This window comes from Kogia breviceps, chromosome 18 (assembly GCF_026419965.1).
Source record: "Kogia breviceps isolate mKogBre1 chromosome 18, mKogBre1 haplotype 1, whole genome shotgun sequence".
In the NCBI taxonomy this organism is placed as follows: domain Eukaryota; kingdom Metazoa; phylum Chordata; class Mammalia; order Artiodactyla; family Physeteridae; genus Kogia; species Kogia breviceps.
In genome coordinates this window covers 19,322,674-19,393,822 of record NC_081327.1, presented here as the reverse complement: position 1 = coordinate 19,393,822, position 71,149 = coordinate 19,322,674, and the positions used below count along the sequence as shown (strand labels likewise).

General features: G+C 46.9%; 2 protein-coding genes across 3 annotated transcripts; one reads left to right on the top strand and one right to left on the bottom strand.

Moving 5' to 3' along the window:
- The first annotated feature begins 19,245 nt into the window (after nt 1–19,245).
- On the top strand, nt 19,246–30,777 carry CCNE1 (cyclin E1). 2 transcript variants are annotated; one of them, XM_059045189.2, is made up of 12 exons: nt 19,246–19,433; nt 19,899–19,950; nt 20,058–20,145; nt 20,373–20,441; nt 24,167–24,312; nt 24,425–24,560; nt 27,470–27,616; nt 28,155–28,250; nt 28,467–28,601; nt 28,712–28,823; nt 28,916–29,073; nt 29,370–30,777. In XM_059045189.2, exons 2-12 carry the CDS (start codon nt 19,928–19,930, stop codon nt 29,490–29,492), a joined length of 1,233 nt encoding a protein of 410 aa, XP_058901172.1. In that variant the 5' UTR covers nt 19,246–19,433; nt 19,899–19,927; the 3' UTR covers nt 29,493–30,777. The 2 variants fall into 2 exon arrangements, with proteins under 2 accessions (XP_058901172.1, XP_066876309.1); XM_067020208.1 differs by lacking the exon at nt 28,155–28,250 and having other exon boundaries at nt 19,249–19,433.
- A 21,984-nt stretch (nt 30,778–52,761) lies between these two features.
- On the bottom strand, nt 52,762–55,335 carry LOC131745391 (RNA cytosine C(5)-methyltransferase NSUN2-like). Its single transcript, XM_059045726.2, is given in 4 exon segments — nt 52,762–53,609; nt 53,612–53,719; nt 53,940–55,125; nt 55,228–55,335. Coding segments are annotated over 4 exon segments (2,250 nt in total).
- Nucleotides 55,336–71,149: the final 15,814 nt, after the last annotated feature.

The window sequence follows — 71,149 nt, the reverse complement described above, 5'->3', positions numbered from 1 at the left end:
TCAGGCTACAATAGCAGTGGGAGAGAAACACGTGATGTGCGCTCCTGTAGAGGAAGCTTCCAGAAATGCTATTTCTGAAAAAGAAAGTACATTTAACATAAAGTAAGGTGCAAACAGCACACACAATGTGATTCCACTTATTTTTTTAATCTTACAAAACGGTGCCATACACTGTGATCAGGTGCAAGCATGCACACGCACACACACACACACACACACAAATATGTCAAATGTGCAGAGAGCTGTGGAAAGGAACACTCCACACCATCCACCATATCTACCTCTGGGGTGAGCGGGTTTCTGGAGCTGCTGAGAAAGGGATGCTTTAGCCTTATCTGTAGTGTTTGCCTTATACTTCTTACTATGAGAATGTATTCATGCCTGTTTCTGTAATTAAAAATTAATAATTATTTTAAAAGAATTGTCTGAGATGGGACAGTCCACCCAACCTGAACCATTATGAAGCCCTGCTTGTTTTTCTCATTCATCCGTTCATTCATTCATACATTCATGCACTCATTCACTCATTCAATAGGTACCCTTCTCCTGTCATTTGCTCATTTAACAAGTGTTAACTGAGCACCTACTCGTGGTTCTAGGCTGCAACAGTGAACAAACTGACAAGGTCCCTATGCCAGGACTTCACAGTTGTGTGTGTGTGTGTGTGTGTGTGTGTGTGTGTGTGTGTGTGTGTGTGTGCACATGCATGTGTGGCTCTTCCACAACCTCACTGGGTGCCTGGAGAGAGGTGGGGAGGAACAACAGACAGTTGTTTTCCTTCGTCCTGAGTTGAGGGGATGGGGAGGAGGAGGACAATAAAATGGCTGCCCCTGACTGTATGAAAATCACACATTGGCCAGGAAATGTGATGACAGGATGCCACCGCCTCTCCTGGAGAAATCTCTATCCTGGGCCTGTGGACTCTACTCAGCCTTCGGGCCCAGTTCAAATGCCCCTTCTTATTGAAAGCCTTGCCTAGTGTCCCCACTCCTGCCCCAAACACATGGGCTCTCCACCCTCTTCCCCCCCCACCCCCGCCCAGTGGAGCTTCTTGCCAGGAGCTCCAGGACCGAGTCACAGACTGGCAGCCAGCTGGTAATAAACAGGCTGAGGGGTATTTTGTGATATCAGCCTGGTGGGTTGAGAGGCTACATACCTGTGCAGGCACCAGGCCTGGCTGTCCTACATCTAGTCTACTTCACTTCCTGCTGGCACCTGCGTTTGGAGTCCCCACTTCACAGCACACCTGGGTGTGCATTTGTCTTGTTCCTCCACCCTGCCTGATGTGTCCCATTAACCTAAGGCCCGGCCGTTCCGTGCCCAGGGGATGGATAGATGGAGAGACGGATGGGTGGATGACTGGATAAACAGATGAACCAAATGAAATAGAAGGGGCAGACTGATGCCTAGCTACTTGGCATCAGGAACCCTGCGGATGAAGAAAGCCAAAGAGGAAGTGTTGCCAATGGAATCAGCCAGCAGATAGCTGCTGCACTGCTGCGTGCCACCTGCTGCATGGAGGGGGTGGGGGGCGAGGCACAGGAGAAAGGGCAGGAGGCAAAGAAAGGGCAGAGCAGGGAGAGGGGAGGAGAAAGAGGACGCGGGACCCAAGGCTGTAGAGACAGGATGAGGTTGGGGGAAACTGTGTGCAGCCTAGATGGTCAGCTAGAGGGAGGGCAGTGCCCAGGGAAGCTCAGGCCTTCCTACTGGCACCTGCAGGTGCTTCTGCATTGGCATTTTTGGTGGTCTTGTTGAAAATTAGGTCTTAAGATGCCCGACCTGGAATGAGCTATTTCTTGTCTCTCTAGAATAGCACCTGCCACCCAAGGGCTTGCGCTCTGGAGTAGACAGTGGTCCCCAGGTTGGGGGGTGGGGATCACCGACCTTATTGGAACTTCTCCCAGTTTGGTACCAGCTCCCTGTACCTGGGAATCATGACAATTTCCCCCAAAGATGTGTCAAATGCCCCAGCTGGCATTCATTCATTTAATGAGTATTTATTTGGGTCCCTTTGGTGTGGGGTGCTGTGCAGGTACTGGATAAGGCAGGTACTGAAATCTGCTCTCATGGAGCTGACAGAGTCATGGGTGTGGGGGGTTGGGAGAGAGACAATAAAAAAACAAGGGAAACAACAGCTGGGCTGAGTGCTAGGGAGAAAATAAAACCAGTACTACGATAAGGTGACTGAAGGGCAACAGGTCCGAGGGTGGGCAGGGAAGGCCATGTGGAGGAGGTGGCGTCTAAGCTGAGGGCTGACAGGGCCTAGGAAGGAAGCTTGAAACTCTGTTTCCCCACAGCAGGCAGGGCCCACCCAGGTTCCTCACTCCCTCAGGTTCTCAGATCTGTCAAGCAGACACTGCCCAGGTGTCATTGCTGGGCCTGGCACCAGGCTGGGCACTGGGGAGGTGGACGGGAAGAAAAACCTTCAGGGAGTGCTGGGGCCAGAGAGTGTGACCCCCACAGTCAGCCTAGTTCAGAGGGGTGAACAGCTCTGGGCACCCAGCAGAGGGTGCTGCTCAGGAAAGTCCTGGAGGCCTTCCTGGAGGAGGTGATGGTTGAGCTAGGTATTGAAGAGGAAGAGTTTGCCAGTCAGAAAAGCTGGGAAAGGGCATCCCAGGCAGAGGCATGGGGCAATCTGAGGTGGTTTGAAGGCACTGTTGCATAAGTCCCAGAGGGAGGAAGGAGCAGAGAGAGATGAGGCTGGAGGGGCACAGGGCCAGATTACCAGGAGCTAGACATGCTTTGTTAAGAAGAATGGACTTCATCCCAGGACAATGAGGAGCCATCAAGGCTTTGAAGCAGGATGCAATATGCTTATGTTTCAGGAAAACCACTCGGCTGCTGTAGGGAGAAGGGACAATGGTGGACCAGGGCAAGGGATGGGACGGGGGCAAGTTCTTGGTGAGAACAAGGAACAAATGCGAGAAACAGCCAGGAGGGAGGTAAACAAGTGCAGACCCCTGAATGGGGCACTGAGAGGGAGGAAGGAGTCATGGAGGATCACCTCCAGGGTGCTCCTGTTGTTTTGCCTGCCAATGGCTGAGATTTCCCTTGGGAAGCACCCCTCTTCCCACTCTTGGTCCACGGCAACACCCCCGATCCTAAGGTGAGCACATAATTTGAGCCAGATCAATGGACACCAAGTCTGGGGCTTCTGCTGGGATAGCTAAGCTGGCCATCTCTGCCACCACCCAAGGAGAGCCTGCCAGACACCAGGACCAAGAAAATGGACACAGTACTGATGAATGGGGCCCTGGATCCAGCTATACTTGAAGCCCCCAGCCTTTCAGTAACATGAATCAGTAAATCCTTTTCCTTAGGCCAATTTGCGCTAAGATTCTGTTACTGGCAACCAAAATAATTCTGACCAAATCAATAAAGAAGGCAGAGGTGAGTGGGACCAGGGTCCTATCCTCAAGGAGAACCTTGGTATCTGTTAGGACCAGAAGTTACAGGCTACCTAGAGCACAGAGCACTAGGCGTCAAAACGAGGTGCAGATGTACTGCCACATAGGACATTCAGAGGAGAGCAAAGAGAGGCTGGCTCCCTGGAGAAGGGTGGCATTTGAACGGGCCTTGAATCTGTTGACAGTTGAAGACAGAACAGATGCACAGATCAGGAAAGAAAGCAGCGGGAGAAAAGAAGAGGAGGTTAGACTCTCAGAGGCATCTGGCTCGCAAGTAGCAGAATTGGTGCAGTGGTGGGCTGGGAGACCTGGGCCCTAGGAGGGCCTGACCCTGCCAGGGTCAACATCTGCCTGCTCTAGCCTCACCTGGTCAGGGGGGAGCAAACACCCAAACACTGCAGCCCAAGGGGAAGAGCCATCTCAGGAAGGCAGCCTAGTCTGATGTAGCACCATCCTGAGGGGAGGGGCCGGACTGCAGTTCGGACAAGCCAGCAGAGGTCCTGCAATCCACATGCTGGACCCAGCTTCCTCAAGCCAGCTGAGCCCTCGGCCTTCAGGGCCAGGCTCATGGGCTGTTTCATCCCGGCCTGGTCACTTTCAGAGATGCCAGGCTCCCCACAGCATAAGCACCTTCTTGGTAAGCAGCAGTGCGGAGCATTGGTGGGCATTCTGTGGGAAAGGGCTCTAGGATGCAGTTTGGAAGATGGGCTCACTTCTATGGGTCACTTGCTCTCAGGAAACTCCTCCTTTTTGCCACCTTCCCCAGTGCCACCCATTACAGCTTGCAGGGCTGCAGCCTCAGCATCCAGCGGGCAGGCCCAGAACCATCACTGGCTCATTTGCACAACCTTTACCTCTCTGAGGCCTCAGTTTCCCCAACTTAAGAACTTCTGCCCTGGCTGCTTCCTGGGGATCTTTTGGGGCATGGAGTGAAATTGTGGTAGGAAAGCACAGGATCTGGCAAACTACAAAAATAAGAAAGCAGTGCCATCCAGTCCAGTGCGCCGTTTGCATTCTCCATGGTCTGGGGCTGAGGAGGGCTAGACCGGTGAGGTGAGGCTGCAGGAGGGGACAGTCAGGTGGGCCTAGAGAAAAGCCTCCATCACAGAACACTGAAAATGATGTAGAGACATCAGAACCCTCATACACTGCTGATAGGAGTATAAAATAATGCAATTGCTTTGGGAAAAGTCTGGTAGGTCCTCAAATGATTAAGCACAGAGTTACCATATGGCCCAGCAATTCTACTCCTAGGTAGAAATGAGAGAAATGAAAACGTATGTTCCTACAAAAACTTGTACCCAAATGTTTATGGTAGGATATTCATACTAGTCAAGAGGTGGAAACAACGCAAAACAAAATCTGATATATCCATACAATGGAATATTATTCAGTCATAAAAAGGAATGCTACAGGGTTTCCCTGGTGGCGCAGTGGTTGAGAGTCCGCCTGCCGGTGCAGGGGATGTGGGTTCGTGCCCCAGTCCGGGAAGATCCCACATGCCGCGGAGCGACTGGGCCCGTGGGCCATGGCCGCTGGGCCTGCGCGTCCGGAGCCTGTGCTCCGCAACGCGAGAGGCCACAGCAGTGAGAGGCCCGCGTACCGCAAAAAAAAAAAAAAGGAATGCTACAACATGGATGAACGATGAAAACATGCTAAATGAAAGAAGGCAGACACAAACACCACATACTATATGATTCCAGGCTATAAAAAACCAGGTTAGGAAAACCTCGAGACAGAAAGTAAATTAGTGGTTGCTTAGGGCTGATGAGAGGGGCTTCGGAGGGTAAGAGCTAATGGGTTTCTTTTTGAGGTGATGAAAATTTTATAAAATTGACTGTGGTGGCTGCACATACCTGTGAATATACTAAAAGCCATTGAATTGTGCACTTTAAATGGGTGAACTATACGCTATGTGAACTGTATCTCAATAAAGCTCTTTTATAAAGAAAAGGCAAAATATTTGCAACCATCAGACAAATCCAGAGTGCACAATGTCCTACAAGACAGCTGGCCTGGACTTGTCAAAGAGCCAAAGTCACGGGAAGAAAAGGGGTGAGCATGGGGTAGGGGCTGCTCTGTGTTGAAAGAGACCAAAGAGCAGACCCGACAACTAAACACAGACGGTGCGGGGACTTTGACTGGATCTTGGTTAAAAACAAAATCTGGGGACAACTGGGGCTTTTTGACATGGATTAGGTATCAAATGGTATCATGAGATTATTGTTAATGTTCTTAGATGCGAAAATGCCATTGGGTTTATTGAGGAGAATGTCCTTAATCTTAGGGGTTACAAATATCTAGGGGTGAAGAGTCATGTTGTCTGCAATTGTACAGCAAAAAAAAAGCGTGTGTGTGTGTGTGTATGTGTGTATGTGTGTGTGCAGAAAGAATGAGGAAAAGCAAATGTAGCGAAATACTAACAACCGGTGATTCTAAGTGGGAGTTAGGTGTTCATGACACTATTCCTTCATTGTTTTAATATACTTGATATATAAAAGTCAGGGGAAAATGTCACTTTTGCCTTTGTGTTACTTCCCAAGATATTGAATGTCCTGGGTTCTCCACCCCAGTGAAGGGTATCATTAGAGGCCAGCTCTGCGGGCCAGAAACACTAGATCTCTGGACCCTTGCTCCCCGCTGCAAATCCACCCAAGCCAAGTTGATCTTACTCCAAACAGCACTGAATCCAACTTCTTCCTGCCCACCCTGCTACACCCAGAGCCCAGTGGCCACCATCTCCCTGATGACCACAGTAGTCTCCAGCACCTAGCTCCCTCAGAAACTCATTCTCCACATGGCAGCTCAAGGAGCCTTTCTAGGACACACCTCTGATTGCCTCCCATGGCTCTCAGTTTGAAGAAGGAAGAACTCACCGTGGCCGGCATCTCAGCCTGAGTACACCAGGGCCCCTGCCGCCTCCCACTCCTGAAACGATCCTTGGTCTTGCCAGCCCCAGGGCCTTTTCCATGTCCTTCCCTCCACTTGGAGCTCCTCCTTTCTCCTCAATTCCTTCTCACCCCTTACCTCTCAGCTCAAGCACCAGCTCCTCAGAGGAGCCATTCTTGACCTCTTCCCTTCTCCTGCCTCCCCAGCCCAGGTCAGGTTCCAAATAACTCCGTTCCTGCTTTCAGAGCAGGTATCTATGCTCTACTGCATCCTAGCTGGTGACCCTGAGGGCTGCTGTGACCTGATCTGAAGAGAGGCTAACGCTAACACCAGCATCAGGCTGTGGATGGTGTTTGCATTATACCTCGTACTTGCTGAGATGGTGCAACTAATGCACCAAAACAGGAATTTTTGCCGTTACCAGTATTCATGATGTGGTCCTCAGCATGGTCATTTGATTGATGTCTCCCAGCCCCACGAGCCTGTCTACTCCACGAGGGCAGCACAGCCCCGAGCACACTGGGGAGACGCACCGTGCATGCTTCTGAAGAACTGAATTAGATTGACCGGGCATGTCTAATAGGGCCTGGCTCGATGGAGGAGGAGGGGCATTTGCCTTTGCTCTTTTAGCTGCTGGCATGTAAACGGGGCTCCCACTGAGTCTGCCTCTCATGGCCTTGGACCTTTGGCTCCGTCCTGCTAAAGGAAAAGGAAGATGACACTTCAGCACACCCCCAACTGCTGGTTTACAAATCAGTCACATCTGAGTTAGTGAAGTGTGATGAACACAGCTGCACCGCTCAAGACCCCTCTGAAGAAGGTCCTGTTGCCCAGGCTGTTGGCAGCGCTGCGGGCCTTCAGCCCCCGGCCCTAGTGTGCTGGGGTCTGCCGCAGCCCCACCTGCCAGGCAGTCACCGATGCAGGCGGGGATAGCAAGGTCCAGCTGCTTTGCTTCTACTCCCTCCTGTTCCCCGGTGCTGGTCCCCAGGGCACTCCCTAACATGCCTCCCTAACAAACGCACCTCTGCGCACTAAACTCTGCTTCCGTAGAACCCAAACTGCAGCATGCAGTTTACCTCTCTCCTAGAAAAGGGAAAAGGGGCACTCACACAACTAAGATGGAAAAGCCTGCAGCTCCGGGTTATGCATGAATGTGGGGTTTTGCTGGTATGGACAGGACCAGCCTTCCTCCACCAACTGGAGCGCAGTACAGCCAGGCGGGCCCTGAGAAGGGCAATCTGACACCCCAGGGCTAGCTGCAGTCTCTGGAGAAGGATCTTCCAGACGTGCCCCCGTCACTGTGTGGTCTTAGGCAGCCACTTCCCCTCCCTAGATCTCCACCTGCCAGAAGAATGACAGTGGCCTGTCATTCTTATGGCCTGTCAATCATATGGCCTGTGGTCATATGATTATGACCACAGAGGTGAGGAGACAGGAAAGAAAACTAGGCCTTCCACAAAGAATGACACAGATGGGGCACCCTGCCTGCAGAGAGCTGTGTTTTCACAGCACACTCTGCCCAGCTACCGCTGTCTGGCCCTTGTCAGCCTCCAGGGTCCCAAGGCCATAGGTCTGCATTCTCAGCAGGCGATGGGCAGCCTGCCCTCACTCTATGTGCAAACATATCTGATCCCTGTGTCCACGCCACATTGCGCCAACTCTGGTCAAGCTGCCATCTTGCACTCTCCTGAGCAGCAGAGTGATCTTTAAACATGTAAATCAGATGAACCTCTCTCCTACTTAAAACCCTTCAAGGGCTTCTACCAGCATTAGAGTAAAATCCAAATTCCCTCCTACATGCAGCTGGCAAGACCCCACAGCAGCCACCTTGCCTTCTCTCCCTCCACCTTGTCTCTCCCCGCGCCCCCTCACTCACTATACTCCAGCCTTCTTGCTGTTCCACTAAAGCACTGAATCTGTTCCCACTTCTAGGCCTTTGCACACACTGTTCCCTCTGCCGGGAACACTGTCCCCACAGCTCTACTTGCTGCGTTTTTCTTATGCTGCATGTCTTAGCTCAAACATCTCTTGAGAAAGACCTTCCTGAAGCCACATAGCTGAGGTGATATGCCTCCGCTCTGCTCACTCTGTCACATCACCCAGTCACTTCGTCAGGAGCTCTTATAACTCGTGGGAAACATCGTATCTTTTTCACATGTTGGTTTACTTACATTTGTCCTGATCCTCTCTCCCCACTGAGGACAGATATCTGCTGTCATGCTTCCTCTATTGCTAGTGAAGGAACAGTGCTTGGCATATGACAGGAGTTCAGTGAAGCTTTGATGCATGGATGGATGGATGGATGGATGAATGGGTGGATGGATGGATGGATGAAGGCTGGCCAGCCTCAGAGAGGACAGCAGGGCGCTTGCTGAGGGAGTCTTCAGACGAAGGCTGGGTGATGCGCTTCTGTTGTCTTCCATTTCATGTTTTCACCATATGGCTCGCTGCATACTCGGCTGAATTGCAGATGGTCTAACTTGGAGCTTTCTTGCTTTTTTGTGTTAGTAACATAAAGATGAAACCCAGCTTACCACACATTTTTTATTTTTTATAGTCTCTCTCATGTTACCACACATTTTGTGTTTGCTATCTATATGTACATAAAACAGACTTTGGTGTTACTAGCCAACCCACTTGTGAAGTGGCAGGAAAACAGAGCCATTAGAGAGGAGCAAGGCGAGCACTAGCTAGCATGGGGCACAACCAGATCTCTGTTCTGGGTGTGCTTCCCTTGGAGCGGGCTCCATCTGGAGGCCAGGGCGCAGGTGTGTGTTGGTGGGGGCGGCCATAGAGACTCTATGGCGCCACGTCCCTCGGATAGAGCCCAGGTGCTCATGAAGCATGGCACAGAGGGAACTCCTCTGGCTCCTGTTCATGGGCCCCCCTCAGCCTCAGCACTCCCGCTTTCCCACCTCACCCTTGACCCCAGACACACCTGACAGCTGTCGTTCCCAGGATGTGCCCTGATGTCTCTAGCCTCTGGGTCTTCTCCCCAAACGCTTTCCTCTGCCACCCCACCTCTAACACTGTCTGCTCACCCTTCCCGGCCTTCATTCGTGAAACTTTCACTCAAATGTGTCAATATTGAGTGCCTCCTCTGAGCCTTTGTGCAGCTTACTCCTCAGGGATGAAGGGCCCCAAGCAAGTAAACAAACACACAATTATGAAATGTCTCAAGTGCTATGAAGAACGAAAATATGGGGCTTAATTAACAGGAGAGAATTCAGGGCTTCCCTGGTGGCGCAGTGGTTAAGAATCCATCTGCCAGTGCAGGGGACACGGGTTCGAGCCCCGGTCCGGGAAGATCCCACATGCCGCAGAGCAGTTAAGCTCGTGTGCCACAACTACTGAGCCTGTGCTCTAGAGCCCGCAAGCCACAACTACTGAGCCCATGTGCCGCAACTACCGACGCCTGTGAGCCTAGAGCCCGTGCTCCGCAATGAGAGAAGCCACCCTAATGAGAAGCCTGTGCAACGCAATGAAAATAGCCCCCACTCGCCGCAACTAGAGAAAGCCCGCACACAGCAATGAAGACCCAACACAGCCAAAAATATAATAAATAAAAATAATTTTTTTAAAAAAAGGAGAGAATTCAGCATTTACTCCACCATATGAGCTGTATTTCAGGGCAACCAAATAGCCCTAATTGATATGGAAAATTTCTTTACAGAAGACTCCAGTGAGTAAATTCGGAACAGTGATGTACCTCGTTGGGGGCTGGGCAGGCACACTCTGCCCCTTTGAGGAGAAGAGGTCCATCACTGACATTATTCAGGATGGCAAGGCCATGGTAATGATAAGAGCAGAGGACTTTTAGTCCATTTCATTATTTTTTAAGTTCTTTGCATACAACAGCCCCCACCCCAGTTGCCTGCCTCAGGGTGGACTGCTCCCACATACTATCCCCTCTGGGTGTGCCTCTAATTTGGAAGAAATAGAAAATCACCATTTGGCAAACGCTTATCAAATAACTGATTCAGGAAACACTTAGCAGTGGATGAAACTAACAGGTGAAGGGCTGACAGGAAGCTGTATGATGGAGGGAGGAGGCTGTCACCACCTGACCCCACTGGTCCGTCTCAGCACCACGAGAAGTGATAGGAGGGCGCTGTGGACCTCCAGGGGTTATGACACAACAAGCACATGGCATCACCTACAGATGTGAACTTAAGTGGGTTTCCACCCACAGGGAATACAGAGAAGAGAGGAACACGTTAGATGGCTCCACGGAGAAGCAAACAGACAAAAGCAGAACATGAAATGATCCTGCAGGAGGCTGACCTGGCTTCTGTGGCAAATGTGGAAAAGAAGGAGCTGCTCTCGAGTAAAGAGAACAGGGGGCACAGGAACCAGATGCAGCATGTGGATCCTGTTTAGGCTGTGATTCACGCCAACGGTTCAAAGACATATTTGAGATAACTGGGAAACTTGATTTTAGACTGAGTATTGAACGACACCAAGAATTGTCCATTCTGCTATATGTGTGTTACTGGCATTGTGGTTATGTAGGAAAATGTCCATACTTTTAAAAGATGCATACTCAAGCATGTAAAAGTGAAATGACATAATGTTTAGAATTTGCCTTAAAAGGCTTCAGCAAAGAAAAAAAAGCTGAAGGCTTGAAGCAAATATGACAAAATCTTAATTATTAAACCTGTAGACTAAGTATATGAGGGTTCATTGTACTATTATCTCTCTACTTGTGTGTATGTGTGAAATTTTTATAATTAAAAAAAAAAAAAAACCGAAAAATGGAAGCCAAGAGAAAACTGGCGAGAGGTGAGAACGAAAATACCTGTTCTGGGAATTCCCTGGCAGTCCAGTAGTTAGGACTCAGCACTTTCACTCCAGGTGCCCGGGTTCGATCCTTGGTTGGGGAACTAAGATCTCACAAGCCTCATGGCATGGTCAAAAAATTTTAAAGTTAAAAATATTGAAAGTACCTGTCCCGTGATGGAGACAACCTAATTTCGGTGGGGTCGCTGGGCAATATCCCCTCCTTGACGAGGGGATATTGAAGGAGACGGAGTCTGTCACCGAGGGAGAGTGGGGAGTGGGTGGAGAACAGATGCAAACACGCTAAAGTAGCCGAGGTCTTGGCGTGGCAGAGAAAGGGACTGTGAGCCTGCCAGGCTGGAGGCGAGGCAGAGTTGGGAAGAGGACCCAGGATCCCAGGACGAGAGGGCAGTATCAGGAGCTGAGTCAGGCAGGGCCTGATGCTGCTGCAATCAGTGGGGAGCTGACAAATGGTGTTCAGAAGGGGCATGTTTGATCGGGTTTCCGGAAGTGAATTTGAGATGACTGGCTCTTCCATGGAAGAGGCAGTGATGATGGGAAACCAGTTCAGGAGACTCTGCAGCTGTCCAGGAAGCAGACGGTGGCTCAGTCCAGGATGGGGCAGAGAAGGGGAGAAATAGACAGGTTGGAAATATTTGGGGGGCAGAGAGCTATGGGGGTTTGCTGATGCATGCAATGCAGAGGATGAGAGAAAAGGAAAAATCAAAGATGAATACCAAGTTTGTGGCTTAAGCAACTGAGTGAATGGTGGCACCAGGTGGAGGAACAGGTGAGGCGGGGAAGGGGATACCCAGAGTTCACGTTTGAGCACCTTACACTGAGAGGCTGGGAGACTGGCAAGTGGAGAGGTCCAGTGGGCTGGGCAGAGACGGGAGCTGGAGATGGTAAGACTACCCAGGGAGGGAGAACAACTCCCTTGCCTGAGTAGAAGAGGAGCAAAGGTACTGAGGAAGAGCGCCAGGGAGGGGGAAGGACACCAGGAGAGGGCACTGGTGTTCGCAGGAGGAGGAGCTTGGGCCACCACGCCCAACACTCCTGAGAGGGCTGTGCCACGAAGCCTGGAAAGTGCCCTTTGGAGCTGGCAAGGTGGAGGGCGTTGCCGACCTTGACAAAGGCAGTATCAGTGACTCTATTTCCTGCCCCTCTCCTCTCCCTGAGCTGGAGCAGGACCCCTCCTGCCAGGTTCTTCCCTCGCCTGCATTTCTCTTGCTGCTCTGCGATGACAGGTGTGTTGTTCTTCTCCTCCAGTGGGGGTGAGCCTCTTGAGGGCGGGACGCCTGTTCAACCAACATGCCCCTAGAACAGAATTCCTCCCTGAAATCAGTCAACCGACGCTTAAAGAGCACTAACTGTGGACAAGGTACCTCATGGGCCCAGCACAATGGCACAATCTCCAATTCCTCTGCTGTCCAGCATCATGAAGGATGTGAAAACAGGGAGTTTGATCAACTAACTGTCCCAGACACTGGAACCAAATTCATAGATCTTCTCACCAAAACCGATCAGAGAGAACCGAAGGGGGTGCTTGTGGAAGCCAGGCAACAGAGCCTGCAGGTGCTCTCCCACACAGTGCCTTGCTGCAGCTTCATGGCCACCCTTTTACCTCCTCCTGGCCAGGGGAGGAAGTTGAGGCAGCAGGAGGTGAAGTGCTTTCCCCAAGATCACGCTGAGCTAGGAACCCCGCAGCTGCAACCCCTGTCTCCCCAGCACGGGCACACGCCGGCCTGAAGCCACCCAGGGCCTCCTCCTGCAGGACACACGAACGCTCGCACTGCAGAGGGGCTGTCCCTCCGGACACCTTCCTATACCCCTGGCCCATTGCTTATCCCTTTTCTTCCTCTGACCACGGTTTTACATATTAATTTGAAATAATACCACGTCACATGGTGAGTCTCTCTCGTTTCAATTCTCCTTCACATGTTCTGCTTAATCAGGAGAAAGGCTCAGTTTGAAGGAGATGGCTCTGAAACCTCTCTAATGTCTGCTCAGCTCCTTTAAAAAAACATGGTAAAATACACAACATAAAATTTACCGTCTTATCCATTTTTAAATGTTTAATTTGGTGGCATTAATTACATTCACAATATTGTGCAACCATCACCACCAGCCATCCTCAGAACTTTTTCATCTTGCAGAACTGAAACCCTGTACCCGTTAAATAATAACTCCCATCCCCCCTCCCCAGCCCTGGCAACTGCCCTTCTACTTTCTGTCTCTATGAATTTGACTACCCTAGTGCCTGGTATTAATGGAATCATACCGTCATCTCCTGTTTTAAACAGAAAGAGATCAGGCTGCAGGCTCATGGCCTGCCTCACATTGTCCTGTCTGTGGTTATCAACACTTTGATGCTTCTCTTCTCTTTGTGGCTGGTGATGCTGGTTTTCCATTTAGGGTAGGGACAGTAGGTTTCCCTTTTCACATAAACAGATTTAAGTGGGAAAAATAATTCATAGTGAAAGGTTCAAGGTAGAGAGGCTCTCAGACAGAGAAGAGAGGGTGGGAGGGTGGGAGGTGGGGAAGATCCAGCCTTGATCATGGAGGCTACTTGTGCCGAGCCCTCTTTGACCCTGATACCATCCCCACGTGGGCTGCGGTAAAAGAATGTGCTCCCTATTCCATGCACCCGGCCTCTTCAGCTTCCCGTCACCATCTGGAAAAGGCTTTCTGTACCTCTCACCTTTGCCCCCTATCCATTCATCCATCCACTTATTTATTCAGCAAACCTGGCTGTCCAGACTCTGTGCTGGGCTCTGGGGACTGCTCAGGCCTCTCGGCCTGGGTTCCTCCCAGTCTACCCCCTCCTCCATGCCTTCTTCCTTCTTTCCTTCTTGTTTATTTAATCCTGACCTCTCTCATCCAAGACCCTGCTATGCAGGCTCTGGCTCAGCTCTGAATTCCTAGCAGGGTCTCAAGGTCAGGCAACTATGTGGCCAGTGTTGATACCTTCAGGATTATAGACACAGGGTGAAGCTGCCCCACCCAAAGAGGTCAGCAGCATGCCATTCCCCTGCACGGATGTGAGCCCAACTTTGCCAAACGATCCCTTTGCTCAACGAGTCGGAAACCCCCACGTGTACAAGAATTCAACTTTTTGCTAATATTCTGTGGCCTGCCAGCATCAGTTGGTGACCTCTATCTGGTCATGTTACGAGTGAGTCCTGTTCAGTTAGTGTTCGCTTGCCCCCAGAGGGTGTGAGGTGCTCTTGGGAGCTCCTAGAGGGCAGAGTCAAGCCAGTCCACCCCAGGCCCACCTGCTCTCGGGGGTCCCGAGGCTGCCAGGCTTATTAACAAGTAGATTTCTAGGTGCCTGATGTCAGCGAGTGACGGAGGGAGATACCATGGAGGTCAGGATTCCTGGGGAATTGAGACCATGGCCCAGGTCTGGCACTGCCAGAACCACATGCCAGCCAGCCAACCATGCCACTGCGGATTTACAGACCTTATCAGGAAGGGCCTGCATGGGTCTAGGGGACCACCAGAGGCCCTCCGATGGGCACAGGGACACCCATAACTCTCTCGACTGCAAGTTATGAGAAATCCAAGCCCTACTGTCTAAATAAACATGAAGATAATTGGCTCCAGCATCCAGAAAGTTCCTAGTAATCTGGTCTTGGGCTTGATTGGATCCAGGAGCTCGACAAATCAGAAGGCTGCCTCCCCTCTCCTCTGGCTCTGCTTCCCTGTCCACCCCCCCACCCCCCAACAGAGGACCTCCCTCTAAGGAAGGTCGCCCTGAGTGGCAAGATGGCCTCCTAGTTCCAGACCTCTTCCCATCAGCTTAGCAACTCCAGAGGATTTTCACTGGTCCAGGCTGGGTCACGTGCCTACCCCTGAACCAATGACACAGTCAGGAATGCAGTGCCCTGATTGGCCAAGTCCCCCTCCCCCATCAAGTTCAAGAGTGTGGTGCTGCAAGGAAAATGTGAGTCCCTGATCAGAAGAGAGATTCCAGGGCTTCCTCTTTCCAAGCCCCTGCTCTGTGTCTTGCAGCTGTGCCTGCCTTCAGAAAACCCAAGATGAGGCGATTTAGCTGAAAGCTGGGAATATGGTGGTCAGACACAGAACAAAGCACTCTTGTGTCTTAGCCCATGCTGGGGGGGTTGCTCGTTGCTGCATAACTGCCCCTCCCCCAGCAACCTGGTCACACACTCCCACTCCTTGAAGTGTCTTCAAATTTGTCTCTGTTCCTGGCAACCCCAGCTTAGGACAGAAACCATAAATGTCAGCTGCCATCATTATTCTATCATATACTCAGTTTAAAGGTTTTAGTTTTCACTGGAGTTTTTTAATTAACCAGAGCCTCTGTCTAAAGTGTTGACCGGACTTGCTTTCCAGTGTAAGAGAGGGTTAGGCCAGGGCTGGGCCACCTATTGGTTTGCTAATCTCCCCCCTTCGGAATCCACAGCAGCGTGAGCTTGATCTGAACAGTAATCAAGTCTTGGGGAGTGGGCTGGGCCTGGGACTCCGGCTGACCTGGCAGGCTGTGCAGACAAATGCCCAGGGCTGCGGGAGGACAGGAGCCAAGCCTCTGAGGCCTTCCCACACTCAGTTCCTTGGCCCTGGGTCCTGCTCATCCTGCCTGGCCCCGACGGCACAGCCCACACTGGTGCAGTGGTGCAGCCAGTCTGACCCCTCTTCCTCTGGTTTTCCTGTGTGTAGCCTCACAAGACCCCCCAGCTTTGGCTCAGCCAGGCAGCCACAGCTGTCCAGCTCTGCCTGATAGCAAAGCCTGGGCCAGCTCCACTCCCAGTCACAGCCCACACCTTCCCTCATCAACCCTCTCCAGTGCTCCTTAACTTTTGTGAGGTGCCTGTAGGGAGCTGGTAACAGTTATGCACCAGCTGCCCAGGAAAGTGCACCTGATAGGCCGGCACTGTCAGCAGGCAGTTTCCTGGGACCCTGAAGGCTGCCTGGGGTCCCTGGGTTAAGGAATCCTATCTGGGAAGAACTTTCCCCTTGCAACCCCCATGGGATTACTTCTTAACACTTGTATCCTCGTTCCTTACCCTACACCATCATCAGGGCCTAAACCACATATGAAGGTAAGCCAACGCCCCCAATTTTTAAATGAATAATAATAATAATAATAATTGTTGATGCATATTGAACACTTACTCTATGCTAGATACTATAGCAAATGCATTATAGGTATTAATACATTTATTCCTCACAGCAACTCTGGAGGTTGGAATAATCAAAATCACACCCATTTTACAGATGAGGAAATTGAGGCACCAAGAGGTTAAGGAATTTCCCAAAGTTTCATGGCAGAGGGAAGGTGCTGTCCTCCCTACACAGCAGCTGTTTTACCACCTCTAGTGTAATGCACAGTCTCCCTCAAGGCTGTGTCAATGTTTGGACACAGAATGAAATGAACTCAAAGAGCCAAAGGTGAACTGCTCCAGATGAGTAGCCATCAGTGACTTCTGAAGACTCCAAGTCTTTGTGCTGGCTGTTTCTGCTGCCTCGGACATAACTTTTCTATTGTTCCTGCCAAATTCATTCATCTTTCCGACCTAGAGGCTGCTTCCTCCAAGCAGCCTTCTTAGTGTCCAGGAGCAGATTGGATGCCCTTGCCCCCAACTTCACGTGAATTCGTAGCCCCCAGAATTTTCCCATCCTAGCCCTTATCGCTCTGTACTGAAACTGCCAACCTACATGACTGCCTCCCTTCCAGAGTGGACATTCCCGAGTGGGCAGGGATTATTAAAGTCTTGCTTTACTTTGTTTTAAATTATTATTTTTTAAATAACTATTTTATTTTTTAGGTATTACATATGCTCAGTAAAGTGCACAAATCACAAATGTGATTGAACTTTTATATATGTACACAGCCATGTAACCACCACTCAGATCAAGATATAAAACATGTGTACGGTGGTACCCAGAACCCCCACCCCAGAGGGGTCTTATTGCTGTCACCACAGTTTTTGTCTTTTCTTAAACTTCTAATAACTGGCATCACACAGGAATACTGTTTTGTATCTGGCTTCTTGTGTTTACCATTATGTCTGTGAGATTCATCTATATTGCTGTATGTTTCAGTCGTTTGTCCTTTTTATTGTTGTGTAGTATTCCACTGAATGAATATACCAAAATTTACTTATCCATTTTACCACTGATGAAAATATCGGCTAGGGTATAGAACATCAGGAATTCTTATTCTTTGCTGGTAGGAGTATAAATTGCTACAACCACTATGGAAAACTGTCTTGTCTATCATTGTTAAACCATTGTCATTTATTGGGTAGTTATTATGTGCCAGGCTCTGTACTCAGCAATTCATCTGCATTATTTCACTTAATCCTTACAATGACCCTAAGAAGTAGATAGATGCCATATGTGAAATAAGACAATCATGGTATCAACATCACAGGATTATTGTGAAGTTTAGTTGAGATAACACTTTGAAGGATCTAGGGCAAATCTGCTATTTCGGAAATGTCTGTGATACCTGTTATTGCTACTACCTAAGGGCTGGGAATTCAGGAGCCTGGGTTCCCATGCCTACCTAAGCCAATCCGAGCAAGTCATCTCAGCAGCCTTGACCTCAGAACCCCTGGAAGGTCAACAATCTGCTAGCAGGGACCTCTGAGGACGACACAAGTCAGGCCCTCCATTAAGATCTAGTATCTAACTTCAAGAAGACAGTCATGGAGGGAGGAGGTCCAAGACTGGGACTGTAAATCAGGAAGGGGCTTAGGAGTGTTTAGGAGCCCTCTGCTACATGCTTCTCCTCGAAGTTTAGTACAGTAGGTACTTTCAAGTGATGATTGTTCAATTCCTGTCTCTCTCCTTAGCCTGTAAACTCCACAGGGCTTGGTCATTGTGTTTTTCAAGCATTCCTTCACAAGTAAGATTTAAGTGCCTCCCTTCCTCCAGGGACTTTGCCAAGAGCTGGGGGATACAGCAGTGAACAAGACAGACAGGGTAGGGAGCGGAACACCAAACATGTACAGGAGCAAGAGACATATGGTAGCAAGAGCTGTGAAGGAACCACAGCAGGGCAATGAGGTGGACAGGAACTCCTGGGGAGAGGGCTGCTCCAGATTAAGTGGTCACTGAAGACCTTGAAGTTCTCGGGAAGGATGAGCAGCTTGAAGTGGCTAGAGCTGGGGACAACAAACTCCAAGGCCCTGACATAAGAAAGTACACAGGGTGGCCAAAAGAGCTGTGAGGGGAGGGGGTTGAAGGAATGGTCTGAGAGGGGGTGAGGGCCAGTCCATGCGGAGTCCTGTAGGGCAGGGAGTGTGGATTTGATTTTACAGTCCGTCGATGGAAACACTTAAGCTAGAGAGGTCTGCGTGAAATCCCAGCATCAGAAAGGTCTTTTGAAGAATTTTTGGGGAAGGGGCACACATGCAAGATGCTCTACTATTAGCTGAATGGACGCAAGCACGCATGGAAAGAGGGATGGACGCGCGTCCAGGAGTAACGGCTGTTCCCCAGGGGGCCGCAGATCAGGCGGCCTGAGGCCCTGGTTCTAGGCTCTGTAATCAGGCGCTGTGACCTTGGGCACATCCCCGCCCCGACTCAGGGCCCGGAACCCTGCGTCTCGGGGGCGGGGAGGACGTGCAAGGAGGGACAGGGCGCGCGCGCCGGAGACCGACGGACGTCGGGTCTTCTGGCAGACCCCAGCCGGGGCCCGAACACCAGCCGCCAGCCGTGTTTACATTCCACCCGCGCAGGCCACGCGGCTTTTTGCCGCTCCAGCGCCGCTCGGCTCCGCCCCCGGAGCCCGGCGACCCGCCCCTCTGCCGAGCTCGCGCCAGAGCTCCCCCGCGTCCCGCCTGCGCGGCCCCGCCCACCCGCGCGCGCGGGCCAGCCCACGAGTCCGACCCCGCGCGGGCTCCGCAGCTCTAGCCGCGCAGGCCCCGCCCGACCTCCGGGCCTCGCCTCTCCCGCGCGCAGGCCCTGTCACTTAGCCCCGCCCCGCGCTGGCCCCGCCCCTGGCGGTCCGGAGCGCCGGGGCCGGCCCGCGCCGCGCGGGGCGGTACTGAGGGTGGTGGCTGGGCGGGCCCGGGCTCTCGGGCGGCCGCTGAGGGGCTCCCAGCCGGCCGGGGCGGAGCGGAGGGTGGCGGGAGGGCGGGAGGGCGCGAGGGCGGGCCGGGGGCCCGTTCCGCGCGCAGGGATTTTTAAATGTCCCGCTCTTAGCCGGGCGCAGGAGCAGCCGGCTCGGCCGCCAGCGCGGTGTAGGGGGCAGGCGCGGATCCCGCCACCGCCGCGCGCTCGGCCCTCCGCAGCCTCCCGCCTCCCGGCTTCCCGCTCGCCTCTGCCTCCTGCCTCCGGCCTCGGCTCGTGCAGCCCGCCTGCCTGCCGCGGAGACGGCTTCGGGTAAGGACCCCGCCGCGGGCTGCCGGACGGCGCGGCAGGCTGGGACTCCTGGAGCGCCCGGGTCGGGCCGGGCCGGGGTGGGGGTGGGGCGAGGCCGGGTCGCCGGGTCCCTGGAGGCGTCAGCGCGGAGTGCCCCGGTAGGGTGACTCAGGGACAGGCTACGGGGAGGTGTTGAGGGGAAGACTGAGGCAGCCGGGGCCCCGAGGGAGGCGATGGGCTGGCGAGGGTTTCGGGGGTCGTCGAGGCCCTCCCCACACCCCGGGTTCCGACCCGGCATCGCGGGCCGCTGGCGGCGCCGCGGGTGACAGGCCACCCCGGGCCCATCGGCCATTTTCCCGACCGGCCCGGGAGGCTCCCGCCGCTGCTGCCGCCCGCGCGGGAGGGGGAGGGGTGCCCGGGACGGACCGGCGGGCCCTGGTCCCCTCCGCCGGTCGTCCTTACCCCACTGCCGCTTCGTGCCCCCAGGCCTGAGGTCTGATCCTGCGCCCAGCGCCATGCCGAGGGAAAAGAAGGAGAGGTGAGTGGCCTGGCCGCTGCGGGGAAGGGGAAGGTGTGCAGTGGTGGGGGAGGGGTGGGCCGAGATTTGGGGAGAACTCTTACCAATGTACCATCCTGGCTTTTCAGGGATGGGAAGGAACCCGGCACCATGAAAGAGGAAAGCGGCACCGATGTCTCTGTTCGCTCCAGGAAAAGGAAGGCAAATGTGGCCGTTGTGAGTACAAAGGAGACAGGTGGGGGAGGATTCCCCCTCACCCCCCATCTTACCTGGGTACCAGGCTGGGTTCTGACCACATATTTATTGATAGGGGGTCAAGGGGGGTGCGTTTGGCAGAAATGGTGCTCATAACCTTACCAGCTTTCTTTTTCTTCTCTCTCTCTGTGTTTTTGTCTTTGGGCTGTTTGGTGTGTTTCCTTGGGGTGTGGGTTGTTTTATGTTAGTTTTTGCAGGATCCAGATGAAGAAGTTGCCAGAATTGACAGGACCGTGAGAAGCCAGTGTGGCAGTCAGGTAGGTACATTTTCTGATTAGGTCTAAGTTGAGGGTCTCCTTTTTTGGGGTCACATTAAGTCTCATACTTCCTTGCCTTCTGCTGAAGGCTTTTTCTCTAACTGTGGCCACAGTCCATACAACTGAGCGCTGTGCCTGTCAGTGGGCACTGACCTCTGCCAGCCTTGAGATTCCAGGAAGGTCTGTGTTCCTGACTGACATCCCTGAGATGACAAATATGCGCGGATGTCTGGAAGAACCAGAATGGACCTCACATAACTCAGTCCTCTCCTTTTGCCCTTGAGGAAACTGAGACTCAGTTAGAGGAAGAAAGTAACCCAGAGTCCTGTGCAAGCCAGGGGCGGAGTCTGTCCTACAGCCTCTCTGTGGGCTGGTGAGCTGCGGGGATTCTTCGTCATGGTGCTTAAGGACTTCCCTTCCCTGCTCCCACCCCCTTTAGGTCATGCTTCAAACTTTTTCCCCCTTTTTGAAAGTTCTTCTAGCCCATCCAGCAATTACCTACAGTGGTCACTGTCACCTGGAGCTTGATCTGACCTCCACCAGAGTATTAGTAGGACATTCTGTGTAATGATATGTGCATCTCAACACATTTTTAAAATTGACTAGTCCATTTCTGTTGCCCCTCCTTCATGGAGTTCCCGCCATATTTCTTGCATGCTCATGGTATCATCATAATATCACAAGTTCCTAGCAGAAAAAGCTTGTATTATCTCTCTGTCTCCAGAAATGGCTGGAGACTGTAGTTATGGCTCTAATAGGGGAAGCAGCCTATCTCCAAATTAGCTGATTAGGCTTTCTGACGCTATAGCAGATAAAAGCTGAGCAGGAATAGTTTTTGAGCTGAGGATAGTGGTCCTGATTGGGTTAGCAGCGGCAGCACATCACTTTGTAGGGCAGTGAGCCACAGCCATAGCAACTGGGTTTGGAAGAGTGAAGGGCTTCAAAGCCGAGGGCCACATTATTTGTAAAAAGTTGTTACTGCACATAAGACCCTAGTAATTAGTATTTCTGGGGAGGCTCCACTGAATATTGAACAATGGCTTGATGATTTCCTTGCTGTATTAGAAGAAGAAATACTTCACTTTAGGAAAGGAAATAAGACAGTGCATTCCAAGTTCTTTCCTTTTTTTCCTTTTTTCTCCCTGTAAAGACTTCAAGTCAAGCAAGTTAATTTTTGTGGATTTCTACTAAAACGGACCTCTACTTTGTGAAATTCAAGATTGGTTATTTTCCCGCCTGTGTTTTGAATTGAAGTTTTTAACTGAGGATGAAGCAAAGCTGTCCCTGTTGACTTCTTGGAGTTTTAGAGTAGTTTCTGTTCTCAAAGATAACCTGAGCTGTGCCTAGGGTGCCTAAGATAGGGCTTTGGTCCTATCCTTGGACTGCAGAGAATTGATAGATGTGATACATGAATAGCCATATTGTTTCCCACTAGAAGGCGTTTTTATGGTTGTTCAGAGATTAATGACAACAGGTTTCTACACATTTTGCAAAGTAGATAGCTTGAAAATTACCCATCATTTATGGAGCAATCAATGTCTTATGTTATTTCTCCGTGTAGGTTCATGAAGCTAGAATTTTGGGGTAACAACCTTTTTGCCAATTAATTACACAGAATTTTTCTCTGGAGTTATCATAGTTCAGCCCTGTTCAACAGCTCTGAGCTACCTGTAGCCCTCATGCTCAACTCCATGAAACTGCTTCATCAAGACCACATGGAACCTTTGATTCTTACCTTAGGTTTTTCTCAATGAAGATAATAGTCTTTTATCTAAAATCTATTTAACATATCTATTTTTGTTGTTCAATTTTTTGCATGAGACCCAACTTTTTTACTGAAGTGGAGTCCTGGAATTTCTATTAGTTACTTCTCAGAACATAATTTTGCATAAGGTAGTTTTATTCTCAGTTAAAAGTGGCATAAAGAGTCAGGGGTTGTTAGGAATAATTAAAATTGGTCTCTTGCTGTTGCCTAGTTCCTTCCTAAAGTCTGACTGATCTTGCTTTCTTTGAGACATGGTATACACTCAAGTTAAATGATACAGACTTCATTATTCTGCTTCATCCACTGGTTCCTAAAAGGCCAACTTTGGGGACCATTTGTCTACTTGTGGTTCACCCAATTTGTCCGTGAACTACAGGTAGGGAAATGTTACCATTTTATCTCTAAAAGCCTCCTCTCAGCTATTTCAGCCGTGTGGCAGTAGAGGGTGACAACCAGCTTCTGCTTTCAAAACTAGAATTCATTGCTGACTGAAGAGCAACTTAAAGCAGTTGTAATGTGACCCTTTTTGAGTCAAAAAAATACTACCAGCACATGATACTAGAACTGGAAGAGGATGTTGCCCTTCTCCAACAGCTGTTGGCAAGAGCTGTCATGGTTAATTTGCATGCCCAATTCTTTGCACATTGGATGGAGAAGAGCTTTATCCTGCTTTGCTCTTCTCAGTACCCTGAAAGTGCTCTGGCTTCCTCTGAAAGTGACCAGTGTGCTGTGATAGCCACCGTGTGCCATATCTTCCAGGCAGCACTTAGAGCCCAAGTTTTCATGTTCATTTATAGTCCTCTCCATTGTCTCTTTTCTAGTCAATATTAATGATCTCTCTGCTTTAAAAAAAAAAAAAAAGCCAAGAGTCTTAGACTTTTCACAGAGCTTCCATACTGGCAGGATTGTTAACGCCCTGTCTTCAATAAAATTACTATTTTATAATTTTAAAAATCAATAATAGTCCTTTAGAGTAAGATAATAGAGTAGCTTTAGAAGGAAAGATGTTAAATGGCAAAATGACATTATTTTCCAAATATTAAAAATTGACTTAAATTAAGTATCTGGAACCTTTAAAAGAAGCATTGTTTGGGTATTTAATGATGGTTTATTCAATTAGCATTTGTCACTCTGCAAGGCTTTGGGGTGGGTTTCAGAGGTCTTCAGGAATATCTAGGCTGTATCTCTACAGACTTTTTAATATATCCTGTGACTATTGCTTGCTTGATTTGGTTTTAACTAGGCAGATACTCCTTTTGTTTCATTTTGAGGTAAGGAAAAGGAAAGGTCCCCATTATGTAATAATTTTGGCTTGACCTGCAACCAAAGGAAGATGTCACATTTGGTGGGTTTTGTTTTAAAATGAGACTTTAAATATAGATGGCAATCAGTTTACATTTTGATTTTTTATACTTGTGATTGTGGAGTGCTTATGTAAATGCTTTTACTGGAAATTGTCTTTCACTTTTAAGACATTTTATTAGGTTAGTTGTACTTATTACAAAACCAAATCTTTGAATTGTCACCAAATAATCTCAGAACACACTTTAGGAGTCATGCTCAGTATCCTACTGAGCTGCCAATAGATTTTATTCTTTTGTTTTTTTTTGGTAACGTAAGAGCTGTTTGCATGTTGTCTTACCCTTCCTGCGTCTGTTTTGCTGCTCAGTCACTTCATTTGAGGATGATGATGTGGAGGGTAAAATGCTACTGACTGTAGTTTTCTTAGGTTTTACTGCATAGACTCCTAAGCTAATGACAAAATGAAATGAAAGCTTGGAGTCATTTCTGTGTCTTCCATGCTATCTCCATCTTAATTTAGGCCAGAATATTGACTTAGGCCTAGAGATTTCTCTCCAGCGTGAAGACATTTTCTGTTTTACTGGCTGTTTGACAAATCAGTGAATGTAAAAACAGCTGGTTTACATCAAACATTTTTTTAATGTGTCTTTCTTTACAGCCTTGGGACAGTAATACAGTCTGTGAAAACCCCTGCTCCTTGATTCCCACACCTGACAAAGAAGAGGATGAGCTCGTATACCCGAATTCTGCATATAAGCCCCAGAGTTGCACACCATCCAGAGCCTCGCCACTGCCTGTACTGAAGTAAGCTGACTGCTGAGTGCCTTCTGGATCTCTTACTCCCTGTGTGCACTCCCGCCTCACTAGTACGGATGCATACTTACACCTGTCTTTTGCTTGCTTTTGTTTTTTGTAGCTGGGCAAATAGAGAGGAAGTATGGAAAATCATGTTAAACAAGGAAAAGACATACTTGAGGGATAAGCACTTTATGCAGCGGCACCCTCTTCTGCAGCCTAAAATGCGAGCGATTCTTCTCGATTGGTTAATGGAGGTGAGCTGGAGCCTTCCTGTTAACTGGAAGCGTTGGCCATTTCTAGATTCTTCTGTGCTCTTATAATCTCTTCAAGTGTTTGATTCCATTGACACGCTCTGTGTTTCTGAACTGTGGTATCTATACTACAGTGACCTAACATTTTTGCTTATGTACTTCCTTAAAAGAATTTCTGAAGTATCTTTACCCCTTAGATATTTTTAAGTTGGCATCTAATTTTTTTTCTCAAAGTTTAAATAGTTGCAAAGGTTGTATTTTCCAGTTAATTATAAATATTGATATTTGATCTTTCAATTTGTACACTCAAGTTGCTTTTGAGTGTACACAGTGGAATGTGGATAACAGCTATTTGATAGCCACTACCAATGTTTTAAAAATATATGAACAGAGCTTCCCTGGTGGCACAGTGGTTGAGAGTCCGCCTGCCGATGCAGGGGACATGGGTTCGTGCCCCGGTCCAGAAAGATCACACATGCCGCGGAGCGGCTGGGCCCGTGAGCCATGGCTGCTGAGCCTGCGCGTCCGGAGCCTGTGCTCCTCAACGGGAGAGGCCACAACAGTGAGAGGCCTGCGTACCGCAAAAAAAAAAAAAAAAGAACAAATTTATCTTTAAGTCAGAAAGTTTACATTGTTTCTTTTTAACTCCTTGGGATTCATTTCTCTTTACCCACAGAATTTTATCCTAACAAAATATATTGTTCAAATCTTTTATTGATCACACTATCATACTTCTCTATAATAATTGATCAAAATAACAAGTATTACAAATTGTGATAAATAATTGTTAAACATAAAAAGTAATATTATATAGGCAGTGCCCTCCTTCTGGGAGGAAGTGTGGGTGACTCAGTAGTGGCTCAATTAAGGACACTTCCTGGACACCTCTATAAGCCTTGGGCGGGTGAGAAGTGGGCTTTCTTCTGTGATGTGGAAGGGCATCTCAGGCAAATCCGTTTTATGAAAGCACATACAGAAGTTGAGTGTCTAGTATTCCCTAAAACTGAACTGTGTCTGGTACCCTTTAGGAAGTCTGTATTAGCAGGGGTATGTGTACCCCTGTTGTGCTTGTCCTAGAGTCAAATCCCCTGCTGCCATTTAACGTCTGTGTGCTTCAGTCAGGCAAGTCACTTAACTTTGAGTCTTGGTTTTCTCATCTGTAATGTTTTCTAGCAATATTTGCTTGCAGAGTTTGTGTGGATTAGAAATAGTGTATATGAAGTACAGTTTACATAGTAGGCAAGAGAAGATAGCTGTTTTTATTATTCTTAATTTGCTTTTCTTTATTGGTCCCTGAAAATGTCAACATAGAAAATGTACAAATGTACAGATTCCTTGGCCTTGCATTTGTCCACAGACCCACCATGGCACATAGCCCTTATAGGCCTTTTGGAACATTTTATAATTCCTTGAAGCATTAGATGTGGTATGCTTTAACCTCTCAGGCTTCAGCTCATAAGATGATGTGACTGAGAGGTTCTATTTTATATAATGCATTTGATGCCATTGATGTAATTGATACTTTAAAGAAATGATTTTCCCTGCAAGTCAATGAAAAAAGTCATGTAATACTATTGAAAGGATAGAAAAGAGTGGTAACCTTTATATCTTCAGTGGGACAAGACTGGAGTCCACAGTTCACAGGCAGGCTCATCTGCAGCGATGTTAAGTTTCCCAGCCCCTAGCCCCGCCAAGAAGTCTGTACGTAAGAAACGCAGTGCTTATGCTATGTGCCCAATGGTGAGCTGGGTAAAATAGTCTGAAAGTTTGTTCCTTAGAGAACAGAAGCTCTAGTTTTACTTCTAATCCTATTGTAGTTGTGTTATTTTATAAAAACTAACTCTAAATATGGCTCCACCTGGACTTCAGAAACACTCTTTGGTGATTGATGGAGTTTTCTACTAATGTTCTGTTTGTTGTTTCCGTTGGTGCCTTTTCTACTTATTAACCCCATGAAGTGTACTTACGTGGGATATACTGTTTAGGAACAGCAGTTTTAAATGCACAGTCAGACATTTGATGACAGTAATGAATTGAGGTTTAATATTTCCTTGGTCCTTTTCGACTCCATCATGTATACTATTTCACCATCCTCACAGCAATCCTGTGAGGTAGGCAAAATAGGTATTGTCCTAATTTTATAGTCTGAGAAAATCCTAGATAAATGGGTTTGTCTAAGGGGAGCCTATGCTAGAACCTAGGTCTCCGAGTCTTTTGTTCATGTTTTTAAAAAACCATTTACCTCTTGTGATTAACAGATGAACAGTGTTTTAGTGTTGTAGTCTTTAAATAAATGTATGTTCCAGCTTTCAAACTTTCATACTGATAATGCCCATTGTGAAGAAATATGGTAGTTCTTTCCTCATGTCATAATGCAACTTATAAAAGGGGACACCTTTCTTTGAGAAAATTCCATTTTTCCTTGAAATGCTGCTTTTTTTTTTTGGTGGTACGCAGGCCTCTCACTGTTGTGGCCTCTCCCGTTGCGGAGCACAGGCTCCGGATGCGCAGGCTCAGCGGCCATGGCTCACGGGCCCAGCTGCACCGCAGCCTGTGGGATCCTCCCGGACCGGGGCACGAACCCACGTCCTCTGTATCGGCAGGTGGACTCTCAACCACTGCGCCACCAGGGAAGCCCGAAATGCTGCTTTTAACAGGCTGTGAATGTACCTTCTTTCCGCAGCCTATGAGCGTTTGCTCTTATATTATAGATCACAGAGCACTTCATCCTTATACCTGAGTTCCAGTTTTTCATTGTGCCTGTGCTTAGGGACAAGCAAGGTAACCATCCTTTCAGAAAAGCCAGGTTCTCTCTCTTGATTTGGTTATATTATCCTTCACCAAACTCATGACAAGTTTTTTGTCTTTCTTTTTTTCTCAATTATCTGTTCTAAAACTTACTATTTTTTCAGGTGTGTGAAGTTTATAAACTTCACAGAGAGACATTTTACTTGGCACAGGATTTCTTTGATCGGTATATGGCAACACAACAGAATGTTGTAAAAACGCTTTTACAGCTTATTGGGATTTCATCTTTATTTATTGCTGCCAAACTTGAGGTAAATAATTTTCAAATATTTGTTATGTGGTATATGCTTGAGCTCCACTGAGATTAGGGGAAGAGGTCAACTATTTGTCTAAATTTTTCTAATTTGAGGCCTTTTAAAGTTCAGCCACACACACAAAAAAGCTAGAAATTAACCAAGAAAAGTATGAGTATATAAAATGCTTAGGTTAATATAATTCCTTTAATTAAAAAAATTGAACTTTGACCTAAGAGGATTAAAATTTTGGTGTGAATAGAAGAGTGGTTGGGCACAGCTTTCAAACATGTTGAAAAGGTGAAAATTTCAAAGCTCCCCATTGAGTAAAAGTTTGATTGATTTATTGATTGATTGATGTGGGTAAGTGTTTCATTTCTTTCACAGTTATGCATTTTGAACCACTGGAGTGGCTCTTGTATTTATCCCATCAATGTACCCTTTCTTTCTTTCTATGTCAGCATACTAAAAAGAATAATTTGGGAGGTACATTATAAGTTAAAACTATCAGAGTTGGACTTTTTGCTAGTAGTATCTTCCTTTTATTTCCTTTTAGGAAATCTATCCTCCAAAGTTGCACCAGTTTGCTTATGTTACAGATGGGGCTTGTTCAGGAGATGAAATTCTTACCATGGAGTTAATCATTATGAAAGTAGGTTACAAGTTAGTTTTTCAGTCCTTTTTAAAAATTCCTACATAATATCTTTTCTATATTCAGCATGAGTGCATCTGGCTAGGTGTTCTCTAGCTGGACACATTGTGGCATGGGAAATGGCTGCATTTTGTACTCCTTTAGAGGACCAAAGGGAGTAGAAATGTCTTTTTCTTTTTTCAACCGTTGATCTCTTTTCTCTCTGTTTTTCCTTAGGCCCTTAAGTGGCATTTAAGCCCCCTGACCATTGTGTCCTGGCTGAATGTATACATGCAGGTCGCATATCTAAATGATTTTTATGAAGTGCTCCTGCCGCAGTATCCTCAGCAAATCTTCATACAGATTGCCGAGGTAAGTGGCTTTATTACCTCTGTGGGGCGACCTACCCCACCACTAGATGGAGTAACTCTAGAAGGGATGTGTGTTGGCCGTGTCCCTCAGTGTTCTTTTCTTCTCCATAGCTTTTAGATCTCTGTGTCCTGGATGTCGGCTGCTTAGAATTTTCTTATGGGGTACTTGCTGCTTCTGCCTTGTATCATTTCTCTTCATCTGAATTGATGCAAAAGGTTTCAGGTACGTTGGCTTTCCAGTCCATTCACACGTATATTGAACTTATAAACCAGTTGTTGGCCTCAGATTGAGCCTAACATGTATTTTCATTGCAGGGTATCAGTGGTGTGATATAGAGAAGTGTGTCAAGTGGATGGTTCCATTTGCCATGGTTATAAGGGAAACAGGAAGTTCAAAACTTAAGCACTTCAGAGGAGTTCCTGCTGAAGATGCACACAACATCCAGACCCATGTAAACAGCTTGGATTTGCTGGTCAGTACGTTCCTTGTTTCCCAGACGAATTCTTAACACTGCCCGGCAGCCTCTTCACTTTCTTTCCCACAGGCTCCAGATATCCCCAAAAGACTCCAATTCTTTTAATTCCGTGGCAAAGAAAAATGGTAGTCAACAGATCCTATCTCGAAGTATCGTGTAGCCCAGAGACTTTTAGATTGTTCTTTGCTATTTTTTTCCTTCACTCATCTCCGTAGAAAAAAGCACAATGTAAGTGAAGCCCGAAGGATACATTCCTCCATGTTAACATTTCTGGCTTTTATTCTTATCAACAGGACAAAGCCCAAGTAAAGAAAGCCATATTGTCTGAAGAAAATAGGATTTCTCCTCTCCCCACTGGGGTCCTCACCCCCCCACAGAGCAGTAAGAAGCAGAGCAGTGGGCAAGGAACAGCATGACCACACCAGCATCCTCACCAAAGACAGCTGTGCGGAAGTGCCTGCCCCCAGTTCTCTCCCGTCTACTGCAGCAGAGGCGTGCATTAGCTTTTACAGATATTTAAATGGAAGAGCATGTCTCTTCCGCAACAGAAGGTTTCTGTGGATGGCATTGGACAGGGAGAAGTGTTTTTTATTGAATGCTTAGATTTTTTTAATAAGTGGGTCAAGTACACCAGCCACCTCCAGAACACCAATGAGTGCTCCAGATGCTGCTAAGGAGGGTGATACTTGACTTGATTGACTATTCACACGAATAACAAAGGCTTGAAGTTGAGGAGTGCCATGTTGCTGTTGGCCTCCCCCTGGCTGTTCTGGGTCGAGTCGTATTAAGTGGAACAGGTGGTTGTGAGCATTACGATGCGCAGCCCACGGCCAGCTATGCTGGGGGCCCACCCTTTCCATACGATCAGTTGACAGTGTACAATGCCTTTTATGAACTATTGTTTTGTAAGTGCTGCTATGTTTATCCGTTTTTAAATAAAGATAAAACACTGTCTTTGAGACAGCTGGTTTTATGAGCTATGTCTGGTAATTTAAGTTAGGAGTCAACTTTGAATGTGGCTATATCAGGTTCTCTTTTTTAACTTCATGCTTCTCGAAGCTCAAGCCTCTTAAGCAAATATATTAAAAGAAAACTTTTGAAGTGAGCTTCAGGTGCAGCCTCACAGGCCTCCTCAGGGCCCCTGAGCTGGAATGAGGCTCTGATTGGCATCTCCCAACAGTGCCCTGTGCAGTGGTGGCTCCGGGCGGGCTCACTGGCTGGCTGTGGTGATAGTAGTGAAGTCACGTCTGCATCGAGAGGATTCTTAGGTATGATTCCTTCCCGAGCACAGGACAAGGGTCATAAAGTATCTGTAATTAGTGTTATTTAATACTCTTTTCATCCTTACCCAAAACTTAACCTAAAGTATTTTTTTGTTTGTTTGGAGAACTTGTTAACATAGTAGCCTAAAACTACGCTTTGAACAAGAAAATGCAAAGTAAAATTATATGTAGTTCAGGGCCGTGATATTCGTATATAGTCTGTTCCCTGACCATTGATGGAATCACCAAGTGCCTTGCTAACAGAGGAGGTTACTATCCACTTTAAGGCCCAGTGTGTACAGTTCACATCATGTGTTGTGGGACATTCCCTAAGTGATGGCCTTGTCAAGTCTTGTGTTTCATTTTCTCACAATGCTTTGGTGTATGTATGGGTTCATTAAGGGAGGGTGAATGAGCAAATAAATATCATTTATTTCAACTTGGTATTTTATTATTTTGCAGAAATCTATCTGAAGTAGAAAGAAAAACAGCCACTTTTAATCTACCATATTTATATGAAATTTGAGAGAGATCCTACTTTTTCACATTGTGATGTTATAGTTCTGGCAGTTCTAATACAGTTTTCTTAATAAATTCATGATAAATCTACATGTAATGGTATTTAGTCAAATGATACTCATATAAGTTTGAGAGCTTGGCAAATGTGAGGAAACACTGGTTTGAAAGCATGTTTGAGGTAAGTGCTTCATGGACCGTTTGTCAAGCTGTTGTACTGCAGAGAGTGTTAGTTACTGAGTGTGCTGAGATGAGGCTGCCTTATGTGTAAATTGTCAGAGGGCTGCATTTCTGGAGACTCGGTATTTTTTTAAATGGCAGTGTTGCCACAGGCAGCTCTTAATAATCTGTGCTAATAAAGGATAAATCCCAGAAGGGTAAGTGAAATCCATAGTAGCCAATATTTTCTGTGGCTCTGTCAGAAACCCTAAATGCCACTAGTAAGTAAAATCAAGTTTCCCCTCTTAAAGGAGCTTCTTCCATTTGCTAGCAGTCAGTATAAACTTTGGCCCCTCACTGGTCAGCTCTATACCCATTTGCCAGATCACATTTGTTCTGCAGTTCATCTGAAACCAGCTGAGGCGAGGTGATACCAAACAGATAGCAGGGGTGGAAGTGGCAGCTCTAGTCACCTCTGGTGAACAAATGCTCTGAGGCAGAGATGTGTCAGCAGGAAGGACCCAGAAAAGCAACGGGAGTGTGGGCCCTTGGTCTAACTTGTGTTAGAGCTAGAGAAACAGTAATTTATCAAAAGCAACCATGAAGACTGATTGGATTGTGGTAGAGCACACCACACCCTCACATCCCACCCCAGCTCACAGAATTCACACACTGGCCCTCATCAGAGCTGCTGTCAGGTCTCTGTGCCCCGTGCCCAAGAAAGAAAACACTGGTCTTCAGGTGGTGGGTGTTGAAGGTTTTCCAAGGTCCCCCATATGGAACTTGGACAGTTCGTTGTTTCACGGAGGTCATTTCACACCAGTGGGTGAATAAGTGATGCTGAAGTTCACGTTCCTGAGGCCGGTAAGCAAAACTGGGGTCCTTTAAGATCTGGAGCTTAGTGTGAGGCTACACTTCTCCAACTCAGACACAAAGGAGATTGGAGTTTATTTGGGCAAAATTAGGCTGTACCTCAGAGCAGGGATGGAAAGAGAAATCAAATCTGATAACGTCTAGTCATATTTACCCAACCGTGCATTTTCCTACCACATGTTCAGCATTTTGAAATTCAAATCACAATTATACCTTGGACATTGTTAGAAGACTATTTTTATCCCTGCTGTAATCATCTAATTTGCTGATTACAGGTCTCAAATTGCCACAGAGAACTCAATTTTTGAAAGAATTGTCCTGTTTGATCAAATATGTTATTCAAGCAATGCAGTCATTTGTTTCACAAGGTTACCTGCCAGGCAGAGCTAACCAGGAGTAATAGCATTAGAAGCCTATACTTAAAATCAAGCATTAGCTAATCTGCCTGTGACAATAGAGTCTTAAATATAATTTGTGGCAGATTCTTTAGTTCTTGCACTGACAGACAATTGCATTTTGTATTCAATGAGCATAGATTTTTCCTACCTCATCCCAATTCCAAATTTAACTCAGAAGACTCTAATGTGCTCAGCTTCACAGGCTGACAGGTACTATTTCCCAGGAGCCTCAGACAGGAGGGCAATGCTATCCTTTATTCAATAAACACTCCTTCTTGCCCCCCTTTTAAATCATTTTACTGATCAATGCCAATTCCAAAAATTGTGTAGCATCTGACTGTGCGGTGAGGTTCATGTCTGATGCCGGTGTCCCTGGCATGATGTGTGAGCTGGCCTCTCCTGGGAGCCCCTGCTGTGTGTTGGGCGCTACCAGCCCTGGAGACAAAAGCATGCAGGGCACAGACCACCGAGAGCTCATGAGAGCCTGGGAGACAGAAGAACAGCTGGAATCCTCCAGAGGGCAGCGGTATGAAAGGCGAGCATGGAGTGGGAGCCGTACCTGTGCTTGAGAGGGAGGCTGTTGAGTCCTCCCCAGCAGGCCTGGAAAAGTGGAGTGGAAGGAGGGAGGCGAGGCAGAAGAGGTGACAAAGGCCACATCACAAAGGGCTTTTGCACGTCAAGCTCAAGACGGGCCTGATATCCCCAGCAGCAGAGCTGGGGTGTAAGAGGAGAGTGAGAGCTGAAAGCGACATGTGGACACAGAGGTTGAGGAAACAAGCCCAGAGTCATGCTTCTGTGTGCCACAGAAAAGTGACCGTGCAGGCCTCGAGGGGCACAAAGGAAGACGAAGGGGCATCAGTGAAAGTAACTTCCAGATGGCCCTGCCTGAGGGACTGCCATGCATCACTCCCAGGCCACAGTGACCTCAGGCCTGCACCTCTGCATCCTCAGCCAGCTGGAACCTCACCTCCTGCAGGAGATGGACCCTGTCTGGGGCCCACTCTGATGTCATTTCTCCGTTGAGTTCTGGAGGCAGTTACCTGGAGCTGGGACCTGGCCCTGCCACTTCACAATGTGATTTTGGGCACCATGCTTAACTTCTCCAAGCCTAGTAATTCTCAGCTGTGAAATGGGGATGATAACAGTATTTGCCCCATGAAGTTAAGAGGGAGATTCAATGGGAGAATGCATAAAAAATGCTTAGCATAGCACCTAGCACATTAAAAAGAAACAATAAAAGATGGCTGCCGCTGATGCTGCTGGAGATACTAAGGTAGGCCGTCAGACTGAGGCCCCGGAGGGGAGTAGCCCTGCCATGGGGACTCCAAGAACACGTGGCACTTGCTCTGAGGTGCCCTTAGCCTCCCTAGGCTCCTCCTCCGAGGTCTGCCCCTGGCCCTCCCCAGACTTCAGCTCCATCTCTCTCCTGTCTTTCCTGGACAGCCTCCTTGAAAGTTGATACACCTGCTGTCCCTCCTCCTTCAGGCTCCTCCAGTGGGGCTTCTGTCCCCACGCACCACACACTACCCTTGCCAAGGCCACCCATGATGGCCATGTGGCACCTTTTAACCTTCATCTCATGGGGCATCTTTGCCACAGTTAGCACTGCTGACCCCACCTTCCCTCCAGAAAACTTTTGCCCTCCCTGACTTCTCACACAGACACACTTGATGGCCCCCTGGTAACCCTCCCTAATCCCATGGTCTTTCTTTCCTCCTCAGAGGAAACCACCACCCTGAGGTCAGTATGGATGATTTCCACACATATTTTTGGAATTTTATCATTTATAGTTGGATTCACAAGCAATAGATTTACAGAAAACATTGCTTTGGGTGTTTTTAAAATGCACATAAATGGAATCAAGCCTCACACATCATAATACCACTTGCTATTTTTTTCAACATTAGTTTCAAGATTTACCCATGTTGACACATGTAGGGTTGGGCTTATTCATTTTTAACTGTGATAGAGTTTTCTCTTGAGTGAATATACCAAAATGTATACATTCTCTCCCATGCTGATCCACATATAGGTTTCCAATTTTTTCACCATCATAGACAGTGCTGCAGTCAACATCTCGTGCACACGTGTGTCATGTGTGTGAATTCCTTAGGGCACATTCCTACCTGTGGTATTGCCATGTCAAAGGGCATGTGCTTTTGCAATTTTGCTAGAGGTGGTCAGTTACTCCCCAAAATTGTGCCAATTTATATTCCCAGGTAGGGAGTGTGAGAGTTCCTGTCTTCCCACATCTGCACTTGGTAATGCCATCTTTTCTTCCCAGTAAAATTGCTATTATTTAACTTGATTGGTTTTTCTATGATTACAAAAGTGGAGCATGCTTGTTATAATAAGTTAGAGTAGTACAAACACGTACAACATAGAAAGTGAAAATCCCAGAATGTTTTCTGTTCATACACTAGCACATAAATAAATGAAAACGTTTGCTGTTTTCCTACAGGGTTGTTTCATTCAATTGTATCATCTCTAAGTAGTTTAAAATGCACATACACACACAAACTTGCTCCTTTTTTATTTTTATTTTTCATTGGTGGCCTGCCAATTGATTTCATTACTTAGCACATAATTTCAGGACCTGGCACATTAAACATTTTCTCCATGTGTAGATGGATTGATTCTTACATGTATAATCACTTTCATTAAGTTTCTTCTTTTCCATGCCCAGAAGAACATAGGCTACCTTCTTTCTTTCTTCCTTTCTTTTCTTTCTTTCATTCTTTCTTTCATTTATTTATTTATATTTGCGTTGTGTCTTCACTGCTGTGCACGGGCTTTCTCTAGTCGTGTTGAGTGGGAGCTACTCTTTGTTTCGGTGCGCAGGCTTCTCATTGCGGTGGCTTCTCTTATTGAGGAGCACAGGCTCTAGGTGCACAGGCTTCAGTAATTGTGGCACGTGGGCTCAGTAGTTGTGGTGCACGGGCTTAGTTGCTCCGTGGCATGTGCGATCTTCCTGGACCAGGGCTCGAACCTGTGTCTCCTGCATTGGCAGGTGGATTCTTAACCACTGCACCGCCAGGGAAGTCCCCATAGGCTACCTTCTACTTGCAAAAGACCAACATTATGATTGAAAACCAAGACATTAATAGGAAAGAGTCTTTGGGAGGGTTGCAAGGGTGGGATGATATACAAGCAAGCGTCCAGGCACCAATGCATCATCAGACAGAGAGCTAGACAGACCCATCCATCCCGCAGGACTGTGATGAACCAGCCTAGCAGTGCCTTTCTTTATAGAAAAAAAAAAAAAAAATCAAAAGTTAATATATTTCAGCAGTCACAGCCTGAATCATCCAGAAAGTTCTCTGTGTCTCTCTTGCTAAGCACCTAACCGAGTTATCTCTTGTCAGAGACAAGCAGCGAACACTCAATCTGCGTGAGGTAAAGACTTGGTCAGAAGCGATTCCCCTGGAGTTCTGTGTTCTCCATCCCTCCCCAACTGAAGCTGTGAGGGTCCCTGCAGCAGACAGGATGGAGGTTAGAGGCTGCACCTCAGGGCTGTAGGTCCTGTGCTGTCATGGGAGCTTTGTTGTGTTTGGGCTGCAGATGGGGTTTTAAAACATTTGAGTCAACGTTTAAAACTTGGGAAAGCTCACATACAGATATGGCTCCCCAGCTCTGGGCAGCGCAGTCAGTCTGCAGAGAACCAGAATCCCCACCAGTCCCTGCTGCCTTGCAGGGCCCACTGCTGTTGATCTTCACGTGGTGACCTGTGACTCCATCAAAAGCAAGAAAACAGTATAAATCAGGAAAGTGGAATGTCTCAAGAAAAGTGGCAGAGAGCATATTTCTCCCTGGAAGTGCAGAATATTTGAACATGTTTAATATTCAGGACAAAGTGTCTTGGTGTCCGAAGGCGTGTTCTTTACCTGCCTGCCTCCCACAAGCAGCTGAGTTTCAGACTCCTGGATTTATGGGAGAGTCTCAGCTGGCTCTCACCCCAAGGCCTGGGGGGCTTTCAGCTCATCATTTGCCTGCTCCGGGCCTCCGGCTCCTTATCCACCCAGCAGGCAGTGTGGCCACAAGCACCCGCCTCTCAGGGGTTGAGTTGCTTTCTGTTTCTCTTCAGACTCTAGTCTTCCAGGTGGTGATAAGACATGAGTTTGGGGTGTTTCAGGTTTGCAGTCACACTTTAGGGAACAACCCCCCCCCCCACTTCCTGTCATGTAAAGGAGTTTCATTTCTCGAGTTGTCAGGAGGGCAGCAGTGTGCAGGGCAGACGTCAGACTGACAAGCAGGTAGCTGAAAGGCTCCCAGGGGTTGAGAGTTGCCTCACCTCTCCCTGGGCCTCCAGGCCTCCCCTCGACTCTCAGCGTGACCTTTGACCCCCAGCTCGGGCATGTCAAGGCCAGAGGTGGGGCAGGTGTGATTCCAGGGCTGCTGCCAGAAAATGGACCCCCACCCAAAGGCTGGTGCCTAAAAAGTTACTGGCTCTGACAGGTGGCCTGAACATGGCCTTGAGTGGGAGGGACCCTGGACCTCCCTGAGAAGCCTCAGCCTTGGGGTGGGCTTTGTTCTTTCTTGAATGGAACTCTGCTCTATGCTACTGGAAAATGCTCTAAATCTGCCTCTGTAATGGGGAAAACTGAGGCATGAGAAGACAAATTATAACTGAAAAAGATGAGTTTCCAGATCCTGGGGGTGATTTTCTACACTGTTCATTTTAGCAATGTCCTGGGCAGTGGAAAGAGATGGCTCGTCTGGGGATGAGATAGATGCAGAAGCCAATAAAGTATTCAAAGGAAGCACAAAAGGCAGTCTGGGCGGGTTTTATTAATTATATTTCTTTTATCCTCACAACAATGGTACGTCAGTAATCCACGCTGAATGTGCCCAATTGACACTAATGATTTCATCCTTTTGTTTCTGTTAAGAAAAGAAAAAAAGCTCTGTCTGCCCAGCTAGTCAGGCCCAGAGTGAGCCTGAGCCCAGCAAGGCCTTGGAAGCCCTCATCTGGGCCTCTCTCCCTGTCATTTGTGTACCCTGGCTCTCCCTGGCAATGCCAACAGCAGTCCCACCTGGCAATGGCCGTTTGCTGTGTTCCCAGCCAGGCCTTGCTCCCACCCTCCTCCATTCTGCTTTGCCATAACCCTACATACAGGTACTCTGACACGGGTAATGAGTCCTCTGGGTGGAGTAACAGGCAGGGTGTGTGTGTGTGTGTGTGTGTGTGTGTGTGTGAGTGTGTGTGAGAGTGTGTGTGTGAGTGTGTGTGTGTGTGTGTGTGTGTGTAGCAGTATTTCAGAGCCAAGGACCCCTCTGGAGGTCCTCAAATCACATTCCTCACTTAAGCATTCTTTTTGCAGAAAGGAAAAAAAAAAAAAGGTTATGGATTGCTTTCCTCCCACAGTCCCTGCATCTTATTACTAAATTTTGTTATGTAGTATAAGTTAGAAAGGGTATGTGTGCTTGGGGCACAGCAGTGACTGAAAGTGTCATCAATCATTTATTTGGCCACGTCTGTTGTCATACTTTCACCTTGGAACCCAGGAGGAGCTGTAAGCAATGGCCTCGAAGAGTTTCCAGTCTTCAGGGTAATAAACCTCAGTGTCCTTCTCTCCTTCTCCTTCCTGTGCTGCCCTGTAATGGGCTGCTGCGCATTTGGCCCAGGAAAGAGGTCCAAGGAAAGCGTGCAGGCGATAAACAATGTTTCCTGTTACAAATGAATGAGACAAATGTGCACACCTGACACCTCTGCCATTGTCTGAATGTAAACTTCATTAGCCCGGATGCGGGGGGTGGTGCACAGACTGTGGGCAACTGTTAATTAAAGCGAGAGCCCCGCATCCGACCCTCACTGGAATACCCCCAAAGGGCTTTCAGAATGGGGTTTGGATGACTCTCCTGCCCTCACTTCACATTGGCATGTGCCCCGCATCCCCACCCCAGGTAGCCCTGGTTTGTGGGAATATCCTAGAAGGGGTCCCAATGTGGCCATATCCACCTGTACCTTGGACAGGGCAGTTGAGGAATTTCCATGCTGGGGGCTTGAGGGTGACCTGCAGCTGAAGCGGGGAGGATGGGTCTGCAACTGCATGTTTGTTGAGGCAGTTTGAGAGGAACTGATGGTGACAATGGAGGGGCCCAGAGCTGCTCCGCTCCCACTCTCCAGCACTGCCAACCTCCTCCCTGCACCTGACTTTCTTCCCTCCAGGCCCCCTCCTCCCAGGCAGTGGGGGCCAATTCCCACAGCTGGCGACCCGGGCCCCTGCTGGCACCCTCAGTGGAGTCCACACTGAGAAGGCCACTGCTGAGGGGTTGCTGATGCTCTGCTGGAGGCCCCCATGTGCTCACTCACCCCGAGCAGCTGCTGGACTCTGGCACACTCTGATGCTATAAAAATATCAGCACTGCCGCCCCAGCTCCTGGAGAAAGTCTCAGCGTGACAGCCTGCAAAGTAATCCTACTTTTGAATTTCATCTACAAATTGTGGTTTCCTCCAAACAAGCTCAAACCTGCACAGATGGCCCCTCACACCAAAAAGTAAAAATAACAAAGCTTGTAATTCTGGGCCTCCCTTTTCCTCTGGGCAGATGTGCTGCCGCACGTTTCAGGAGGCACGCGGCCTGTGTACAGCAGCAAGCCCTCCCCTCCTGGACACTCTCACTCGCCCCTTCTGGCGCGCTGGTGGGGAGCAGTTATGGCCCCTTGGGGTGTGTTCTTGGAAGTGTTTCTGGGGTGTCCGAGCCTTTGGAGTGGGGCAGGGAGGTCCAAGGCGGGGAGTTAGAGTGAAAATTCATCCCTCACCCGACTACCCAAGACTGGCCATATTGCCATCCATGAGACGGTGTGGGGAAACGAGGGTTTGGAGTAAGGCCTCAGGTAAGGTAGTCAGTAACAGTGGGGGCAAGAGGCTGCCATGCATGCCGAAGGCAGGTGGCATGGTGGGAGACAGGAAGCTCTGGGACTCCTGATTTACTGAAATCCCCACCTCCACACCCCAGCAGGCCACAGGAGCTTCGATGACCCATTAATTCTTTCCACCAATGTTTGCTGAGAGCATCTATGCTGGGCCCTGGGGATACATTTATAGACAAGACAGACCCAGAGGGCACAAGCCCAGAGAACACACATTCAAGGTCATCTGTGGGCTGGGTGGCCATAGACCCACTGGTCAGGAAGGCCAGAGCAGGAGGCCAGGAGAGAGACAGAGGAGGTAGGAGCCCCTGCCAGAGACTATGAGAGACACTTGTAGACTGGGTCCAGTGTGACCCAGCACCCCCAAGGCTCACACTTCTTTCTCACTCAGAAATGGGGGCTGCGGTCTTGGCTCCACCAGAGGGTCATATGACAGAAAGATATTCAGTGGCAAGTGAAGCACAATTCAAACTGCCTGGAGAAAAAAGAAATTCTTGGATACAGGCGTCTGGATAGTCCAGGGACGTATCTAGCCTCAGGCACGGGTGTTTGCATGCTGTCCTCAAGAATCTATCTCCCTTGCTCAGCTCAGCTTTGTTCTTTGCCGACCTCATCCTCCATGTGGCATCTGCTGGTATCTCCAAGCTGATATTCCTACCAGTAAGCCCCTCCTCAATCTCTAGCCAAGGTCCTGGGGATGATTCTCATTGGTCCAGTGTGGGTCACATGTCTGTCCCTTCTCTAATCACTGGAGGAGGGTGCACTGCCAGGAGGATGCAGTGCTCTGACTAGCCAGGCAGGAGCCAGCCGGGTTGGAATCAGTCCCATCTGAACTACCTGGTTTCACAGAAAGGGTGAAGGGATGCTGGTCTGGAGAAAGCAGCAAATACAGAAACAAACAACAATGAAACCGTCCCCAAAGATGGTTGACAGCAAAGATGTGAGCATGCTCTGAATCAGCTACAAAAATCCTGCTTCCAACAGGGTTCTTCTTACTGCAGGTGTGTGGCCACTGTCATTCATCCCTTCACCGTCCCTGACTCCACAGTGCTGGCGTCTGTGCCAGGCCCGGGATGCAGGGAAGGTTCTGGACACCCCTGTGGGGAAGCCTTCCCCAATACCTGGCCTCAGGGGTAGGAGCAGCCCAACACTGAAGTCTTCTTCACCCTCAAACCCTGCAATTTTCCTCTCTGGTATCTGCTAGGTTTTCTTGTGTTTTGCTTCCATCTTCCTTTTCCTTAGACCAGCTCATGAGATCCCGCATCTAGCCTGGAGGAAAAAAGACAGAGATCAGGAGGGTCCTCGCTAGCCAAAGCCCCAAGCCTGGGGCTCTCACCCACAAAGCCTCTATCTGTCACCCAGAAGACCACTGTGCATAGATTTGCTCTCCTTAGTAGAATAAGGGTCCGAGTCCAACATCCCACTGCAGTTCAGGGAGGCTCTGTCAGAACAGGTATGACCAAACATGTGTGGCCCTTGGTCCAAGGATGGGGGTGGGGCAAAGCAAGTGGCATTATCAGAGAAAGACATGCTGAGACCGGCTAGTAGGTAAGTAAGCTGGGAGGAGGCAAATAGAAGGGTTCAGCTTCTGGGCCACCACACAGCCTTGTGTCATTGTCCCCAGTGTCTCAGGGAATGCACCTGGGCAAGTCGTTGTTTGACGGTGCATTCACAGTCACTTCCTTAAAACAGATCTTTAGGGAAGAACTGGCGTCAGGGATTGACTGGGCTCGGATTCAGACAGCAGGAAAGCAAAGTTCTCAGTCTTGGCCTGAGGGCTCCCAGCAGTGTGCACGGCACTGTTGTAAAGGCTCTGGTTTAGTCATTTAATTCTCCCACAACCCCATTTCAGAGAAGAGCAAACAGATACAGGGAGATTCAGCAACTTGCCCAAGGTCATTGGGGGGAGGGGGGGGTCAGGGTCTGATTTCGGGGTCAACGGCTGGTTTCAGGGTCCGTGGCTGCACTGCATGAGAAGCCCGGGCCTGGTTAAGGGTTGGGGCCCAGGTATCTGCTCTCGGGGACTGCGAGGACTGCGGGCCCTATGGCGGACCCGGCCGCACGTGCCTCGGAAGAGCGCTCGTTAGCCCCCTGGAGCCGGGCAGCCTAGCTTCTGTGCCCGGGACACGCTCTTCTAGGAATCCTGTGCACTCTGCTCGCCCCTCCCAGGCACCCCGGCCCCAGGCGGCCGCCGACTCCGAGTGCTGCACTTCCAGGTCATGCTGCGCAGACGGAGTAGCAGGAAGAGAGGTGAAACCGAGGAGGAAGAGGAGAGAGGAGGGAGGAATGCCTCAGTGGAAGTCGGCTCCGGGTAGGAGCGCTGAGTGCTCTGCACGCCGCTGCAGGGGGCGCTGACGACCCCCGGCCCCGGGAAGAGACGGGTGGGCCGGGAGGCGGGCTAGAGGTCCCGGCCAGCTCCATCCCCCGACCCCGACACCCTGGCGGAAGCTATCATGACGACTTGCTGCGCGCCGCCTCTTGAGCGTCCTCTGGAGGCGGGCACCACTACTACCTCACCGTACAAACTGGGAATCTTAGGCTTCGCTGAGAGTCCCAGGCCAGGCCAGCCCCAAGGGGCGGGAACAGGACGCCAGGAGCAGGATCCCAGCCCTACACAAAAGAGGCTGCGTCGGGACTCTGGCCACACGTCTTTGGAAAAGTTTCTTAGCCTCTGAGGGCTCCGCTTTCCCCATCTGTGAAATAGGATGGCGCCCACCTCACCGAGTTATCAAAGGTTTATTACGTCCCTTAGGCCAGAGCCTGACACTGCCGAGCCGACTCAGTGTTTGCCATTGCTAGCAGGGTTTTAGCTAAATGGGAGGAACTGAGCATCAGTGGGGCGCCCGCAGGACTGGGCCTGGCCGCTGCCTCCCAGCCCGCCGGCCGCGCGCTGCCGCAGCCGACGAGTCTCCCTCGGCGAACAGCTAGCTAACACCGCCTTCAGGGCTCAGGCTGTTCTCCACGTGCGGCGTGTTTACTCACGTGATGCCGACACGCCCACCGTCCCAGGGCTCCGCCCCAGCCCCGCCCCTCCTCGCCTCGCCTCGCCCCTCTGCGGCTATTGGCTCTCGGCTGAAAGCTGTCGGCTGCGGCTGCTCGGCGCTGGCTGCGCGGAGCGAGACCTCGCGCCGCCCCGACGCCTGCCCAGCAGACTGAGCAGGTCGTTCACTCCTTAGGCAGCCTAGGCTCGGGCACTGCGCTGGATCCGCGCCTCAATGGGGCGAGCAAGGGGTCTGCTCCAACGCAGAGGGTCTGCGGGGTGCGCCCGCGGAAGGGGTGGGGCCGAAGCGGCTGGGGGCGGGCCCATGGGCGGGGGCCCTTCAGAGTGAGCCCAGCGGAAGGGGCGGGCCCAGGGCGGCTGGGGGCGGGATCGTGGGCGGGGCCCTTCCTGCGCAGGCGCTCCGCAAGGTCGGGCCCGGGGCGTGGTCGTCCCGGGTGCGCGGCGGGCGTTTTCGGTGCTGTGCAGCCACAGCGTGCCGGAACTGCTGGGGGCCCTTGTGTGTTCGCGGTTTGCTAGACTCTGCTACCGAGAGACAGAACCTGATGAAGCTCGGTCATTCGCGGAAGGGCACATTCACTCCCAGATTCTTCTACAGTTTCAACAGAGCCTCTCCCTCCTCCCTGGTTTTGTCCCCTTGACTTTCTCAGGCGCCCTTCCTGCTGTCTCCTCCGCGTCCTCTGCCCCTCCAGTGCTGATGTTGCACAGGGCTCTGGCCACAGAACCCTTGGCTTCTAGGCTGACCCTGGGAGATCTGGTCCACTGTCTGGTATTAACTCCCACCTCTGTGCGTATAATCCTGATAGTTCTACCAGTAGCTAACACATGTGTGTTTGGGCACTTTTCTACGCGCTTTGTGAACATTCACTAATACCACTTGGACACATTACACCTAAATCTTTGTCTCCCAGTCCAGACTATTGCCCTCAGCTCCATATCCTTCCGTCCAGATGCCCGCTGGACCCCTCACTAGGTGTTCCACAGGCCCCTCTGAGCAAACACATCTGAAGTGGAACCCATCTTGCCCCAAATCTGTTTCTCCCCAGATCTCCCCCTCGGTGAATAACATCACCATTACCCCAGCCACCAAACAGGGCTTGAGTTCGGTTTTTCCTTTTTTTCTTTTACTTAGATTTCACATATAAGGGATCTCATACAGTATTTGTCATTCTCTGTCTGACTTATCGCACTTAGCCTAATGTCCTTAAGGTCCATCCATTCTGTCAAATATCTTATTATTGTGAAACCATCCTCAACATAGAAAACTAGAGAATGAACAGGCTAATTAACCTAATAAAAAAATTGAACAAAGGTAACTTTATAAGATCAGAATATAAAGTCAATAATGGGAACCTTGGCAATAATACATTTCTTGAAAAAGTAATACAAATAAGATAACTTGCATGATACTGAAGTATAGGAATTCACCTAACAAAAAATGTGCAAGATCTTTAGGGGGCTAACTCTAAAATTCAAATATATCGATTTTTTAAAGGGACTTGAATACATAGATAAATAATGGGACAACATCTTAACCTTGAAAGAATGTAAAACCCCCACCAAGTGATCTATATATTCAATGCAATTCCAGTAAAAAATTCCAGCCTGATTGTATTGGAACTTGGGAAACTGATTCTACAATGTATATGGAAGAATTAAGGTCCATGATATGCTAAAACAATTTTGAAAAAGAAGAACAAAGGGAAGGTCTTGCTCTATAGGCATTAAAACAGATTACAAGACCATAGTAATTAAAATATTGGGATATTGGTACAGAAACAAATAAATGAATGGAATAGTTTGGAAAGCCCAGAATAAATTCATTTATAAAGGTTGGTATGTGATAGAGAAAAAATTACAAATGATTAGAGAAAGTCTAGATTATTTAGTAAGTGACTCTGGGAATATTGATTTTTTTATAATGGAGAAAAAAATAAAATTGGATCCCTACCTCAGACCTTCTACATAAACTCTAAATCGATTAAATAATTATTAAAGGTGAGAATATAATGCTAATAAACTAGAACATAGGATAAAATCTCTGTGATAGGAAAGGATTTATCATTACCTCAATGGATTTGATGACACCAAATGGAAACAACATGGAAAATGTTGCTCTACTATAGATAAAATCAACATACAGGTGACAAGTTAGGAGAAGGTATTCTTCATGCTTTAAACCAACATATCTATATTCTAGGCTATAACTAGAATAATTAAGGAACTCCTGAAAATCAGTCCAAAAAAAAATAAAGGAAACGTAATTTTTAAAAAATGGGCAAAAGATATGTATAGGCTGTTCCCAGGAGAAATCAGAATGGCTAAGGTATACAAAAGAGGAGAGGTATCCTCACTGGTGATCAGAGAAAGGCAAAGTAAAGGAATGAGGTGCCACATTACCCCAGCCCACTGACACGACTCAGCGAGTCAGATGGTATGAAGTGCTGGCATGGAGGGATAGGAGAGCGTGTGACAGGTGCAGTGAAATTAAATATGCATGTATATTTGCAGAGCTCAGACTAGGGTGACGGAAGTGAGGCCCTCACTGTCAGGGCAGACCTCCACTCGCATGGAGGTCCCTATGCACTCTGAGCGCCTCACTGCCTCCCTCTGGTCCTGGCCTTGTACCTGGGGACTCAACAGTTCCACTCTTGCATATGTACCTAGAGAAACTTCCTCAGGCCCACAGGAAAAGGCATTCCAGTTCGTTTATGACAGCAGCTATGTAGGTATCTCCCACGAGGGAACTGGACAAGTAATATTTGGTAAGTGAAGATAATGACAGGGTCTTTTGTGGTGAACAAAGATTGCCCAGCTCTTGGCCTCTGGGGAGGAGGGTGGAAACCTGGTGAATAAAACTGAGAGCAAGGCAAAAGGACTTCCATCCACATTTTGTCTGGGAGGGTTTGTAGGTTTCTGAGCCTTTGTCACTGATCCTCCCGCCCCCTCCACCAAGAGGTGCATTTGGACTTGGCAGGGAAGAGCGAAAGTTGGAAGATGCCCTGAGGTTACCTGTGAAGGGTTAGGCATATTTTCACTGTCACATAAAGAAACAGAGACCAGAAGTTTCAAGATCTGGCTCCTGTGTCAAGGCAGAAAGGATTTAGAGAGTAAAGCTTGGACTCTGGAGTTTACACACATAGGGTTTAATCCCTTTTTAACTTCCTATAGATGTGAATTTGGGCAGGAAACCCAGCACAGTGAACTTCAGTTTTCTTTCCAGTGAGATGGGAGTAAAAATAAGGCTTAACACAGAGAGTTAACATGAGGAGTCAAAGGAGAGAAGATATCTGAAACCAGTTCTCTCCTTCCCTGTCTGTTTTTCAAACAGCATGGACAATTAAGGATTCTTTAGGAGTTTTTGCACACTTTTCTAATCTTCAGATAGCAGTCTGGAGGTCTTTCAGGAGAAGCTCAGGGCCAGGGAATGCAGCTCAGTGGGTGGCAAATGGAATCATCCGTCAGATTCAGATATTTCCATCCCAAACTTTCCAGACTTCAGGCTGTAGGTTAGAACCAACACCGCTTTGAATATTGCTCAGCTCTGGAAGCATTGGAACAGCCCCCTGTGGGAGGTGGTCTCCTTACCCCAGTCCACAACTCTGACAACTCTCATTTCAAAGAGAGAGAACTGCATTTTCTTTATTTAATGTGAAATGATTTTGTATTTAAATGAGAAATAGAGCCACATTGAAAAATAATAATATCAATAAAAACTGTAATAATCAGCACCACCCTATCCCAACTGTTGTTAGCATCTGTGGTGTAGATCTGCTGTTTCTCCTTTTAGCCTCCTTTCCTCCTGGTAACAGTTTCCTATTTTCTACTGGGGAACCAATCCTCCTGTTCTCAGACTGTGGGATTTGAGTTGGGTTCAGTCCAGATCAGCTCTGCAGGACCAGTACAGAATGAAAATGCAAGGCCACTTGTTCAAAAATTATTAAGAATTTCAAGATGCTACAGCAGAGCATTAAACCGAGATAAGGGCCCTATGAGGCTGCACCCTTGAAACCAGCCCTGGGTGGGTGCATGACTCAGGTTTTGCCAATGAAATTCAAAACTTTTGCCAGAAAGAGGCTCTCACTTTTTGCTTAGATTACTAGATCAGTAAAAAAATAAACGTGAAGTTGTTGACTTCCACCGCAGAGGGCGTGGGTTCGATCATCCCTAGTCAGGGAACTAAGATCCTGCATGCGGCGTGGTGCGGGCAAAAAAACCAGACAAGCAAACAAAAAACATACATATGTTACTCTAATTTTTTTAAAATAAATAGACTTGAAAATGAAGAGAGAAAAACCAACAACCTAAGGGCCCATTCTTGGGTAAATCAAACCAACTCTCTGTACATGTATAGCATGGAGCTCCATGCAACAGTTAAAACAAACTAAAAGCACAGCTGTGCATAAGGAAGGGAGGTCCTTATACCTATGGCTTTTCTTTAGGACTGACTATGAAGGGCGCAGACAGATGGGCTGAAACTTGAGGGGGATGTGGAGCTGAGCTACAAGCTGAGCTCAAAGAACTTTTAAAGGCTTCTGGGCTTAGGAACTGTCCAGAGTCCCTGGGAGTCTGCAGTCCCATCAAGAATCAGGATTGTCATTTATCTGGTGGCAAGAAGGTTCACAGGTGCTTGCCGAAGTCTGCCTAAATGGGCAGATCCAGGCAATCACTGATTCATTTTGTGCCCTTGTAAATCAGCTTTGTATTTTTTAGTTTTATGTAAATCACCTACACTACATACTTTGTGTCTGGCTTCTTTCACTCAGCAAAAAGTCTGAGAGTCATCTGTTGTTGCATGTAGCAGTAGTTCTTTCCTTTGTCTCGCTGAATGTTATGCCATTGGATGGTTATATTACAATTTGTTTATCTGCTCACCCACTGATGGACGTTTGGCTGTATTCAGTTTGGGGCTATTGTGAATAAAACTGCTATGGGCATTCATGTAGAAGTCTATGTTTTCATTTCTCTTGGAAATTTCTGGAATGGGATTGGTGGATTGTATTGTAAGTATATATTTAATCTTATGTTTAACTGACACTGTGTTTTCCAAAGTAGTTGTACCATTTTGCACTCCCACCAGCAGTATATGAGAGTTCCAGCTCCTTCATATCCTCACCAACACTTGGTATTGGCAGTCTTTTTAATTTTAGCCATTCTAGTGAGTGTGTAGTAGTTTGCTATTATGGATTTCATTTGCATTTCCTTCGTAAGCAGAGCATCTTTTCATGTGCTTTGTGGCCATGGCCATTTGTATATTTTCTTTTGTGAACTGACTGTTTAAATCTTTCCCTAGTTATAATTAATTCATTAATTAATTGAAGTATAATTGAGTTATAATATTATATTAATTTCAGGTGTACTTCACTGTGATTCAATATTTTAGTACATTACAAAATGATTGCCATGATAAATTTAGTTACTATCATCATACAAAATTATTACAATATTATTGACTGTATTTCCTATGCTGCACATTACATCCCCACCCCTAGTTTTAAATTGGGTGATTTGTCCTCTTATTATTGAGTTGTAAAAGTTCTTATGTATTTGAGATAAAGTCCTACATCAGATATATGTATTGACAATATTTTCTGTCAGTCTGTGCCCTGCCTTTTCATTTTCTTAAAAATAAATTTCAAAGGGTAGGTTTTAATTTTCATGAAGTGTAAGTTTACCATTTTTTTTAATGGTTCATGTTTTTTTGAGACATTAAAATTTTTTTTGCCTACCCCGAAGTCACAAATATTTTATCCTATATTTTCTTCTAGTGGTTTTATAGTTTTTATCTTCAGGTCTATGAACTACTTTGATTTAATTTTGTGTGATATAAAGTAAGAATCAAGGTTTGGGTTTTTTTCTATATGATCTCCTGTTATTCTAGCATCATTTGTTGAAGAGACTATTCTTTCCCCATTGAATCACCTTGGAATATTTGTCAAAAGTCTATTGGCTATATATATGTGGATTTATTTCTATACTCTATTCTATTCTATTAATCTTATATTTCTATCCATACCAATACCATACTATCTTGACCACTGTAACTTTATAATAAGTCATGAAATCAGGTAGTGAAAGTTCTCCAAATTTGTTTATCTTTTATTTTTAATTGCTTTAGCCATTTCAAGTCTTTTGCATTTCTTTATAAACTTTAAAATCAGATTGCCATTTACTACAGAAAAAGCCAGCTGTGTGATAGGTTGGGATTGCATTGAACCTATAGATCAATTTTGAAAGAATTGTTGTCTGAACAATACTGAGTGTTTCAGTTTATGAACATGATGTATCTCTCCATTTACTTAGGTCTTTTTTTTTCAAATTTCTTTCAAAAATGTTTTATGTATTTAAGCATACAAACCTTAAACATATTTTGTTAGATTCCTCCCTAAGTATTTCACTTCTTAAATGCCATCTTAAATGATATTGACTATAAAATTACAGTTTCTATTTTTTTGTATATTTTTAGGGGTTTTCTACATAGACAATTATGTCTTCTGTGAATAAAGTTAGTTTTAGATCTTCCTTTCCAGTTTGATGCCTTTTATTTCTTTCCCTGTCTCATTTCATTGGCCAGACTTCCAGTGCAGTGTTGAATCTGAGTAGTAAGTGGGGACTTCTCTGCTTTCTTCCTGATCTTAGGAGGAAAGTACTCATTTTTTTCCCATTAAGATGATGTTAGACATAGGCTTTTCAAAGATCCTGTTATCAGACTGAGGAAGTTCCTTTCTATTCCTTGTTTGTTAAGTTTGTTTTATTTTTAAATTATTAATATGCATTGAATTTTTCAAATGCATTTTCTGCATCCATTGAGATGGCCATGTGGCATTTGTCTTTTATTTGGTTATAATGATTTTTTTCATTTTAAACAAACCTAGAATTCCTGAGATAAAGCCCACTTTTCTGTATTTCTAGATTTGATATACTTAAATTTTGTTATGAGTTTTTATACCTATGTTCAGAAGAGTTTTTTTTCACATCTTTATTGGAGAATAAATGCTTTACAATGTTGTGTTAGTTTCTGATGTACAACAAAGTGAATCAACTATATGTATACATATATCCCCATATCCCCTCCCTCTTGAACCTCCCTCCCACCCTCCCTATCCCATACCTCTAGGTCATCACAAAGCACGGAGCTGATCTCCCTGTGCTATGCAGCAGCTTACCACTAGGCTTCCATTTTACATTTGGTAGTGTATATATGACAATGCTACTCTCTCACTTCATCCCAGCTTCCCCTTCCCCCACTCCGTGCCCTCGAGTCCATTCTCTACAGCTGCATCTTTATTCCTGCCCTGCCACTAGGTTCATCACACCACTTTTTAAAATTCTGTATATATGCATTAACATATGGTATTTGTTTTTCTCTTTCTGACTTACTTCACTCTGTATGACAGATTCTAGGTCCATCCACCTCACTACAAATAACTTAATTTCGTTCCTTTTTATGGCTGAGTAAAATTCCATTGTATATATATGCCACATCTTCTTTATCCATTCATCTGTTCACGGACATTTAGGTTGATTCAATGTCCTGGCTATTGTAACTAGTGCTGCAATGAACATTGAGGTACATGTATCTTTTTGAATTATGGTTTTCTCAGGGTATATGCCCAGTAGTGGGATTGCTGGGTCGTATGGTAGTTCTATTTTTAGTTTTTTAGGGAACCTCCATACTGTTCTCCATAGTGGCTGTATCAATTTACTTTCCCACAAACAGTGCAGGAGGGTTCCCTTTTCCAGGAGAGATATTAGTTTGATATGTTGTGTGTGTGTGCATGTGTGTGTGTGTGTGTGTGTGTGTGTATGTGAGAGAGAGAGAGAATGGGAGAGAAAGAGTTTCCTTGTAATGTTGTCTTGCAATACTGGCCTTATAAAATGACTTGGGAAGTGTAGCTTCCTATTTTATTTTTGGAAAGAGTTTCTGTAGGTTGGCATAATTTCTTTTGTAATGTTCCATAAAATTCACTAGGAAAGCTGTCTGAAACTAGAATTTTCTTTGTGGGAAGGATTTTAATTCAAATTCAAGTTTTAAAATAGATATAGCATTATTTAGATTTGCTCTGTCTTCTTGAGTCACCTTTGGTAATTTGTGTCTTTTAAAGAATTGCTCTAATTCATCTAAGTTGTCGAAGTTATTGGAATAACGTTGTTCAAAATAATCCTTTATCCTTTTAATGTCTGTAGGATATGTGGTGATGTTTTATCTTTCATTCCTGATATTGATCATTTATGTCTTCTCTTACTTTTTTTTTAGTCTAACAGTTTATCATGTTTTTCATCATTTCAAGGAAAAAGCTAGTTTCATTAATTTTAATCTATTGTTGTCTTCTTCTTCTTCTTTTTTTTTTTTTTTGCCATGCCTTGAAGCTTGCAGGATCGCAGTTCCCCGAACAGGGAGTGAACCCGGGTCATGGCAGTGAAAACCCAGAATCCTAACCTCTAGGCCACAGGGAACTCCCTGTTGTCTATTTTCTACTTCATTTATGTCTATTTTTATCTTTATTATTTTTTCCTTCTACTTATTTTAGGTTAAATGTTCTATTCTTTTTCTAACTTCTTATAGTGGCAGCATTTATAATTGATGTTAGACCTTTATGTTCTAAAGTAAGCATGTAGGACTTCCCTGCTGGCACAGTGGTTAAGAATCCTCCTGTCAATGCAGGAGACACAGGTTCGAGCCCTGGTCCAGGAAGATTCCACGTGCCACGGAGCAACTAAACCCATGCGCCACAACTACTGAGACTGTGTGTCACAACAACTGAAGCCCATGCACGTAGAGCCCATGTGCCACAACAAGAGAAGCCACTGCAATGAGAAGCCCGCACACCACAATGAAGAGTAGCCCCAGCTCACCGCAACTAGAGAAAGCCTGTGTGCAGCAACGAAAACCCAACACAGCCAAAAATTTTAAAAATAACAAAACAAAACAAAACTTGCAAGTGTGCTTGCAACACCTTAAAATAAATAAATAAATAAAATAAAGTTAGCATTTAAAGCTATGTTTCCCTCAAAGTATTGCTTTAGCTGCATCCCATAAATTTTGATAGTCTTCTTTTGCCTTTGTGTTCAGTTCAAAAATGTTTTCAATATCTCTTGTGATTTCTTCTTGATCTATTAGAAATAATTTATTTATTCAGAAGTATTTTATTTAATTTCCAAATATTTGGACATTTTCAAGATATGTTTTTGTTGCTGATTGCTAATTTAATTCCGTGTGGTCAGTGAATATACTCTCTTGCTTTCAATCCTTTTAAACTTGTTGAGACTTGCTTTATGGCTCATCACATTGTCTATCTTATTGAACATTCTATGTGCAATTAAAAGGACTGTGTATTCTGCTGTTGTGTGCATTTTTCTATAAACGTCAATTAGTTCAAGTTATTTGATGGTATTATTCAAGTCTTCTATATTCTTATTTTCTACTTATTCTATTAACCACTGAGAGAGGAGTATTGAAGTCTCCAACTGTAAGTGGATTTTTCTATTTCTCCTGAAAGTTTTTCAGTTTTGGTTTTATGGGCTTTGTAGCTCTCTTATTAGATGCATATATATTTATAATTTTTATATGATAAAATAATCCTTTTATCATGATTAACTGTGTGTGATGATTAGCCCTGACAATATTCCTTACCCTGAATTTTACTTTGTCTGATATTAATGTACCCATCCCAGCTTTCTTGTGATAAGCTTTGTGTGGCATGTCCTTTTCTATCCTTATATTTTAGCAAACAAATGATTAAAGTTTTTTTTTTTTTCTGGACAACATTTATTTGGATTTTTCTTTTTTTTTATTGTGAGAAAGTTTATTTTACCTTTTATTACAAAGGCACAGAAGTCATCTGAGACCTCAGATATTAACCCCACTGCGTATTAATGTCACACTAATGGGCAACTTAATACAATTATTCAAGCTGATAGTACAGTTTTCCAACAATCCACATGTAGTTACAGATTCTCTCTAAAAAAAAATGCCTAAAAGAAGCATTAGGCCTTAAGACCAGTATAAGCAGGGCTTCCCTGGTGGCGCAGTGGTTGAGAATCCGCCTGCCGATGCAGGGGACACAGGTTCGTGCCCCAGTCCGGGAAGATCCCACATGCTGCGGAGCTGCCGCGGAGCGGCTGGGCCCGTGAGCCATGGTCACTGAGCCTGCGCGTCTGGAACCTGTGTTCCGCGGCGGAGGGGCCGCGGCAGTGAGAGGCCCAAGTACCGCAAAAAAAAAAAAAAAAAGACCAATATAGGCATAACAAAAAAGGGACCTGAAATTTTCTGCCAGGGCAGTTATATTTCTTGGTAGAATAAGACTTTAACAATGAAAGTCTGTTACCAGCAACAGGCATACTGGACCCAACTTTGCCAAAGAAGTGGGGAAATTCTAGCAAGCTGAAAAAATACCTTCCATACGCTCCATGTGAAAGGAGTCCGGGGGGATCATTCACAGACCTAACCTTCCGTCACTTCCCAGTCTTTACAGACGTGTGCCTCACCGGTCAGAAGTAGTTCTGGGTTTCGTCTCAGTGGCGATGCAGAGGTGGAGGTCCCTGCAGCCAGCAGGGGTGGGCCGGGCCGCCGGGTCACTGCCTGTGGTGGCATCCGGCCAGCCGGCTACTCTGCCCCTTGCTCTGCACCCACCTTGTCCTCCGGAGCCCCAGGGCTGGCTGCACTCTCGCTCGTCGGAACAGCCCCCTCTTTCTTCTTTTCTACCAACACTTCCAGCCCCATCATTCTGCGATAGTGAAGCCGTTCGTTCTTTGGCACAAAAGTTCGAATTGAGGCCTTTCCCCGCCATCCACACAACACGATGGGGCACTGGAGCGTGTCCGGTTTCATGCGGTCCGGTTCGTACTTCAGGACAACGCTGCCCTTGGCCATGTCCTTGACTTGGACGTATGCTTCACTGCTGAGTTTTCTAAAAAATGGATTTTCCTGGGTTAACAGAATTCTAACATCTTCCATCGAGACGGTGATAATTCTTGAATTAATAAATGGATACAACGTATATATTCCCTACTGCGACAACCTGAAAGCACAGTCGAACTCTTCACTGCTGTTATTTCGACACCAAACTTTAACCCCAGTGTTAATAACCTTCACCCTCTCACTGTTGTTCAGCAGCACGTTTCTCAGCTCCTTGGACACCATGTAGAGCTGCCTTCTCTTCCCCTCCACGGTTCGAGTTAACAAATTCATCTTTGGGAAGGAAGGGCCCAAAGCATAAAATTTCTGGATAGTTGGAAATAAGAGGTCGTCTTCAGGAATAAATACAAACGGATCTTCTTTAAATCCAAATAACTTCATTTTCTTAGATGGAGGAGGACCACACACACCATCTTTCTTATTTCCATTAGTCTCTAAATTCTCAGCTCTTTCAGTTGCTTCTGTGTCGCTAACACCAGTGGCCAGTTTACTCTCCAGCTTCAAGGGGTGGGAAACGCTCCTTCCCATGGGATCTGCGGTCCCAGCTGCACAGGCCCCCGCGGCTCTGCAGACTCACCCTGCAGCTTTGGGGGACATTTATTCCATGGCATTGAAGACTTTTTTACTAATACTACCACGAAGAACCCTCCAGTGTTTTTTTTGTTTTGTTTTTTTGTTTTTTTGGTTTTTTTTGTGGTACGCGGGCCTCTCACTGTTGTGGCGTCTCCCGTTGCGGAGCACAGGCTCCGGACGCGCAGGCTCAGCGGCCATGGCTCACGGGCCCAGCCGCTCCGCGGCACGTGGGATCTTCCCGGACTGGGGCACGAACCTGTGTCCCCTGCATTGGCAGGCAGATTCTCAACCACTGCGCCACCAGGGAAGCCCCCCTCCAGTGTTTTGATGATGTGGTGATATCCTAAGACACTGCTCTAGGTGCATCGCCTGTGACTTCTCGGGGTCCTTTGGGGGGAACATGGTAGGTCAAATTTGGGTGTGTCTGCTGTGCGAAACATCATCGCACGCTGCAAACCACTGCCCATCCTTCATCATCACCTTCCACTGTGTGAGTCCAGGAATCCACTTTAGTCCTGGCAACTCAGAGGACACATCAGCAAGTTCCAAGGCACCTTCACTCTTTTCCAGTAGAGATGCTATGACTGCTTCATCTTCAGTGGGGTTTAGTGAACACGTAGAATACACCATCCTGCTGCCTTTCACTAGCTGTTCAGCGCCCCGAGTTGCAATCTGCAGCTGTAAACCATACAGCTTCAAGCTGTTTAAGGTGCTCCACTTTTTCCAGACGTCAATGTTTTTTCTCATAGTGCCATCTCCACTGCAAGGGACGTCACATAACATGCGGTCATAGAAGACAATCTCCTTCTTCCCGTTCACAACCATCTGGAGGCGAGGGATGCAGGACGCATCGTGGTTGACCACCATGATGCAGGGACTGCTCAGCCGCTTGGCCTGATGCACAAGCAGGTAACAGCGCTTGTCGTCCACGTCATTCGCGATGACAAACCCCTCTGGGAAAGGTACGCTCATGTCGGCATGCAGCATTTCGATTAGCTCTGTGGTCTTTGATCCAGGTGCTGCGCACGTATCTAAAATCTTCTGGTGAGGTTGAGCATTAAGCAACAGTGGTGGAATCATGCTAACGGCTTCTTGATGACTGATGTTTCCAGATTCAGTTTTGCTAACCGGAAACTGGTGAAACTTTTCCAATTGTGAAGACTTTCTCAAGATTTTTCGACTTAAGTTTGTGTGCCAGGCAAGTTCTTCAGGATACCAGCTCAGGGGCTGCGGAACTTCAACTTTCTGCCCGTCCACCTCCAGGTCCTCCAGTTCCTTGAAATACTTGTTCTTTAAGCAATGGAGCCTCTCTTTTGCATGGCTTTTGTAACCCGTAATTCTTAAAGTGGCCGGGAGAGGCTCCCTGAGAGCCTCCATGAACTGGTCCCACTCGCCTGCGGGCACGATCTTGAGCTCCTGATAGTAGTGCTCGAACAGTCTGTTCTCCTTGACGATCTCGGGGTACCTGCCTTCCCAGCCCTGAGGAATAAGAGGGACGTGTGCTCAGGGCCAGGGAGCCCCCCCTTTGCTGCCTCGCAGGCCTGGGGATTGGGGAGGACCCCGCGGGCCCCTGGCTCCTACCGCCCCACTGCGCTTCCTGCCGTCCTCGGTGCCGTCCTCCGTGCTCCCGGGTTGCTGCTGCTGCTGCAGCTGCTGCTGGAGCCGCCGGCCCCGCGACCGCCGCCCCATGGCCCACGCGGCAGCACAGGCCGCAGGCACACAGTGAGCCGCCACCCTCGGCCACGAGCACTTCCAGGCTGCAGCTCAAGGACCCCGCGGGTCTCTGGACTTTTTTTTTTTTTTTTTGCGGTACGCGGGCCTCTCACTGTTGTGGCCTCTCGCGTTGCGGAGCACAGGTTCCGGACGCGCAGGCGCAGCGGCCACGGCTCACGGGCCCAGCCGCTCCGCGGCATGTGGGATCCTCCCGGACCAGGACATGAACCTGCGTCCCCTGCATGCGCAGGCGGACTCTCAACCACTGCGCCACCAGGGAAGCCCTGGACTTTGTTTTTTCATCCAGTCTGACAAACTCTTTTAATTTAGAGAGTTTAGACCATTTACATTTAGTGAAATTATTGATGAATTTGAGTTGGAATTTACCATATTACTGTCCGTTTTTGTTTGTCCCACCTATTTTGGGGTCCTCTTTTCCTTCTTTTTCTTGGCTTAAGTGAGGATTTAAAAAATATTTTTATTTAATCTCCATTATTTTCAATCATTGTTTCAGAGTTTACAATTTTACATTATCATGGTAATCTATGTTCAAAGAATATTTTACTACTTCACAAGTAACCTAAGAATTTTACAATAATATACTCCCCCTTCCCCCACATCCTATTGACATTTTTCTGTTTTATTTCTACATATGTTATAAACCCTGCAATATATTGCTAACATTTTAGGCTTAATCAGTGAAATTGTCTTTTTTTAATGTTTAAAAACAGAGCCTCTTATATTTACCCACACTTTTACCATTTCTGCCTTATTCACTTTCCACCTGGTATTATTTTCCTTCTTCTGAAAAACTTCTTTTAATAATTCTTGCAGTGCAGGTCTGATGGTAATAAATCCCCTCAGCTTTTTTTAGTCTCAAAAAAAATCTTTATTTCATCTTTATCTTTAAAGGATCATTTTGCTAGGTGTAGAATTCCAGGTTGCAGTGTTTTCCCCCCAACCATTTTAGATATGTCATTTCATTGTCTTCTAAAATATGTTGTTTCTAGCAAGAAGTCAATTTTCACTCCTATTTTTGTTCCTCTGTATACACAGTGTCTTTTTTTTTTTCCTGGCTGCTTTAAAGATTTTCTATTTATTTACTCTGGCTTGTCATAAGTAAAATTTCTCCTAGCCCTATGTGAGCTCTGAAAATTGTTCAGCTTCCAGCTTCCGGCAACCTAGTCGTTCTTTACCTGGAATAGGTTTCACGCTATTCAACCATAGCTTAGTATTCAACCACAGACTTAAGGGGACACTAATCAGATTTCTGAAGCTCTTTCTCTGTGCAGTTCCTACTCTCTGGTTCTCTGTCTTGCAAATTCTGACTGCTTCAGTCTTCTTGAACTCTAATATTTTATTCTCAGTGGACTGTCATGCTCTCTAAACTAAGTTTAAATCTGAAATGACTGAACAAAGCACCAAGTGTCTGAGAAAACCTGGAACTGACTAGATTAACTTTTCTGCCATCAAGTAAAATGGAGGTTCAATTCTCACTTATAGAATATTAGAGAAAATTGCATTTCCCATTTACATCTTGTGGTCTGAAAATATATTGTCTCCTACATATATGAAGGGAAACACTTGAAGATGGTAAACATGGGTTGGGGGGCAGACTGGGTGGAAAGTAATTATTATCTTCTTAATATTCAAGTTTTTTCATTAGTAGAATGGTGGGGGAGGGGACACCTGGAAGATTTCAAAGGCTATTCGTGTTTTAATACTCATGCTATTTATGAACTTCTTAGGCCATAAACTGTCCTTGACAGAGTCTCCTTCTGTGGAAAAGTGTTGTGTATCAGGGAGTGGAAGGTCTCACTCTGGTTCCTGAGGCCTCATTTCTCTCAGATCACAGGTCCCATTGACTCACTGCTGCTTCCAGCAGGGGAGATTTGGAACTGCAGGAAGAGCCTGATGTGTTTGAAGGGTGGGGCAGCTTGGCATTTCCTAGAGCTCTTTCTAGATTGAATCAAGCCTGTGGCTTTGTCAAGAGAGGATAGATCCTTGTGTAGCTGAACCTGACCAGCTCACCAGCTCTACCTTATTTCTTTCCTTTAAAACTTTTATTAATTTATTTAGAGAATTTTAATTTCTGCTTTGCTAGGAGAGGTGAGCTGTCCTTTGGACAGAGTCTACATCTCCCCTAGATTCTCCTATTGCTAGGTTTTTGACCCAGACCAGGTTGGCAGTGAACTCCAAGCTCCCAGCCTAGTAAGTCTGTTGGGAAAAGAGAGCCTCTTTCCCAGTAATTCCGGCAAAAATCTCAGGATTGAGCCTCATTGGTCTCTCTTGGGTCACATGACCACCCCTGAACCATTCACTGAGGCTGGGAGATGCAGGGCTCTGATTGGCCACCCTTGGCCGCTGGCAATCCCTATAGTCAGGGGTGAGGTTAATTCCAATCTAACCATTTGGACTGGGAGACAGACAGGGGGCTGCCTCAGGAAAAATGGTAGGGCTGTTCCCAAGAGAAGGGAGATGGGATGCTGGATAGGATATAATCAACAGATTTCTGCAATAAGATTTTCTCAACATTCCAGATCCAAGACTCTTCAAGGCAGGGCTGCCTGTGCTGCTTGCCCTCTATACATATTTCTCATTTTATTCTCACACCAACCCTGTGAGAGCAGTGTTGTTTGAGATAAGGAAACAGGTTCAGGGAGCTTAAGTACCTGGGGCAGAAGTGGGGCGGCCCTGTGTTTGAACTTCCTGCCTGTGGAAGGCGGGACCTCAGGCTGCCCATGTCACCTGGACCCCTTTATTGTCTTAGACCTGCCTCCCCTCTGCATACAGTCCTGACACCAAGGAAACTGTTCCTGTTTCAGAAAAGACAGGAAAAATTGGCAATGGCCATGAGCTGAGAAGACATGATAAAATATTTCTTGTTTTCTCAAGTTTACATAGACCAAATTTTCACTGTTGCTATGGGGTAGAGAGATGAAAATAAATCTGTGTAATTTATTTTTTCTATGCGTCAAGTATATTTCCGCTTGCTTAGCACATGTACACACACACAGACGCACGCACACACATACAGACGCACACACACATGCCACACATATAGACTTTAATAAAATACTTAAACCCCTTTAATGCTCTCTGTGGAAGGAATAAATATGTACTGTACTTTCAACTTCTGTTCTTTGAAATACCATATGGTCTGCACTGTGAGCTTAAAATACTCTGGTGAGCGGATGCTTTCATGCAGCAGATAGCCAGGTGGAGCTTTCCCCGCCAATCTCACAAGGTTAATTAATCCTTTAAAATACAGTGTGGAGGGGTCCCTGCGTCAGGAACAGGCGCTGTCAGAGGGAGGCGGCCCACTGGCCTGCACGGGGCTGAGAAGAGAGTACAAAGGCAGCGGGCAAGGTGGGCTGGGCTGCTGCCCGATGGTGCCTTTGATGAGCAAGCTCAGTCACTCAGATCCTCACAGTTTGTGTCCTGCATAATCAGGGATAACAGGCTGATGGTCTGCATGAATAACTAAGTTTGTCATTGTGGTTAATTTTCCCTCAAAAAGAGCCCCCCCCATCTCTCTGACCCACTACATATTTATAAAGGGCAGGTATACAAGACAGAGGAGGCTGGATGGCCTGGCACCCCAGTGATGGGGGAGGGGTGGCTGCGCCCAGAACCCTGGGAGTCAGACTCATGCCAGGGATGGCGCTGCAGGAAAGTGCAGAGCTCTGTGGAGTGGGGAGGAGAGGAGATGCTGGGGGTCAGGGGAAGCCTGGTTTGCCTGGTTTGGGTTGCTTCTTCCCTGCTCTGAGCCTCAGTTTTCCATCCATACAAGGAGCATGTGGGCCACTTGACGCAGGCATCGGAGACTGTCATTTCCAAATGAGCTTACAAGTAGAGTCAGAGGAGGGCGAGCGAGACTCTGACATCCGTCCAACACCCATAGTGCTTTGCGAGCAAATATTTTTTAGATACATTCTTCAGTTTTCATTGCATTGCATGTATTTTGGTGTTAAAAAGTATTAGATTGTTCACTGTAAATATTTTAAATAGGCTATGACTCTTGAAACCTCATTGTGGTATTTCTTTTTCTAAATTTGTTTATTTTTTTAATTTAATTTTTTAATTTTATATTGGGGTATAGCTGATTTACAATGCCATGTTTGTTTCAGGTGTACAGCACAGTGGTTCAGTTATACATTTACATATATCTCTTCTTTTTAGATTCTTTTCCCATGGCATTTCTTTCTGACTCTTCAAAGAATGTCCTTGGCAGCCTCTGAGTGGTCTGGCTTCCACTCTTTCCATACCTTCAAAGGAGCCCAGGTAGATGTTAGAAGGGGTGAGGAGGGGCTCAAGGACCCTCTGTGCTTCCCTGGCAGCCCTCTTAGGCCTGTACGTGGCAGTTCCTCCAGTCTGGGGTCCCTACGTTTTTCAGTCCACATAGCAGAGGGATCCAAAGATGTAGAGGGAAGCTAAATGGGGCAGCTGAGTGGCCACTTAGCTGCCCCTGCCTGGGACTGCCCTCCCCCACCCCCATCCCTGCATCCATGCTCAAGACAAGTGGACTTCCTGGAGGAGTTGACACCTTAGGTAAAACCTGAAAGGCTGTAAACGATTCAAGGCAGAGGGAACAGAATATGCCAAGATCCAGAGAACACAGACCCTGGTGCTCCCAGGAACTGACAGAAGACTGGTGTGGCTGGAACATAGAATATTGGGATGGGGTCTGGGGAGTCAAGATGATGCTTGACACTGGTAAGGGTAGCAGGGTCAGGGCAGTCAGAGTGAAGTGTCTGGACTTTATCTTGAGGGCAGTGAGGAATTCCCCAGCCCACTCAAACCATCAGATTTGTCCTTCGGAAAGATCACCAAGGCTGCAGCTGCCTGAGACCTCGTTATACCTCCCCTCTCTTCACCCAGGGCATTGACACATCTGAGCCTCCCACCCTGCCTGGGTGGGGAAGAGCTGCACACCTCCAACCCCAAGGATAACTAGGAGCTGGTCTGCCTTGCAGTCCCTGAAAGATGGGCCAGAAAAGGCTGTCTTCAGGATGCCCTCCCACCCTAGCTGATGGGGGTGGGTGCATCAGAGGGTCCTTGAGCACTAAACAAAGGGGAGCTGAAGGTCACCACATTTCATGCTGTGCCATTTGAAGGAAGCACTTTTCCCCTTTTGAGGCTGTCAAGGAGCTCCTAACCCCTGGGATAACAGCAGGTCAAGGGCAGGGGACATGGCCTGAAACCAAGGAAGTAATCTCTAATGGTGGAATTTGGGGCATCGGAACTATTTTTGGACAGAGGAGGTGTCAGATGTGTGTAGGTGTGTGTGAGCCCCGGAACTGGGCTCCTGCCTATTTCACGTCCCTAAAAGTTGGCCTTGGGACCCAACAGAAGAAAGACCCCGGCCTAAGTGAGCATGTCATTCTGAAATAGCAAAGCCCACTACAGCCTCAATCACTAATTAATGATGCTCCCCAAGTGTCTCTTGGAGGCCTTTCTCATGCAGGAGAGGGGAGGCCAAGGCTGCAGAGGTTCCATTCAGAGGGCTGTTGAATGGCTAATGGCTTTTAAGATATAATGTCCACTAAGTCACATCTGATTCCCTATTTAATGTTGAAATATTTAATTAATTAAATGTAGCAAGTATTTAAATACCATTACACTCTACTCTGCATAACTCAAAGTCAGCCAGCCTCCTCTCCAGGTTCGCCACCCCCTCATAATCGAGCCGTCATCCCCCTGCCTCGGGGGAAGGATACCCACTCCAGGATCCAGTTGTGAGACTCAGGTCACCCGTGCCCTGAACATGATTGTTTGATTAGACCTCAGGCTGGTTGTGTTGTAAACAGTCTTCCCACCTCCACCCAAGGAGTTCCGTTCCTCTCCTCTCCCCTGTTCTCCCCTCCTCCCCAAGCACAGGTGATTAAGACTGGCTCCTGGGCTCCCCACTGTGATAACAGATTCTGACCTTGGCCACAAGATAGATGAATGACCCAGGTTGACCCAATCAGAATCCTTCCCCAGGATTTTTCTAACTGGAGTTAGAGGAAAAAGATTTTTGTTCCCTCTGGCTATAGGGCTCTGAAGAAGTAAGCTGTGGACTGTCTAAGGCCATGTTCCCTGACATCCAGAGAAAGAATAATCTGACATGCAAAGAGAAAAGAGAAAGCCTAAGACAGTCTTGACAGAGTTCTGTTTACTAGAGCCAGCTGTCCTGAAGACTGAACCACCCTTGTTCTTTCTACAGCAGAATAGGTGGGTCAGTAAGTGACTCGCTTGTTTAAGCCAATTGAAATCAGTTTTCTGTCTCTTTTGTTGTAATCAGAACAGGCTTGACCAATACTAACTACCCCCTACCCCATTACCAACATATGGCTTGTGTGCAGATAAAATGACTTTACTAGTTCAACTGTAAATGATATTTGTTAATAGTGCATATAGCTGCCAGCAAAGTATGTTGGGTTTCCTTGAATATGTCCTGTGCTCTTGATAATGAAGGGAGGCATCTAGGCTTGAAAGGTGAGTCCCTCAGGCAACTGTTACTCCTGCTAATAAGATCAGCATGCTTCCAGAACGGCTGGATCCAGGGGCTCAAATAGTGTCATCAGCTCCCTCCCAGTCTGTGTCTCTGTCCATCTCTCTGCCTCTGTCTCTCTCCCCTGTGCATCCTATCATGTTGGTTTCATTCTCCAGCAATCTTTCTTCCTGTTGGAAGGAGCTCCAGGCTTACATTATCCTTACATAGAGAAGTCCCAGTGGAAGAGGGAATCTTTCTTCTGGATACAAACACAACATTTCTGGGCTTAGCTCTGATTGGATGGGCTTTGGTTATGTGCCCATTCCTGAACCAATCACTGAGGCCACGGTTAGAATACACTAATTGGTTCAGCTGAGGAATGCGCCGGCCCCAGAGTGGGGTATGGAGTCAGATGGACCCAGAGAGGGAGGGTGGGTCCCCAAGAAAAATGCAGTGCTGCTACCACAAAAAGAGTGAGTGGATATGGGTAGAAAAGAGGAACAGGAGGCTGCTAGACTAGGGTAACACGCTGCTTGGTGGCCTTCCTGCCCTGAGACCTTACCCTGCAGAGAATGCCCTCCAAGTGTGGGGGGTGGAGGCAAGACTGGTACAGGAGGAAGTAAGCATGAGCACATCACGCCCCACGGTTTGGAGAAATGTTGGGGTTTATCACCGCCTATTCCTTCCCCTGGTGGAGAGGAAGGATAGGTAGAGTATGAATTGAAGATGATGAGGAGGAGTTTCTGACAGAGCCAGCCTAACGCATTGAGAAAGCACCTACTGTATACCAGACACCTAGAGAGACTTGGGCCAGGTCTGGGGGCTATGCTGCTGGAGGACTGTTCAGCCACCTGACCAGGCCCAGAAGAGGGAGTGCTGGGTAGGGAAGGTTCTGAGTATGGGGATGTCACCCCCAAGAGAAGGTAAGGTGGGTATTCAGGTACCTAAAGCCAAAGAATTGGAGTCACTGATAACTGAAAATAAATAGGATAATTGAGAATAAATTATATTTATTATACTTAGTGTTTATTATTTGTCTCCCCTCATGCTTTAGTTATTTATTGGTACAACTACAGTATGAATTAGTGGCTTAAAGCAACAGCAATATATTATTTTAGTGACCACGTGGGTGACTGGGCTCAGTGAGCAGTTCTGTTCCAGGCGTTGTTGACTGGCATTGTTCAGATGCCAGCATTCAGCCTGGAGCTTGGCTGGAAGGGGAACGTCAAGATGGCATTGATTGTGTCTGGTGCCTCAGCTGGGGTGGCTGGAATGGCAAAGAGCTGGCTCAGCTCCTTTCTGGGCGGGATAGCTGGACTTTTATATTGTATTCTGGGCTCTAAGAGACCCAAATCAGAAGCTGCCAGTTCTCTTAATGGCTAGACCCAGAACTGGCACAGCCTCACTTCTGTTACATCCTGTTGTCAAAGCAAGTCCCATGGCCAGCCCACATTCAAGAAGGGAATTAGGGCTTCCCTGGTGGTGCAGTGGTTGAGAGTCTGCCTGCTGATGCAGGGGACGCGGGTTCGTGCCCCGGTCCGGGAAGATCCCACGTGCCGCGGAGAGGCTGGGCCCGTGAGCCATGGCCGCTGAGCCTGCACGTCCGGAGCCTGTGCTCCGCAACGGGAGAGGCCACGACAGTGAGAGACACGCGTATCGCAAAAAAACAAAAAAAAAAAAAAAGAAGGGAATTAGACTCCTCCTGATGGAAGGAGTGGCATATGCACGCAGGTACAGTGGAATCGTTGGCTGCCATCTTTGGAGACCATCTACCACATCCCAAACGTAGGAACAGTCCTGGTATAAAGTACTTGTTCAGCACATATCTGTTGACAGAATTGGACTCCAGCTGCCCATATTTAGTTTATACCCAGACCTGTTCCTAGATCACAAGAGAGGATTGGGGTGTGATGACCTTGCCTCCCAGCCTGTAGCATGACGGTCTGTGTGCACCTCTTCTCAAATACCTACAGGTTTTGGGGGTTTTTTTGCGGTATGCGAGCCTCTCACTGTCATGGCCTCTCCCGTTGCGGAGCACAGGCTCTGGACGCGCAGGCTCAGCGACCATGGCTCACCGGCCCAGCCGCTCCGCGGCATGTGGGATCTTCCCGGACCGGGGCACAAACCCGTGTCCCCTGCATAGGCAGGCGGACTCTCAACCACTGCGCCACCAGGGAAGCCCCATTTGTTTATTTATTGATGTCAGGCACTGTGCTAGGTGCTGGGACACAGAAAAGATATGACACAGTTGGTGACTTCTCTGACATGTAAACAGACAAGTAAACGTGACCAGTATATTAGAAGGGGGGCGAGCACATCACCCTCAAGATCTAGGTAAGAATGGTTCAAATGACCTTCTTAGGCCAGTGCTTCTGTTCCTGGCTGACCAGCAGAAACCTCCTGCATAGAGTTTCTAAATGCTGACGCTGAAGCCCCCGTTCCTAGAGATTTGATTCATTGGTCTGAAGTGCGGCCTGGGGTTTCATCTAAATTAGAAGATTCCCCAGGCAATTCTAATATGCCCCAGGCCCTCTGGTTCAGATTTCCAGCCTGGATTCCCGGTTGCCTCTTGGCTACACCGCAGCACACACTCAAAGGCAGGGCCCCGGGCTTCCCTGGTGGCACAGTGGTTGAGAATCTGCCTGCCAATGCAGGGGACACGGGTTCGAGCCCCGGTCCGGGAGGATCCCACGTGCCGTGGAGCAACTAGGCCTGTGAGCCACAACTACGGAGCCTGCGCGTCTGGAGCCTGTGCTCTGCAACAAGAGAGGCCACGATACTGAGAGGCCCGCGCATCGCGATGAAGAGTGGCCCCCGCTTGCCGCAACTAGAGAAAGCCCTCGCACAGAAATGAAGACCCAATACAGCCTAAATAAATAAATAAATAAATAATTTTTTTTTTTTTTAAAGGCAGGGCCCTGCCTGCCTTTCTCCTTAACTTCCTCTCCCAAGTACTGCCCCCTCGCTCCCCACCTTCGAAGCGCTGCAAGAGGCCAGCCTGCAGTGGAGCACAAGGGGGCAGGCTGACACAGCTGGCCCTCCCTGCCCTGAGTCTCTCCCAGCCCCCCTATTTGGGACCCTGGCAGTCTGTGTATCTTTGCTGGCCTCCAGAAACCTGGTGGGTGGGGTACCCGCGTGGCCTGGGAGGACACTGCCAGCACTCAGGGAAGGGTAACAATGTACCAGTTCACACAAAGCTGCCCACCAGGGCTGAAACTGCAGGGTGGGTTCGCCACTGCCCAGAGATGCCAGCAGCCTGCCCACCCCCTCCCCGCCAGGTGTCGTTAAAGAAAAAACCACGCATGACACTTGTTGAAGATGATAAGGCAGGTTTTATTCAAAGGGGACATCGAGATAGATGTAGGGACAACGGCAATGGGGTCTTGAACTGGAGGAGAGAGATTGGCTTCTACTCTGAATACAACGACAAAAAGTGGGAATTGATAGCCAAGGAGCAGGGTGAGGAGGTCAGTGGATGGAAAATTACTAAGCAAACATCAGGGGTGAGGGGGATTTGGGCTAAACTGACCTAACAGGATTCTTGCTGAAGGCAGGCCAGGGTGACCAGACATCACCTGGGGGATGGTGGGGGATGAAGAACCAGATTTCGAGGGTGATCAGATATCAAGCGTGGGGGGTTCTGGTTAAACTGACTTAGCAGGATTCTTGCTAAAATAGGACAATGCAGAGACAAACACCAAAGTCCAAAAGCCAAAGTCTAGTTGAAAAAGCATTCAGGGGAGCCTGAGTCGAGTTTGGTTGAGGAGACAATCTTTGTCAGTGTCCAGGGAGCCACCAGCCAGGCAGAGCCAGGAAAACAAGCACCCCCTTTGTGTGAAGGCAAGGACCTGAGAGAGGACATCCACACTGAGAAACCAGGGCAGCGGTCCCACTGAGGAGGAAAGAGAACATCAACAAAAAAAGTGAGAATCCTTAAAGAGATGAACTGGGGATGGCATGGCGGGTGGAGGAGGACTATCAGGAACAAAAAAAATAAGATGACTTCTGAGTTTAAACAGTCAACTTATGAGCTCAGATAAAGAGTGATCACTGCAGAGAAATAAGTCAGTTTCCTGGGAGTTCAAGTGGAAGAAAAGCTCATCTCAGTGCAAAACAGAAAAGAGATTTGGAAGACAAATCCAGGCAATCTAACATTCAAAGGAAAGGGGTTTCAGAAAAAGAAAAAAAAAATGAAGAACATATAAAGGGAAAACAATAATTGAACAATTAATTAAAGAACATTTTCTGAGCTGAAGAAAAGCCTTGATTAAAAGGGCTTGTAAAAAGAAAAAAGGGGGGGGGGTCTTGTAGAGTTCCAGGAAAGATTAATTAAAAAGACATATACTTAGACAGACCCTGGTATAATTCCTGAATGATAAACTTCCAGACAAAAAGGAGGGTTACTTACAAAGAAAAGGAAAATCAGGTTAGTATCAGCTTTCTTGTTGCCACCCTGCCACCCAATCACAACATTGGTTTCAAACTCTTGAGAGCAAGGACAATAACCCAAGAATCCCATATCCATTCAAGGTATGATTCACATATCAGGGCGATGACACGAGGCTTCAGAGCATACTACATGTCATACCACATCTGAGGAAGCTGCTGAAGAGATGGACTGGTGTACAGCAAGGAAAACCAAAAATGATGACCTGGAATTGAATTCAGAACGATCTCAGCAAATCCAGACATTGGAGGTGGGAGAGGAGTGGAGAACAGCGAGAGGAAGAAAGGAGGGGTGACTGAGGGCTTTCATCTCAGCAGGCCAGGAAAACCTTCTGATGGGAGGGCAAGTTGTTTGAATTTAATTTGTCTATGGGGCAGTTTAAAAAATTATGCCCAGGGCTTCCGTGGTGGTGCAGTGGTTGAGAGTCCGCCTGCCGATGCAGGGGACGCGGGTTCGTGCCCCGGTCCGGGAAGATCCCACATGCCGCGGAACAGCTGGGCCCGTGAGCCATGGCCGCTGAGCCTGCGCGTCTGGAGCCTGTGCTCCGCAACGGGAGAGGCCACAACCGTGAGAGGCCCGTGTACCGCAAAAAAAAAAAAAAAAAAAAAAAAAAAAATTATGCCCACAAATTATTCAATGATCTTCCCTTCAAGAGGTGGAGCTTAATTCCCCTTCCAGGGAGTGTGGGATGGACTTAGTGACTCACTTCTAACCAATAGCATATAACAGAGTGAGGGGTTGTGACTCTGAGACTAACCCATAAAAGATGCTGGGACTCCCTCCCTGACTCTCTCTGTTATGGGCAGCCCTATGGAGGCTGGTGTGACAAGGGACAGAAGCCAATAGCACCAGAAGTGAGCTTGGAAGAGGATCCTCCAGATGCAGTCGCACCTTGGCTGACACTTGATTACAGCTTCCTGAGAGACCATGAGCTAAGCTGCCCCTGGACTCCTGATCTTCAGAACTGTGAGATAATCAATGTTTGTTGTTTTAAGCTGCTAGGTTTTGTGGTAATTTGTTACACAGCCATAGATAACTAATACAATCTGTAAAGAAATACAGCTTTCTATGGTTACTAGGGATGGGAAGGGAACCATCAGAGAATTTCCAAATGAATAGTGGAAGCAATGATGAGGAAACTGAGCAAGCAACAAAGTGACAATAATGTAGTGAACACAAGAAAAATGAACAAAACAAGTAAATACATTATAAAATTGAAGAAAATAAAATAAGACCTCTAAATTACATGCTATTCAAAATTCAGTTCTTGATGGAGCAAAGGCTTCACATGCAATCTAAGGGAAACCTAGGCATACTTTACCAACCAAAACTACACACAAAAAAGATAATCATATTTCATTACATAAAATTATTTTGTCTAGGAAAAACTCTTAAGCAGACTTAATAGAAAAATAATAATTAAAAGGTTATATACAAAGAGATCTTTGTTTTAACAGAGGATCAAGCCCTTACTATACAAATGTATATAGTAAGTCCCTGTCTGACATTTTGTTTCACATAATGCTCTCAAAGTCCATCCATGTCACAAATGCACAAATGGCAGGATTTCCTTTCATATATATCACATTTTCTTTATTCATCCATTGCTGGACATGTTGCTTCCATATCTTGGCTATTTTAAATAATGCTACAATGGACATGGGGTACAGATATTTTTTTGAGTTAGTGTTTTCATTTTCTTTGGAAAAATACTCAGAAATGGAATTGTGGCTGTCCAGTTTTCCCAATACCATTTATTGAAGAGACTGTCTTTTCTCCATTGTATATTCTTGGCTCCTTTGTTGTAGGCTAATTGACCATATATGCATGGGTTTATTTATGGGTTCTCTTTTCTGTTCCATTGATCTATGTGTTTGCCTCTATGCCAATACCATACTGTTTTGATTACTGTCACTTTGTAATATAGTTTGAAAGGTCAAATTTTATTTCTTTCTGATGGAGATACAGAAACAGCAGCACCATTTAATATTTCATTCTGTTACAATGACTTGAAGACCAACTTTATTATATATTAAATTCTCATATGTATTAGGATCAATTTCTGGTTTATCTTCTTTTTTTGACATTCTTTTTAAAATATTCTTTTCCATTATGGTTTATTACAGGATTGAATATAGTTCCCTGTACTATACAGAAGGACCATGTTGTTTAACCATCCTATATGTAATCATTTACATCTGTTAATCCCACACTTCCAGTCCTTCCCTCTCCCATCCCTCTCCCCCTTGGCAACCATAAGTCTGTTCTCTATGTCTGTGAGTCTGCTTCAGTTTTGTAGATAGGTTCATTTGTGCCATATTTTAGATTCCACATATAAGTGAATATCATAGAGTATTTGTCTTTCTCTTTCTGACTTACTTCATTTAGTATGATAATCTCTAGTTGCACCCATGTTCCTGCAAATGGCATTATTTCATTGTTTTTTATGGCTGAGTAGTATTCCATTGTATATATGTACCACATCTTCTTTATCCATTCATCTGTTGATGGACATTTAGGTTGTTTCCATGTCTCGGCTATTGTAAATAGTGCTGCCATGAACATAGGGGTGCATGTATCTTTTTGAATTATAGTTTTGTCTGGGTATATGCCCAGGAGTGGGATTGCTGGATCATATGGTAATTCTATTTTTAGCTTTCTGAGGAACCTCCACACTGTTTTCCATAGTGGCTGAACCAACATACATTCCCACCAACAGTGTAGGAGGATTCCCTTTTCTCCACACCCTCTCCAGCATTTGTTATTTGTAGGCTTTTTAATGATGGCCATTCTGACTGGTGTGAGGTGGTGCCTCATTTTAGTTTTGAATTGCATTTCTCTAATAATTAGTGATGTTGAGCATCTTTCGATGTACTTATTGGCCATCTGTATGTCTTCTTTGGAGATATATATATTAAGGTCTTCTGCCCATTTTTCAGTTGGGTTGTTTGTTTTTTCGTTGTTGAGTTGTATCAGCTGTTTGTATATTTTGGAGATTAAGCCCTTGTCTGCCGCATCATTTGCAAAATTATATTCTCCCATTCCATAGGTTGTCTTTTCTTTTATTTTTTTCTTTATGGTTTCCTTTGCTGTGCAAAAGCTTGTAAGTTCGATGAGGTCCCATTTGTTTATTTTTGTTTTTATTTCTATTGCTTTAGGAGACTGACCTAAGAAAACATTGATAAAATTTATGTCAGAGAATGTTTTGCCTATGCTCTCTCTCTTTTTTTTTTTTTTTGTGATACGCGAGCCTCTCACTGTTGTGGCCTCTCCCATTGCGGAGCACAGGCTCCAGACGCGCAGGCTCAGCGGCCATGACCCACGGGCCCCGCGGCATGTGGGATCTTCCCGGACCGGGGCACGAACCCACGTCCCCTGCATTGGCAAGCAGACTTTCAACCACTGCGCCACCAGGGAAGTCCTGCCTATGCTCTCTTCTAGTTTTATGGTGTCATGTCTTATGTTTAAGTCTCTAAGCCATTTTCTGGTTTATCTTCTTTGTTGTATGAATTTGTGTATTCCTATGTGAGACTATATTAATGTGATACAATAGTTTTTTTAGCTATTAAGACAACTTCACTGTTCCAGCTCCTCAATGCTGTTCTATTTCACACTTTCTACTTTTTTCTCAGACTTGTTTTCCATTAATGTCTAGATTATTTTGTTTTACTCAAATTATAAACACAAAACTCTGGGAATGATTTGGGATATCATGAAATTCATTTATTAATTTGAGATATTATATGTTTTATGTTAGATGTATTCATTCAAAAACATGGTATATCTTTCCATTCGGAACATATATTACATTATAAAAAGAAAAGTCAGAGAATTAAATTCAAATATCTGATGACTTATGTAACTTGCACTTTTGGGGGCTATAGGAGGGAGAATCTGCAAGGTCACTGGACCTATTGAGAATTGCCCCCCTGCTTTGCGATAGAGCAGCTACCTTTGTTGGAAGGTAAGGGTGAGTCTCTTGGCTAGAACTCTCTCTCTCATGACTTCTAATCTCAGTGGGATGAAAGCAACAGCACTGACTGTCATCTTGCTGGATCTACTACCTAATGGTTATGTGCCCTTGAGTTGTGTGTCCTTGAATTTCCCAAGCCTCAGTTTTCTGTAAAATAAACATAATACTCAGCTCATTGTTGTAGGGATTAAATGAGCAAAATTTGCAAAGCACTTAGTGCCTATAGGAGGACAGTGCCTTGGAGGTAAGGGATGCTGTCTATGTGTTGCCCATTATTAGCATATGAGAAAGAAGAGCAGGACAGGTCACCACTGCTCCCCTGCAGCCCCCAGTGGCTGGAGCTGTCAGCAGATCTACATTACAAGATACACCTCATCAACTCCAGCTGGTAGTTTACCAAGAGGACTGTCTTTTCTAGCATGCAGTCTGAATTTGTCACTTGAGAAGCCCTCATATCCTCATAATTCAGGTCAGGGAAAGACTCTGAGCCTGCCTTTCTGTTTCTACCACTGTTTAGGAACTTGTATAGTTTGACGATGTCCTGTCAAGTGGACCTTCTGAGTCCTATAGTCATTTTCTGGATCTCTCTTACATCAGATTCTGTTGAGCATTTCTTCCTTGAATCATCTGCACCTTTGCTCCTAGAAATCCTGAGTCCTCTGAGCTCCCCTCCTTCCCTTCTGATGACCCTTTTCTGGTTGATGTACTTCACCCAATCTTTGCCAATCAACATCCCCCAAAATTCTGTCCTTGGTCCCCGGTCCTTATCCTCTGAGCTCTTCTTAAGTGACTTCATCCATGGTCATGGTCTATCGGTCCTTGCAGGCTTACACTGGCCTTTTTTTCTCTGACCTTCAGTTTCACATCTCAGCTCTTATGTGGGTATTCACTT

What these genes read in the sequence shown, in the direction of transcription:
- CCNE1 (XM_059045189.2), top strand. Translation starts at nt 19,928, where the DNA reads ATGCCGAGGGAAAAGAAGGAGAG. An exon ending in TCGCCACTGCCTGTACTGAA is followed by an intron (nt 24,313 to 24,424) that starts GTAAGCTGACTG and finishes TGTTTTTTGTAG; the next exon opens with CTGGGCAAATAGAGAGGAAG. An exon ending in ATTGATGCAAAAGGTTTCAG is followed by an intron (nt 28,824 to 28,915) that starts GTACGTTGGCTT and finishes TTTTCATTGCAG; the next exon opens with GGTATCAGTGGTGTGATATA.